We start from the raw sequence: 70,407 nt of genomic DNA, 5'->3' as shown, positions 1-70,407 counted from the left end.
CGCTGCATCCGGTGAGGGAAGCAAGGAGCCTCGCCTCGCCTCGCCGCGGCCGTATTGGGTGTGTCGAGATAGGCCGCTGCTTCCGGCGAGTGAGGGAGGAAACCGCAGCGCGCCGCCTCCCTGCCGCCCTGTGGCGAGTGACGCGCGCCAGCGCTGCTCCCGGGCAGGGAGGAGCGGAGCGCCGTCTCCCCGCGGCCGTGTTGGGACAGGCGAGGGGCCGCCCCGTGCGCAGCGGCTGGCGCAGAGGGGGGACTTGCGGGCCAGCCCTGCTGGCGGTGGCCAGGCTGCGTGGGGAGGAAAGGGCCGAAGCGGGCAGCCGCGTCGGGCGCGCCGGAGGAGCGGTGCCGGAGCGCCCTTGCTTGGGGCGCCGCGGGCAGGGCTGTTCCCGGAGCCTTGGCCGAGGCCTCCGGTGGCCTGCGCGATTCCAGGATGCGCCCCGGACGCCGCAGGCCCAGACGGTCCCGGGGAGGGGGCCCTGCTCCACGGCGGGGCTTCGGGCCGGGGATGCGCTGCCCTGTCGCGCCGATCGCCGGTCCCGCCTGCCGCGCTCTCCCCGCGGCCCGGAAGAGCGCAGCTTCCATGTGGGCGGGGAGCCTCGGCTGCGCGCTGCCCAGACGCCGGAGACGACCCCACACACGCCTGGTCTTCGCGGCCCCTCGCCCTGGGCCTGGAGTGCAAAGGCCCCCCTTCCCCCGCAGAATAAATGAGGATGAACGTGCACGGGGCAGGGAGCCTATGGCCAGGCTGGAGGGGCTGGTGAGCGGGTCTGGGCTATGCAGTGGGGGTCCTTAGGGGCCACCCCCAGGTAGTCTGAGGGAGGGATGAGGGGGGAGGGGGGACGGGAACTGAACTCGAACATTCTGCATGAAAGAGCAGGACCCCCCTCTCCCCCTCGGATAGTTATTGCCTCTTACCATAGATGTACCCCTTCATGGATCACTGCCTTGTTGTGGCAAAGGGGCTTGCATAACCCAGTAAAGCCATAAGCTATGCCGTGCAGGGCCACCCAAGACGGACAGGTCATGGCAGAGAGTTCTGACAAAATGTGGTCCACTGGAGAAGGAAATGGCAACCCACTCCAGTATTCTTGCCAAGAAAACCCCATGGAGCGTATCACAAGGCTAAAAGAGATGACGCCGGAAGATGAGCCCCTCAGGTCGGAAGGTGTCCAATATACTACTGGGGAAGAGCAGAGGGTATTTCCAAGTAGCGCCAGAAAGAGTGAAGCGGCTGGGCCAAAGCCGAAAGGACACTCAGCTGTGGATGTGTCTGGTGGTGAAAAAAAAGTCCGATGCTGTAAAGAACAATATTGTTTAGGAACCTGGAATGTCAGATCAATGAATCAAGGTAAGCTGGAGGTGGTCAAACATGAGATGGCAAGATTGAACATCGACATCTTGGGAATCAGCGAACTCAAATGGACAGGCATGGGCGAATTTAATTCAGGTGACCATCATATCTACTATTGTGGGCAAGAATCCCTTAGAAGAAATGGAGTAGCACTCATAGTCAACAAAAGTGTGGGAAAAGCAGTACTGGGGTACAATCTTAAAAACAATAGAATGATCTCAGTACGAATCCAAGGCAAACCATTCAACATCACAGTAATTCAAGTCTATGCTCCAACCACTGATGCTGCAGAAGCTGAGGTTGATCTGTTCTATGAAGACCTACAACACCTTCTAGAACTAACACCAAAAAAAGATGTCCTCTTCATCATAGGGGATTGGAATGCTAAAGTAGGAAGTCAAGAAATCACTGGGATAACAGGCAGGCATGGCCTTGGCGTACAAAATGAAGCAAGACAAAAGCTAATAGAGTTTTGCCAAGAGAACACGCTGATCATAGCAAACACTCTTTTCCAACAGCACAAGAGGCGACTCTAGACATGGACATCACCAGATGGTCAGTATCGAAATCAGATTGATTATGTCCTTTGCAGCCAAAGATGGAGAAGCTCTATACAGTCAGTAAAAACAAGACCTGGAGCTGACTGTGGCTCAGATCATGAGCTTCTTGTTGCAAAATTTCGGCTTAACGTAGGGAAAACCACTAAACCATTCAGGTATGACCTCAATATCCCTTATGAATATACAGTGGAGGTGAGGAATAGATTTCAGGGATTAGACCTGATAGACAGAGTGCCTGAGGAACTATGGACAGAGGTCTGTAACATTGTTAAGGAGGTAGCAACTAAATCCATCCCAAAGAAAAAGAAATGCAAGAAAGCCAAGTGGCTGTCTGATGAGGCTTTACAAGTAGCTGAGGAAAGAAGGGAAGCGAAAAGCAAGGGAGAAAGGGGAAGATATATCCAACTGAATGCAGAGTTCCAGAGAATAGCAAGGAGAGACAAGAAGGCCTTCTTCAATGAACAATGCAAAGAAATCGAGGAAAACAACAGAATGGGAAAGACTAGAGATCTCTTCAAGAAAATCGGAGATCTCAAGGGAACATTTTGTGCAAAGACGGGCATGATAAAGGACAAAGAAGGCAGGGACCTAACAGATGCAGATGAGATTAAGAAGAGGTGGAAAGAATACACAGAAGAACTATACAGGAAAGATCTTAATGTCCTTGATAGCCATGATAGTAATGTCCTTGATAGCCATGATAGTGCGGTCACTGAACTTGAGCCGGACATCCTCGAGAGTGAAGTCAAGTGGGCCTCAGCAAGCGTTACTAACAACAAAGCTAGCGGAGATGACAGTATTCCAGCTGAGCTATTTAAAATCCTAAAAGATTTTAAAAGTGCTGCATTCAATATGCCAACAAATTTGGAACACTCAACAATGGCCGCAAGACTGGAAAAGGTCAGTTTACATTCCAATTCCAAAGAAGGGCAACGCCAAAGAGTGTTCAAACTACCGCACAATTGCACTCATTTCACATGCCAGCAATGTGATGCTTAAAATCCTACAAGCTAGGCTTCAGCAGTATGCGAACCGAGAACTACCGGAAGTATAAGCTGGGTTTCGAAGAGGCAGAGGAACTAGAGATCAAATCGCCAACATTCGCTGCATCATGGAGAAAGCAAGAGAATTCCAGAAAAACATCTATTTCTGCTTCATTGACTATGCTAAAGCCTTTGATTGTTTGGATCACAACAAACTGTGGCAAATTCTTAAAGTGATGGGAGTACCAGACCACCTTACCTGTCTCCTGAGAAACCAGTACGAGGGTCAAGAAGCAACAGTAAGAACCAGACATGGAACAACCGAGTGGTTCAAAATTGGGAAAGGAGTATGACAAGGCTGCATATTGTCACCCTGCTTATTTAATATGCAGAGTACATCATGAGAAACTCCGGGTTGGATGAATCACAGGTCGGAATTAAGATTGCTGGGAGAATTATCAACAACCTCCGATATGCAGACGATACCACCCTAATGGCAGAAAGCGAAGAGGATCTAAAGAGCCTCTTGTTGAGGGTGAAAGTGGAGAGTGCAAAAGCTGGTTTGAAACTCAACATTAAAAAAACTAAGATCATGGCATCTGGCCCTACCACTTCCTGGCATATAGAAGGGGAAGAAATGGAAGCTGTGACAGATTTTACTTTTTTGGGCTCCAAGATCACCGCAGACGGTGACTGTAGCCATGAAATTAAAAGACGCTTGCTCCTTGGGAGGAAAGCTATGGCCAACCTAGACAGCATAGTAAGAAGCAGAGACATCACCTTGCCAACAAAGGTCCGTCTAATCAAAGCTATGGTTTTCCCAGTAGTAATGTATGGCTGTGAGAGCTGGACTATAAGGAAGGCTGAGCGCCGAAGAATGGATGCTTTCGAACTGTGGTGCTGGAGAAGACTCTTACGAATCCCCTGGACTGCAAGGAGGTCAAATCAGTCAATCCTAAAGGAAATCAACCCTGAGTGCTCCTTGGAAGGACAGATACTGAAGCTGAAGCTGAAATATTTTGGCTACCTAATGCGAAGAGAAAACTCTGGAAAAGACCCTGATGCTGGGAAAGACTGAAGGCAAAAGGAGAAGGGGACGGCAGAGGATGAGATGGCTAGATAGCATCACCGATGCAATGAATATGAACTTGAGCACGCTCCGGGAGAGAGCGCAGGACAGGAAGGCCTGGCGTGCTATGGTCAATGGGGTCACGAAGAGTCGGACACGACTGAACAACAACAACAACCATAGATGTGAATGCGAAGTCACATCCTGCTCTTCCTCAGCATCATATCACTAGCCCTCATGAAAACCTTGGGGGTAGCTCACTGTTTCCTTATTTGCTCATTCTAATGATGGGGGCTGGCCTGGGGGAAAGTATGTTTGGCACTTTCACCGATGGCAGATATTGGAGAAATGGTGCCTTGGAGGAAGGGGGCTTTCTATGGCTCTGTTGTGCCAACTCTGTTGTGACTCTGCAGCCTCTGAATAAAGCAACAGGAGTCAATTCCTTTTCTGAACAGTTGATGCATGATTTGGCAGAGGGCCACATCCTGCAAAATTATCTCTCTCCCCTCAGCACTCATTCTTTGCTTTGAGCCATATCCTGTTTTTTCCCCCTTTAATAGGGAAGAGGTAAAACTTTTTTTTACCCTTCAGCAACATAGTTGTAGAAATTCATCCTTAAAGGTACAAAAGCATCTGGTCACCTTACAAAGTATGGACATGTGTACTGTGTAGTTAAAAATAAAATAGCTGACCCCCTTTTAGATGTCTGTATTCTAAAAAAAATTTTAATTGCATCCCTTTTCAGAACATGCTAGAGGTTTGGTGGAAATAGTGAGGATACAGGTATGAGGAGACAGAGGCCATGAGGAAAGTAAGCACAGAAGGTGTAAAAACAGCAAACTATTTTCAGACATGCCTGCATGATTAAGCCAGCTTGAATCCTTACATGCAGCCTTTAGAACCAACTTATACAAGATTGAAGTTTGCATCTTAATGCGGAAGTTTGAAAGAAACAAGTCAGGAATGCAAATCATGTTGCAGTTTACACGTATATGGGGATTAGACTTACCAACTGGCTAGACACACACTCCTTTCAGAAGTTGAAGCTTTTCAGAGTATGCAGCCAAATATCACATCCCACACATCTGATTACTATAAATCAAACTCTTGCAAATTTTGTGGGAATTGACCCTAGATTATAAGATTGAAGCCTTTCAGTGTGTTATTTTTAAATAAGATAACCACATTCACTTCAGCAAAGATCGTTACCTTGTCGCGGTGCTGGAGCTTGAGCACCTCAATGATGTCGTGAGCTAAACCGTGAAGGGACACCCAAGACAGGAAGGTCATGGCAGAGAGGTCAGACTAAATACGATCCCTGAGGAAGGAAACGGCAACCCACCCCAGTATTCTTGCCATGAAAACTAAATGGATTAGTACAACCAGAGATATGTTGGTATACCATCGGAAGATGGGACTCCCAGGTCGGAAGTTGGTCAAAATGCTACTGGGGAGGAACAGAGGATAAGTTCAACTAGCCCCAGATGTGATGATGCAACTAGCTCAAAGCCGAAAGGACGGCTAGCAGCCGACGGTGCTGGTGGTGAACGACGAATCTGATGTTCTAAAGATCAACACACCATAGGAACCTGGAATGTAAGATCTATGAGCCAGGGCAAATTGGATGTGGTTATTGGGGAGATGTCAAGATTAAATATAGACATTTTGGGTGTCAGTGAACTGAAATGGACTGGAATGGGCCTCTTCACATCAAATGACCACCAAATCTACTACTGTGGACAAGACGACCACAGAAGAAATAGAGTAGCCTTCATAATAAAGTGGATAAAGCAGTGCTTGGATACAATCCAAAAAATGACAATGATCTCAATTCGAATTCAGGGTAAGCCATTTAACATCACAGTGATCCAAATATACGCCCCAACCACAGATGCTGAAGAAGCAGAAATAGATCAGTTCTATGAGGATCTGCAGCACCTACTGGATAGTACGCCAAACAAAGATGTTATTTTCATTACAGGAGACTGGAATGTTAAGGTGGGTAATCAAATGACACCTGGAATTACAGGCAAGCATGGTCGAGGGGAACAAAATGAAGCAGGACACAGGCTGATAGAATTTTGTCAAGACAACTCACTGTGCATAACAAACACTCTCTTCCAACAACCTAAGAGACGAATTTATACATGGACTTCACCAGACGGTCGACACCGAAATCAGATTGACTACATCCTTTGTAGCCAAAGGTGGCGGACATCTATGCAGTCAGTGAAAACAAGACCTGGAGCTGATTGTGGTTCAGATCACGAACTTCTTATTGCACAATTTAGAATCAGACTAAAGAGAATAGGGAAGACCCACAGATCAGTTAGATATGCGCTCGCTAATATTCCTAATGAATATGCAATGAAGGTGAAGAATAGATTTAAGGGACTAGATTTAGTAGATAGGGTCCCGGAAGAACTATGGACAGAAGTTCGCAACATTGTTCAGGAGGCGGCAACAAAAAACGTCCCAAAGAAAAAGAAAACCAAGAAAGCAAGATGGCTGTCTGCTGAGACACTGGAAGCAGCCCAAGAAAGAAGGAAAGCAAAAGGCAACAGTGATAGGGGGAGATAAGCCCAATTAAATGCAAAATTCCAGAGGTTAGCCAGAAGAGATAAGGAATTATTTTTAAGCAATGTGCGGAAGCGGAAGAAGATAATAGAATAGGAAGGATAAGAGACCTCTTCCAGAAAATTAGAAACATCGGAGGTAAATTAAAGTCAAAAATGGGTATGATCAAAAACAAAGACGGCAAGGACCTAACAGAAGCAGAAGAGATCAAGAAAAGGTGGCAAGAATATACGGAAGATCTGTATAGGAAAGATAATATCGGGGATAGATTAATAGATTCGTAGAATATAATAGGGTTGGAAGGGGCCTACAAGGCCATCGAGTCCAACCCCCTGCTCAATGCAGGAATCCAAGTCAGAGCATCCCTGACAAATGGCTGTCCAGCCTCGTCTTGAAGGCCTCCAGTGTGGGAGAGCCCACCACCTCCCCAGGTAATTGGTTCCATTGTCGTATTGCTCTTGCAGTCAGGAGGTTTTTCCTGATGCTCAGCCGGAATCTGGCTTCCTGTAACTTGAGCCCATGATTCCGTGTCCTGCACTCTGGGATGATCAAGAAGAGATCCTGGCCTCCTTCTCTGTGACAACCTTTCAAGTACTTGACGAGTGCTATCATATCTCCCCTCAGTCTTCTCTTCTCAAGGCTAAACATGCCCAGTTCTTTCAGTCTCTCTTCATAGGGCTTTGTTTCCAGTCCCCTGATCATCTTTGTTGCCCTCCTCTGAACCCTCTCCAGTTTGTCTGCATCCTTCTTCAAGTGTGGTGCCCAGAACTGGACACAGTACTCCAGATGAGGCCTAACCAGTGCTGAGTAGAGGGGAACTAGTACTTCCCGGGATTTGGAAGCGATGCTTCTATGAATGCAGCCCAAAATAGCATTTGCCTTTTTTGCAGCCACATCACATTGTTGGCTCATATTCAGCTTGTGATCGACAACAATTCCAAGATCCTTCTCGCTTGTAGTGTGGTTGAGCCACGTATCCCCCATCTTGTCACTGTGCATTTGGTTTCTTTTTCCTAGGTGCAGAACTTGGTATTTATCCCTATTAAATGTCATTCTGTTGTTTTCTGCCCAGCGCTCCAGTCTATCCAGATCACTTTGAATTGTGTTTCTGTCTTCCAAAGTATTAGCTTTCCCACCCAATTTGGTGTCATCTGCAAATCTGATCAGCATTCCCTGCACCTCCTCCTCCAAGTCATTCATAAAAATGTTGAGCACTGGGCCCAGGACTGAGCCCTGCGGTACCCCACTCGTTACCTCTCCCCAGTTTGAGAAGGTCCCATTGAGAAGCACTCTTTGAGTCCGATTCTGTAGCCATCTGTGGATCCACCGGATCGTTGTTTCATCTAGTCCACTTTGAGCTAGTTTGCTCATCAGGATATCATGGGGCACTTTGTCGAAAGCTTTGCTGAAGTCGAGGTATATGATGTCTACAGCATTCCCATGGTCTACAAGGGAGGTTACTTGATCCAAAAATGAGATCAGATTTGTCTGGCAGGACTTGTTTTTGACAAATCCATGTTGGCTTCGGGTAATCACGGCATTGTTGTCAAGGTGCTTCCAGATGGATTGCTTTATCATGTGCTCCAGAATTTTCCCAGGGATTGATGTCAGACTGACTGGTCTATAGTTCCCAGGTTCCTCCTTTTTACCCTTTTTGAAGATAGGGACAACGTTAGCCCTCCTCCAGTCATCTGGCACTTCCCCCATCCTCCACGATTTCTCAAAGAGAATAGACAGTGGTTCTGAGAGTTCTTCTGCCAGTTCCTTTATTACTCTAGGATGCAGTTCATCTGGCCCTGGAGATTTGAACTCATTCAAAGTAATGAGGTGTTCCTTGACCATATGCCTGTCGATCTCAAGCTGCAATCCTGCCCCTTCAGCCTGCGCTTCGCCTTTGCCAGGGGGGTCATAGACCCTCTTTTGGGAGAAGACTGAGCCAAAGTAGGAATTGAGCACCTCTGCCTTTTCTTTGTCATCTGTTATCCTTTTGCCATCCTTATTTAATAGCTGAACCACCATTTCTTTCCTCTGCCTTTTACTATGCACGTAGCTGAAGAAAGCCTTTTTGTTGTTTTTAGCATCCCTTGCTAACCTCGGCTCATTCTCAGCTTTAGCCTTCCTGACGCCATCCCTGCAATTCTGTGCTATCTGCCTGTACTCTTCCTTTGTTACGTGGCCTTCTTTCCACTTCCTATATGTGTCCTTTTTTGTTTTCAGGTCATCCCTAAGCTTTTTGTGAAGCCACATTGGCTTCTTCTGTTGTCTTCCACCTTTTCTTCTTGTTGGAATTGCTTGTGATTGTGCCTTGAGAATTTCCTTTTTTAAAAGTTCCCACCCATCTTGGTCTCCTTTTCTCGCTAGCATCGCTTGCCATGGGACCTTACTGATCATTGTTCTAAGTTTATGAAAATCAGCTTTCCTAAAATCCAGGGTACGTGTTTGACTACACTCGGCTTTTGCTTCCCTTAGAACCAAGAACTCAAGTACAACATGGTCGCTTTCCCCCAGAGTTCCTGTAACTGCTATTTTACCCACTAAGTCATCTCTGTTGCTTAGGATCAAGTCAAGGATAGCTGATCCTCTAGTTCCTTCCTCTACTTTCTGTAGGAGGAAGTTATCCGCCACACAAGTCAGGAATTTCCTGGAGGGGCCATGTTTTGCAGAATGTGTCTCCCAACAAATATCGGGGAAATTGAAGTCCCCCATGACTACTACATCATGCTTCCTTAAAACATTGGCTATTTGCTTTTCAAAAGTTTCATCCTTGTCTTCTCCTTGATTGGGTGGCCGGTAGTAGACTCCGACCACCAGGTTCCTTTTATTCTTTGCTCCATTTATTTTGATCCAGATGCTCTGGATGGGGCTACCAAGCTCATCCTCCTGTATTTCTGTGCAGAGATATGTCTTTTTCACATACAGTGCAACCCCACCTCCCTTTCTGTTCCTCTTGTTCTTTTTGAACAAGTGATATCCTTCAAGTGCTGTATTCCAGTCATGAGAGTCATCCCACCAAGTCTCAGTTATACCTATCAGGTCATAATTTCCCTCCTGTATTAAGAGTTCAAGTTCATTCTGCTTGTTTCCCATACTCTGGGCATTAGTATATAGACATCGAAGACCATGTGCTTCATAGTCTGGCTTTCTTCCTACATGTGTCTGAAGACTATTATTGGGCACTATCAGAGCTGTTCTCTCCATTGCAGTGCATGCGCCTATGTCCACTGTTACCCCCAACATTACATCTCCCTTCCCCGTAGGATTCAGCTTAAAGCCCTTCTGATGAAGTTCTTCATGCTGTGGCCAAACACATTCTTCCCATCCTTTGTGAGGTGCAACCCGTCCCTTGCCAACAGCCCATCTTCCAGGAAGTATAGCCCGTGGTCCCAGAATCCAAATCTCTCTCGTCGGCACCACCTTCGTAGCCAGTCATTCACCCGGATTTGACGTCGTGGTCAGTGAGCTAGAGTGAAGCCTGAAGAGTGAGGTTGAATGGGCCTTAAGAAGCGTTGCTAACAACAAGGCAGCAGGAGATGACGGTATCCCAGCTGAACTGTTTAAAATCTTGCAAGATGATGCTGTCAAGGTGATGCATGCCATATGCCAGCAAATTTGGAAAACGCAAGAATGGCCAACAGATTGGAAAAAATCAACCTATATCCCCGTACCAAGAAAGGGAAGCACCAAAGAATGTTCAAACTATCGAACAGTAGCACTTATTTCACATGCCAGTAAGGTAATGCTCAAGATCTTGCAAGGTAGACTCCAGCAATTCATGGAACGAGAATTGCTGGATGTACAAGCTGGGTTTAGAAAAGGCAGAGGAACTAGAGACCACGTTGCCAATATCCGCTGGATAATGGAGAAAGCCAGGGAGTTTCAGAAAAACATCTATTTCTGTTTTATTGACTATTCTAAAGCCTTTGACTGTGTGGATCATAACCAATTGTGGCAAATTCTTGGTGGTATGGGGATACCAAGTCATCTTGTCTGCCTCCTGAGGAATCTGTATAATGACCAAGTAGCAACGGTAAGAACAGACCATGGAACAACGGACTGGTTTAGGATTGGGAAAGGAGTATGGCAGGGTTGTATACTCTCATCCTACCTATTCAACCTGTACGCAGATCACATCATGCGACGTGCTGGTCTTGATGAAGCCAAGGCTGGAGTTAAAATCGCTGGAAGAAACATTAATAATCTCCGATATGCAGATGATACCACTTTGATGGCTGAAAGCAAGGAGGAGCTGAGGAACCTCATGCCGAAGGTGAAAGAAGAAAGTGCAAAAGCTGGGTTGCAGTTAAACCTCAAAAAAACCAAGATTATGGCAACCATCTTGATTGATAACTGGCAAATAAAGGGAGAAAACTAGGGATGGCGGAGAATTTCTCCCCGAAACTTCGGGGGGCCGAGCGCCAACGTGTTCGGCCCCCCGAACAAGTTTTGGGGAGAAATCCTCCGCCCCCCCCGCCCCCCGCCCCCCCCCCCCGGGACGGGACTTACCTTCCCTGAATGTCCCTCCCGGCGGCGGGTCCGGCTGGCGGTTCATCCGGTGTTCGAGCGGGGCGGGAGCGGCAGCCGGTCTTTTGACCGGCTGCCGCCCCCGCCATTGCAATCAAAGAAAAAAAAAAACACGTCCCCTGATAGGCTACGTGACGATTCACGTAGCCTATCACGGCTAGATTTGCAAAGTCAGCCGTGATAGGCTACGTGAATCGTCACGTAGCCTATCATGGGTGACGTAAAAAAAAAAAGTGTGTACGGATAATGGCGGCCCCCATAGGGAGCCGCCATTCCCGTTCCTTATTTGGTCGCTGCAGTCTACGTAAATGTTTACGTAGACTACGGCGAAAATAAGGGCAACGCTATTTGCGTTGCCCTTATTTTCGCCGTAGTCTACGTAAACATTGACGTAGACTACAGCAACTAAATAAGGAACGCGAATGGCGGCTCCCTATGGGGGCCGCCATTCGCGTACGCGTTTTTTTTTTTTAAAGTCACCCGTGATAGGCTACGTGACGATTCACGTAGCCTATCACGGCTGACTTTCCAGATCTAGCCATGATAGGCTACGTGAATCGTCACGTAGCCTATCAGGGGACTTTTTTTTTTTTTTTTACTTTCGTGTTCGCGGCCGGCCGAGGTGGGAAGCCTCCTCCCCGGCCTGAATTTCGGCCGGGCGAGGCGGGAAGCCTCCCCCCCGGCCTGAATTTCGGCCGGGCGAGGCGGGAAGCCTCCCCCCCGGCCTGAACTTCGCGGGGGGAGCAGCAAAGCGCTCCCCCCCACCGCGAACAAGCTGCGAGAAAAGGTAAGTGACTTTCGTCCACCCCTAGAGAAAACGTGGAGGCAGTGACAGACTTTGTCTTTCTAGGCGCAAAGATTACTGCAGACGCTGACTGCAGCCAGGAAATCAGAAGACGTTTACTTCTTGGGAGGACAGCAATGACAAATCTTGATAAAATAGTTAAGAGCAGAGACATCACACTGACAACAAAGGTGCGCATAGTTAAGGCAATGGTATTCCCTGTAGTAACTTATGGCTGCGAGAGCTGGACCGTAAGGAAGGCTGAGCGAAGGAAGATACATGCTTTTGAACTGTGGTGCTGGAGGAAAATTTTGAGAGTGCCTTGGACTGCAAGAAGATCAAACCAGTCCATACTCCAGGAAATCAAGCCAGACTGTTCACTTGAGGGAATGATATTAAAGGCAAAACTGAAGTACTTTGGCCACATCATGAGAAGACAGGAGACCCTGGAGAAGACGCTGATGCTAGGGAAAGTGGAAGGCAAAAGGAAGAGGGACCAACCAAGGGCAAGATGGATGAATGATATTCTGGAGGTGACGGACTCGGCCTTGTGGGAGCTGGGGGTGGCGATGGCCGACAGGAAGCTTTGGCGTGGGCTGGTCCATGAAGTAATGAAGAGTTGGAAGCGACTGACCAAATAAACAACAAAAACCACATTCAGGGTTGCTTACTCTCAAGTAATCTTACATAGGATTGCAGCATGAGCAGCCCTGTAACAAGATAGCTATCAAAGGAAGGAGCAGGCGAGCAGCCCATGTAAGTCACTATACTTAGTTTGGGTGTGTGAACAGCATTGCTCAGAAGATAACACCACCCACATGATCATCCTACTAAAAGGGCTTCCAGGTTACTCACTAGTGCATGTATGCATGCAGAAACAGAAGCAGCCCTGCTTAACTCTCTCATTCTCTCGCAACAAAAATCATTGCAGCAAAAGAATCTGCTCCTTCTAGGTGCTCTAGTTTGGCCATGTCCCCCCATCTTCACCTGCTACTTCCCCTCCCTAATGATTCAATAAAACTTTAGCCACACCTTCAAGTCCCAGCTGAAAATGGAGAGCAACTAATGCAAAGCTCTCCATTTTCAGCTGGGAATTGGAGCTGAGGCTAAAGTTTCATTGAATCGTTAGGGAGGGGAAGTAGCAGGTGAAGATGGGAGGGCGTGGCCAACCCAAGCTCAAGGCACCACAGAGACATGAGGAAAGAATGGAGTTTGCTTTAAGCACCCATTTTGCACATGGGAAATGCAAAGAGTGCTGTGCGTAGGAACTCTTGCCTTTTCCCATCTGTGTGTGTCATAGCCTGTGGCAGGTGTGCACAGGGTCCTTGGGATTGGCTGGCTCAGTGCTTTAAAAATGGAGGTGCAGGCTGGCAGAAGCTCATTAGCAGATGAAGTAGTTTGAAGGGATGCTGACGAGGTGAGTTAAGAGTGCTGTGGTACAGCTAGTGCTTGTTGCTGAGGTTAAATAACTATAGCCCCCTATACTTTAAGAGCTTGTCATGGGGCTTAGTTCTAACCCCCCCCCCCACATCTGGAGGAGGTGTTTCGCTATTTTTCTTTCTGTTCTCTTCAAAGTGATCTCTTGGTAGCCTCTTTCCTATCATGGGGGTGGGGTGGAGTTTAAGAGCAACTGAGTTGCAGGTGGAATGGGAAGGCTGGGGATTTTCTGTTGCAGGGTGGGCTACTGCATTCTTCCTGTGGCTCCAGCGGAATACAGTTAGCTTGTTCGTTGGCCAGCCTGCTGTTCTTACCCTGTTCCTTCCCTCCTCTTAAGTTTAGGAGTGCTGACCCCGTTATTCCCTTTCCACTCTGTGTTTCTGGGAACGGAAGCAGAATTGTAGGAGGAGAATGTTAGAATAAGAAAAGGGACGTTTGACCTCCTCCAAGGAGCAGGGAAGCCTTGCTGGGGCAGCTTTGCTGTGTTGTGCCTTGTCCAGAGACTTTTTGAGTTGTATGGCTTCCTCTGCAGCAGAAGCTCCTGCTCCCTCTCTAAGTCAAAATTCTCAGGTATGTAACTGGAGCATATTTAATTTTTGAGGAAATTTAGTCAGTTATACTCCAGCATGGTGTGTAACTGGAGGCTGAAACTGTTTAGCGCAGGGATATACACCCTCGTGCCTTCCAGTTCTTTAGGGCTCCAAGGCTCACCTGTAGCATGTTTTTCAGCACAGGGCTTCTGTCTCCAGATTGCAGCCAGTGAAATCAGTGCTGTGTGTTTGGCACTGATCTGATTGAATATAGGTTAGTCCATTCTGTGGCGGTGAGGGTGGTGTGGTAGTGAGGGGTGGTAAAGAATTTATTTTTCATTGCTCCTTCATGGTGCCATCCAGGAGAGCTTTTTCTGACTGCTGGAGGGCCTGTTGCAATCTCTCCTGGAGAGAGAGTTGTACCTTCAGTGGCACTCTGTGACAAGTTTGCAAGACCTTTTGAATCCACATTTGTTTCCATCTGTCACAGCTCCACAAGTGGTTCCATTCCATAGTGGATATGTTGAAAAAACCATCTGGTCCAGTTGTGCTGGGTGACGTTCTGCGGCTGAGGCCTTAGGATGCAGACCAAGTGCTTAGTTGTATTCAACCAGCCACTTGAAATAAGCCAGGAATAGGGATGTTTTGGGGTGGAGCTTGACAAACATTCATCGGCGCCCCAGACTCTTCTGTCTTCTGCTAGCTGGCCCTACGTTGCCTGCAGTGAGTATGGATTTTTTAATGTACGCAAATGATAGCTGCGATTTGTGCATATTGGAGAGATTATGCCAATTTCAGCTATAATTTGCATGAATTGTGGCTGTAATTTGAACAAATTTTGCAAATTTGTGCAAACTGCAGGTGTAGAATCATAGAATAGAATAGAATGGAAGGGTTGGAAGGGGCCTACAAGGCCATCGAGTCCAACCCCCTGCTCAATGCAGGAATCCAAGTGAGAGCATCCTTGACAGATGGCTGTCCAGCCTCGTCTTGAAGGCCTCCAGTGTGGGAGAGCCCACCACCTCCCTAGGGAATTGGTTCCATTGTCGTATTGCTCTAACAGTCAGAAAGTTTTTCCTGATGTTCAGCCGGAATCTGGCTTCCTGTCACTTGAGCCCATGATTCCGTGTCCTGCACTCTGGGATGATCAAGAAGAGATCCTGGCCTTCCTCTCTGTGACAACCTTTCAAGTACTTGAAGATCGCTATGATATCTCCCCTCAGTCTTTTCTTCTCAAGGCTAAACATGCCCAGTTTTTTCAGTCTCTTCAGATGGCTTTGTTTCCGGTCCCCTGATCATCTTTGTTGCCCTCCTCTGAACCCTCTCCAGTTTGTCTGCATCCTTCTTAAAGTGTGGTGCCCAGAACTGGACACAGTACTCCAGGTGAGGCCTAACCAGTGCAGAGTAGAGGGGAACTAGTACTAGATTTGGAAGCGATGCTTCTATTAATGCAGCCCAAAATAGCATTTGCCTTTTTTGCAGCCACATCACATTGTTGGCTCATATTCAGCTTGTGATCGACGACAATTCCAAGATCCTTCTCGCTCGTAGTGTGGTTGAGCCACGTATCCCCCATCTTGTCACTGTGCATTTGGTTTCTTTTTCCTAGGTGCAGAACTTGGCATTTGTCCCTATTAAATGCCATTCTGTTGTTTTCTGCCCAGCACTCCAGTCTATCCAGATCACTTTGAATTTTGTTTCTGTCTTCCAAAGTATTAGCTATCCCTCCCAATTTTGTGTCATCTGCAAATTTGATCAGCATTCCCTGCACCTCCTCCTCCAAGTCATTAATAAAAATGTTGAAGAGCACTGGGCCCAGGACTGAGCCCTGCGGTACCCCACTCGTTACCTCTCCCCAGCTTGAGAAGGTCCCATTGATAAGCACTCTTTGAGTCCGATTCTGTAGCCAACTGTGGATCCACATGATCGTTGTTTCATCTAGCCCACTTCGAGCAAGTTTGCTCATCAGGATATCATGGGGCACTTTGTCGAAAGCTTTGCTGAAGTCGAGGTATATGATGTCTACAGCATTCCCACGGTCTACAAGGGAGGTGACTTGATCAAAAAATGAGATCAGATTTGTCTGGCAGGACTTGTTTTTGACAAATCCATGTTGGCTTCGAGTAATCACGGCATTGATGTCAAGGTGCTTCCAGATGGATTGCTTTATGATCTGCTCCAGAATTTTCCCAGGGATTGATGTCAGACTGACTGGTCTGTAGTTCCCAGGTTCCTCCTTTTTACCCTTTTTGAAGATAGGGACAACGTTAGCCCTCCTCCAGTCATCTGGCACTTCCCCGGTCCTCCATGATTTCTCAAAGAGAATAGACAGCGGTTCTGAGAGTTCTTCTGCCAGTTCCTTTATTACTCTAGGATGCAGTTCATCTGGCCCTGGAGATTTGAACTCATTCAAAGTAATGAGGTGTTCCTTGACCATATGCCTGTCGATCTCAAGCTGCAATCCTGCCCCTTCAGCCTGTACTTCGCCTTTGCCAGGGGGGTCATAGACCCTCTTTTGGGAGAAGACTGAGCCAAAGTAGGAATTGAGCACCTCTGCCTTTTCTTTGTCATCTGTTATCATTTTGCCATCCTTATTTAATAGCTGAACAACCATTTCTTTCCTCTGCCTTTTACTATGCACGTAGCTGAAGAAAGCCTTTTTGTTGTTTTTAGCATCCCTCGCTAACCTCACCTCGTTCTCCGCTTTAGCCTTCCTGACGCCATCCCTGCAATTCTGTGCTACCTGCCTGTACTCTTCCTTTGTTACTTGGCCTTCTTTCCACTTCCTATATGTGTCCTTTTTTGTTTTCAGGTCATCCCTAAGCTTTTTGTGAAGCCACATTGGCTTCTTCTGTTGTCTTCCACCTTTTCTTCTTGTTGGAATTGTTTGTGATTGTGCCTTGAGAATTTCCTTTTTTAAAAGTTCCCACCCATCTTGGACTCCTTTTCTCGCTAGCATTGTTTGCCATGGGACCTTACTGATCATTGTCCTGAGTTTATGAAAATCAGCTTTCCTAAAATCCAGGGTACGCGTTTGAGTACACTCGGCTTTTGCTTCCTTTAGAACCAAGAACTCAAGTACAACATGGTCGCTTTCCCCCAGAGTTCCTGTAACTGCTACTTTATCCACTAAGTCATCTCTGTTGGTTAGGATCAAGTCAAGGATAGCCGATCCTCTAGTTCCTTCCTCTACTTTCTGTAGGAGGAAGTGATCCGCCACACAAGTCAGGAATTTCCTGGAGGGGCCATGTTTTGCAGAATGTGTCTCCCAACAAATATCGGGGAAATTGAAGTCCCCCATTACTACTACATCATGCTTCCTTAAAACATTGGCTATTTGCTTTTCAAAAGTTTCATCCTTGGCTTCTCCTTGATTGGGTGGCCGGTAGTAGACTCCGACCACCAGGTTCCTTTTATTCTTTGCTCCATTTATTTCAACCCAGATGCTCTCGATGGGGCTACCAAGCTCCTCCTCCTGTATTTCTGTGCAGAGATATGTATTTTTCACATACAGTGCAACCCCGCCTCCCTTTCTGTTCCTCCTGTTCTTTTTGAACAAGTTATATCCTTCAACTGCTGTATTCCAGTCATGAGAGTCATCCCACCAAGTCTCAGTTATACCTATCAAGTCATAATTTCCCTCCTGTATTAAGAGTTCAAGTTCGTTCTGTTTGTTTCCCATACTCTGGGCATTAGTATATAGACATCGAAGACCATGTGCTTCATAGTCTGGCTTTCTTCCTACATGTGTCTGAAGACTATTATTGGGCGCTATCAGCGCTGTTCTCTCCATTGCAGTGCATGCGCCTACGTCCATTGTTACCCCCAACATTACATCTCCCTTCCCCGTAGGATTCAGTTTAAAGCCCTCCTGATGACGTTCTTCATGCTGTGGCCAAACACATTCTTCCCATCCTTTGTGAGGTGCAACCCATCCCTAGCCAACAGCCCATCTTCCAGGAAGTATAGCCCGTGGTCCCAGAATCCAAATCTCTCTCGTCGGCACCACCTTTGTAGCCAGTCATTCACCCGGAGTATTTTTCGTTCCCTTTCTATCCCTCTTCTAACTACTGGAAGGATGGATGAGAAAACTATCTGGGCCCCAAAGTTCTTGAGTTTCCTTCCCAAAGCTTCAAAGTCTGACGTGATCTCTTCGTAGCTCCGCTTGGCGCTATCATTTGTTCCCACATGGATGAGAAGAAAGGGATACCTGTCAGTGGGCTTTATGAGTGCAGGTAACCTTTCAGTCACGTCTCTAATCTGTCCTCCCGGGAGACAACATACCTGGCGAGTCCACGGGTCTTCGCGACATACTTGGGTCTCGATCCCACGCAGCAAGGAGTCTCCCACTACTACCACTCTTCTCTTCTTCTTCTTGTAGGCCTGGGTTTCATCGCCTCTGTTTGACTGACCTTCAGCCTCTTGCTCACTCTCATGCAGGTTCCCCTGTGATTCTTCCTCTGCAGGCTGTCCTCCAGTCTCATCTGCAAGTACCTGGAATCGGTTCCACAGCTCCACCGTTTCCACTGGTGCAGAGTGGCGTCTAGTTCTTCTTCTCCTAACTGTCACCGTTTTCCAAGGAGTATCCTCTACTCCATTTTTCTTCTCCTCAGCATTTCCCACTTCTGCCTCATCTTGCTGTTGCTCTTCAAGCTTCTGGGGTGCCCTTTGCTGCTGTAGTTCCCCCATTCTGTCCAAGAACTCTTTGTGTTCTCTTATTCCCCGGAGGGTTGACAGTCGCCGCTCCAGTCCACTTACTTTTTCCTCCAGCAGCGTGATCAACTTGCACTTGTTGCAGGTGTAGGCCATGTTGTTCTCAGGCAAGAAAACAAACATGGCACACACCTTGCAGGTCACCACCACTGGAGAGTCTTGTCCTTCCATAGCCCCGTTTCCCTTTTTGTGTCTAGCTTTGTGATTGTTCTAGACTAGCCTGTGCCTGCTCCTCTACTCAGTAGAGGTTAAAAGCAGAGTCCCACTGGTGTGGAAGTGTGTGTTACAAGACAAATAAATGGGAAAAAGTTAGTTAAAAAAAAAATGTTAGGGGCCTCCCCCTTGACCTCCCCTGCCGAACTCCCCTGGCCAACTCCTGTTTGCTCCCCCTGTCCGCTCGCTCTGTTCGCTCGCTCTCTGGGAGCTTGCCTGCTTCTGTAGTCCCTGGACCAGCTGGAGCAGCTTGCTCTGCTCTGCTCTGCTCAGCTGGGAGGCGGGAAACAGACTGAAGCTTCCCGCCCAGTCAGCTGCTGGGAGTACTCAGGCCACACCCCTCCAATTCAGTTGGAGCTCTCAGAAGCTCCTGGTGAGCTCACAGCCAGTCAGAAGGATAAAGGGCAGCGCCCTGGGCTTCCTGCAACCCACTTACCTCTTAGCCTCTGTCTCCTTTGTCTCTTCAACCACTGCAACTCCCCTGGCCAACTCCTGTTTGCTCCCCCTGTTCGCTCGCTCTCTGGGAGCTTGCCTGCTTCTGTAGTCCCTGGACCAGCTGGAGCAGCTTGCTCTGCTCTGCTCTGCTCAGCTGGGAGGCGGGAAACAGAGTGAAGCTTCCCGCCCAGTCAGCTGCTGGGAGTACTCAGGCCACACCCCTCCAATTCAGTTGGAGCTCTCAGAAGCTCCTGGTGAGCTCACAGCCAGTCAGAAGGATAAAGGGCAGCGCCCTGGGCTTCCTGCAACCCACTTACCTCTTAGCCTCTGTCTCCTTTGTCTCCTTTGTCTCTTCAACCACTGCAACTCCCCTGGCCAACTCCTGTTTGCTCCCCCTGTTCGCTCGCTCTGTTCGCTCGCTCTCTGGGAGCTTGCCTGCTTCTGTAGCCCCTGGACCAGCTGGAGCAGCTTGCTCTGCTCTGCTCTGCTCAGCTGGGAGGCGGGAAACAGACTGAAGCTTCCCGCCCAGTCAGCCGCTGGGAGTACTCAGGCCACACCCCTCCAATTCAGTTGGAGCTCTCAGAAGCTCCTGGTGAGCTCACAGCCAGTCAGAAGGATAAAGGGCAGCGCCCTGGGCTTCCTGCAACCCACTTACCTCTTAGCCTCTGTCTCCTTTGTCTCTTCAACCACTGCAACTCCCCTGGCCAACTCCTGTTTGCTCCCCCTGTTCGCTCGCTCTGTTCGCTCGCTCTCTGGGAGCTTGCCTGCTTCTGTAGTCCCTGGACCAGCTGGAGCAGCTTGCTCTGCTCTGCTCTGCTCAGCTGGGAGGCGGGAAACAGACTGAAGCTTCCCGCCCAGTCAGCTGCTGGGAGTACTCAGGCCACACCCCTCCAATTCAGTTGGAGCTCTCAGAAGCTCCTGGTGAGCTCACAGCCAGTCAGAAGGATAAAGGGCAGCGCCCTGGGCTTCCTGCAACCCACTTACCTCTTAGCCTCTGTCTCCTTTGTCTCCTTTGTCTCCTTTGTCTCTTCAACCACTGCAACTCCCCTGGCCAACTCCTGTTTGCTCCCCCTGTTCGCTCGCTCTGTTCGCTCGCTCTCTGGGAGCTTGCCTGCTTCTGTAGCCCCTGGACCAGCTGGAGCAGCTTGCTCTGCTCTGCTCTGCTCAGCTGGGAGGCGGGAAACAGACTGAAGCTTCCCGCCCAGTCAGCTGCTGGGAGTACTCAGGCCACACCCCTCCAATTCAGTTGGAGCTCTCAGAAGCTCCTGGTGAGCTCACAGCCAGTCAGAAGGATAAAGGGCAGCGCCCTGGGCTTCCTGCAACCCACTTACCTCTTAGCCTCTGTCTCCTTTGTCTCCTTTGTCTCTTCAACCACTGCAACTCCCCTGGCCAACTCCTGTTTGCTCCCCCTGTTCGCTCGCTCTGTTCGCTCGCTCTCTGGGAGCTTGCCTGCTTCTGTAGTCCCTGGACCAGCTGGAGCAGCTTGCTCTGCTCTGCTCAGCTGGGAGGCGGGAAACAGACTGAAGCTTCCCGCCCAGTCAGCTGCTGGGAGTACTCAGGCCACACCCCTCCAATTCAGTTGGAGCTCTCAGAAGCTCCTGGTGAGCTCACAGCCAGTCAGAAGGATAAAGGGCAGCGCCCTGGGCTTCCTGCAACCCACTTACCTCTTAGCCTCTGTCTCCTTTGTCTCCTTTGTCTCTTCAACCACTGCAACTCCCCTGGCCAACTCCTGTTTGCTCCCCCTGTTCGCTCGCTCTGTTCGCTCGCTCTCTGGGAGCTTGCCTGCTTCTGTAGTCCCTGGACCAGCTGGAGCAGCTTGCTCTGCTCTGCTCTGCTCAGCTGGGAGGCGGGAAACAGACTGAAGCTTCCCGCCCAGTCAGCTGCTGGGAGTACTCAGGCCACACCCCTCCAATTCAGTTGGAGCTCTCAGAAGCTCCTGGTGAGCTCACAGCCAGTCAGAAGGATAAAGGGCAGCGCCCTGGGCTTCCTGCAACCCACTTACCTCTTAGCCTCTGTCTCCTTTGTCTCCTTTGTCTCTTCAACCACTGCAACTCCCCTGGCCAACTCCTGTTTGCTCCCCCTGTTCGCTCGCTCTGTTCGCTCGCTCTCTGGGAGCTTGCCTGCTTCTGTAGTCCCTGGACCAGCTGGAGCAGCTTGCTCTGCTCTGCTCTGCTCAGCTGGGAGGCGGGAAACAGACTGAAGCTTCCCGCCCAGTCAGCTGCTGGGAGTACTCAGGCCACACCCCTCCAATTCAGTTGGAGCTCTCAGAAGCTCCTGGTGAGCTCACAGCCAGTCAGAAGGATAAAGGGCAGCGCCCTGGGCTTCCTGCAACCCACTTACCTCTTAGCCTCTTGTCTCCTTTGTCTCCTTTGTCTCTTCAACCACTGCAACTCCCCTGGCCAACTCCTGTTTGCTCCCCCTGTTCGCTCGCTCTGTTCGCTCGCTCTCTGGGAGCTTGCCTGCTTCTGTAGTCCCTGGACCAGCTGGAGCAGCTTGCTCTGCTCTGCTCTGCTCAGCTGGGAGGCGGGAAACAGACTGAAGCTTCCCGCCCAGTCAGCTGCTGGGAGTACTCAGGCCACACCCCTCCAATTCAGTTGGAGCTCTCAGAAGCTCCTGGTGAGCTCACAGCCAGTCAGAAGGATAAAGGGCAGCGCCCTGCCCTTTATCCTTCTGAAATGTCATTCTATTATTCTATGACATTTCTATTGTAGAAATGTCATTCTATTGTTTTATGCCCAGCGCTCCAGTCTATCCAGATCACTTTGAATTGTGTTTCTGTCTTCCAAAGTATTAGCTATCCCACCCAATTTGGTGTCATCTGCAAATTTGATCAGCATTCCCTGAACCTCCTTCTCCAAGTCATTCATAAAAATGTTGAAGAGCACTGGGCCCAGGACTGAGCCCTGCAGTACCCCATTCGTTACCTCTCCCCAGTTTGAAAAGGTCCCATTGAGAAGCACTCTTTGAGTCCGATTCTGTAGCCAGCTGTCGATCCATCGGACCATTGTTTCATCTAGCCCATTTTGAGCTAGTTTGCTCATCGGGATATCATGGGGCACTTTGTCGAAAGCTTTGCTGAAGTCGAGGTATATGATGTCTACAGCATTCCCACGGTCCAGAAGGAGGTGACTTGATCAAAAAATGAGATCAGGTTCGTCTGGCAGGTCTTGTTCTTGACAAATCCATGTTGGCTTCGAGTAATCACGGCATTGTTGTCGAGGTGCATCCAGATGGATTGCTTTATGATCTGCTCCAGAATTTTCCCAGGGATTATGCTTGTTAAGGTAGGCACAAAATCCATCACCTTCAATGTTGAACCTGGAACAAAATCAACACAAAATCAAAATTCTTTCTCATCAAAACCAGGTGAGGCAGTGGCTGTTCTGAATCAGTGCCTGGGCACGGTAATGGACTGGATGAGGGCCAATAAAGTGAAACTCAATCCAGACAAGATGGAGGTACTGTTAGTGGGTGGTTCGTCTGCCTGGCTAGGTGATATTCAACCTGTTCTGGAGGGGGTTGCACTCCCCCTAAAGGATCAGGTTCATAGTTTGGGGGTGCTCTTGGATCCAGAACTGTCACTTGAGGCACAGGTGAACTCAGTGGCACGGAGCACTTTTTATCAGCTTAGGCTGGTATACCAACTACGCCCTTATCTGGACAGAGATAGCCTAGCTACAGTTATCCATGCTCTGATAACTCCTCGTCTGGATTACTGCAATGCGTTATATGTGGAGCTGCCTTTGAAAACGGTCCGGAAACTTCAGCTGGTCCAAAATAGGGCAGCAAGATTGTTAACAGGGACTGGACTGCGAGCTCATATTACGCCAGTACTTTTCCAGCTGCGCTGGCTGCCAGTCCATTTCTGGGCCCGATTCAAAGTGCTGGTGTTAACATTCAAAGCCCTTAACGGCTTGGGGCCAGGTTACCTGAAGGATCGCCTCCTACCATATGTGCCTGCCCGGACCTTAAGATCATCATCAGCGGCCCTTCTCCGTGAGCCCCTGCCAAAGGAAGTGAGGCGGGTGGCGACTAGGAGGAGGGCTTTTTCTGCTGTGGCACCCCGGCTGTGGAATGAGCTCCCTAGTGAGGTTCGCCTGGTGCCTACATTGTACTCCTTTCGGCGCCAGGTGAAGACCTTTTTATTTTCCCAGGCATTTTAGCTTTCTAAATTTTTATCTTTGCTGTTGTAAATCTGTATTTTAAACTCTTGCACTGCTGCTAGGTTTTATTGTGGTTGTATTGTTATATTGTGGTTTTAATGTTCTATATATTTTAAATTGTTTTATTGTGTGTTGTTTGGTTTTAATTTTTGTGAACTGCCCAGAGAGCTTTGGCTATTGGGCGGTATAGAAATGAAATAAATAAATAAAAATAAACCCAAAGATAATTATTTATTAAAAGGTTTTATAAGCTGCCTTTCAGGACATAGCCCTCCCAAGGTGGCTCACATTCTTTAATGGTTTGATTTAGAAAATCACATAAAATTACAAAAACAACTTCTGGTACCTGAAAGACTAACAAATTGGTTCTGGCATAAGCTTTTGTGGACTATAGCCATGCACTCCATGCATCTGAAGAAATGGGCTATAGTCTGCCAGAATAGATGTGTTAGTCTTTAAAGTGCCACAAGGATTCTTTGTTTTTGCTGCAACAGACTACCATGGCTACCCTTCTGTATAACATTACAAGGTAGTGTTTAATTATTCTGTACACATGCTGAATTTGGAAATGTTTGTTCCGCCCCAATTCCTTCCCTCTTCATTCCGTTATGTTCTTTTTTCCACCCCACCCCCAATCTACCATGGCTTGTCTCTCCTGCCTTGGACATAATTCTGTCCTCTTTGGCTCTCTTTGGGCACCTATGATACTGACCTTTACCAGCAACAGAGAACAGAGTCTGAAGAGGACGGCAGGAGAGAAGAGTGTTCTCAGCTGCCAGTGCAAGTTGGAGAGAGAAGCAGCAAGAGATCTGGGAAGAGTGAAGAGATTTGCCTGCGAAGGACCTTGAAGTTAAGGCAGAAAGTGGCAGGGAGGGAGTGCAAAGGCAAGCTTAGCAGTAGGTGGGATTATTTTGGATGACGCATTCTGACATTCCCTAAGCCACCCCAAAATATAGGTAGTTAAGTCAGGGATTTAAACTGCCTCACCTAGCCACCACCAACCGTTCCAGGAGGCTGTACAGAGGGAGATCAGAGGGGAAAGAGGGCCATTCCACCAGCCCAGCTGAAAGATGACTTCATGATTTCCTCTTTCCTCCCCACCCTTTCCCCTTCAATATCATGCCTCTTCAGATTGTAAGCCTGTGGGGCAGGGACTGTCTTGTTTTACTGACTGAATGTAAGCCACTCCCGGAACCTTTTTGCCTGAGAAGCGGGATATAAGATGCTGTACATAATAAGAAATTAACTTGACAAGACACCCTCCCCACCATAACCCTCTCTCTTGGGCTGGGACTACTAACCCCTCTGGAAAGTAGCCCCTGCCCAAGACAGGCATTTGCCTAAGGGACTGGTGTCTGGGACAAGGGCTGGAGGTCTTGCTGTCTTCCTCACAACCACTCGCTCCGGAATGGTCCTTCCACTGTGCCTGGAAATGCAACTAAAGTGATAATGCACAGAAAGCTCCTGGACCTATTAGGGCCCCCCAGAGCACCAGCCAGAGGGGAAGAGAAAAGAATCTGAAACAGGAAGCAGCAGCAAGATGTAAAGATGATCAGCAGTGCAGGGCCCCCATTTGAAGATGCATTTAAGGCTATGAGACCTAGAAGGACTACAACTCCCATCAGCCCTGGGTAGTATGGCCAATGGTCAGGAATGCTGGGAGTTGTGGGTCCAAAACAGCTGAAGGGGGTCAGGTCGGGGAAGACTGAAGTTCATGTTCATGACCTGTTTTGCTGGGCACGTTGGACCTGCACTATTTCCTTGCTAAAGTGCTCTGAGTAACGGCACTTCATCAGACAGACCACTGCAGCAGCAGAGCAGCTGTAGTGGGTGAATTGCCTTTCAGAGACACTGCTCTTCTCCTTCAGGAATGTCTCAGTACCTTCTAAGGACGTCCCAGATGCTTGAGAACAGTTTGAAGCAAGAATAACCCACTCATCCAAGGACATTATTCTAACTCGGGGGTAGTTAGTCTGGTGTAAAACACATTTTAACCCCTTAAAACTCCCATTCTCCAAATCTAGTGATCCATAGTTCAGAAGGTGAAGGCAACACTTACCAGCCACTGTGGAGTGACCCATCGAATGTTTTCCAAGGTTGTCCTATGTCAACCCTCTAGTTATAAAGATGTTCTTGAAGTCCATCACAAAAGACTGAAAAAGAAAGGGAATGCCCACGTCATATGGCATATTGTCTGTCTACAAGGCCACGATGGCCTTGTAGGCCCCTTCCAATCTTACTATCCTATTCTATGATATCTTTGAAAATAAACCCTAAATTGTGTTTCCTGTGCAATTTAGAACCATGATTGTGCTGGGTTGTTGTGATGATGATGTAAACTCTTTAGATGCCCCCCTCTTACAGCAGGGGTTAAAACAAAGATTTAAAACAATGTAAAACAAATAGAAACAATTAAAAATGCCAAGAGCTGAGAAAACAACTAAAACTAAGAAGTCGCTTAATATGCCATCAAATGCCTGGGAGTAAAGGGCAGTCTTAATTTGGTGCGGAAACGATGACACTGTTGTCCCCAGGCAAACCTCAGTGGGAAGAACATTCCAGATTTTGGGGGGAGGGGCATCACCAAAAAGGTTCTCTTCCTTGTTGCCATCCTCTGATGAGGGCCTCAGATGATGATCGGATGAGGGCCTCAGATGATGTGCATAGTGTAGGGGTGGGTTCATGCCGAGAGAGGCATTCCATCATGTACTGTGGTCCCGAGTTGTAAGGCTGTATAGGTCAAAACCAGCACCTTGAATTGGGCTCAGAAACGTACAGGCTGCCAGTGCAAGCTGGCCAGATCAGTGTTCTGTGCTCAGACCTTCTGGTCCCTGCTTTCAATCTGAATACCGCATTCCACGTAAACTGCAGCTTACAAACCATCTTCAAGGGCAGCCCCGTGTACAGCGCACTGTAGTAATCTAACTCGGAGGTTACCAGAACATAGAAGACTGAAGCCAGGTTATCCCTGTCCAGATAGGAGCATAGCTGAGCCACCAGCAGAAGCTGGTAGAAGGCACTTTGGGCTACTGAGGACACTTAAGCCTCAAGGGATAGAGATGGCTCCAAGAGAACCGCCAAGCTGTGAACCTACTATTTCAAGGGGAGTGCAACCCCCTCCAGAACAGGTTGAGCACCCGCCATCTGGTCAAGAGAACCACCCACTAACTGCATCTCAGTCATGCATAGAGGGCTGCAACAGAGAAGCCCAATTCAACACGTTTTGCTCATTTAAAAGTAAGTTTAAGCGGCTCTCACCATTTCCTGTGGAGTGCCCAGCGTCACCAGAGAGCCACCATAAGAGGAGCAATTCCTCTGACTGGCTTCCCAGGTGTCTAGCACCTTGTTCCTTTCCTAACCCAGCTTTTGGGACAAGAGAGGTCTTCTGATAGGGCTGGATTTAGCTTTACTGCTGCAAGGAAAAGAGAAATGACATGGTGTTTCATAGTTACCACCTCCTGCAGCTGGGGAGGTGGAGGCAGCAGGGTGGGCTGCAGTATTGTCCAAGGCTCATCAAGGTCAACCTGCATCAGAGGTCTTGAACCTCAGGCCTGTGGGCCAAACCTGACCCACACCCCCTTCCTCTCGTCCCACCCCGTTCCCCCAACCACCGATCCCATGTTGGTTTCTCTGCTTTCATGCAGTTTCCCCCCATTCTAAAAGATGGAACTGCCTCTCCTTAGTGACTGGCAATAAAAGCTTTTAAACTAAAATGGGCTGCTCATTTTGCCCCCATCCCATTTGCCTTTGGCTCCTCTCACCGCTGGAAGACAGCCCCCAAGAGCTCCTCCGAAATTGAATTTGGTTCTCCAGCTGAAAGTTTAGCACCCCTGACCTACCTAATGGGGTTCAAGGGGGGATGGAAGCAAGTGCATTTAGGGCCAGGTATGGGGCAAACAGAATAATGGCAGCATCACAGCAAGGTGGGAATTTAGAACTCATCTGCCACACTGATAACGATGATGATGAAGATGGCACAGCCTAGAATGCAATGATTCTCTTAACCTCTATCAACTAAAAGGGAGAGACAAGCAAATTGATACAATGGGCAGTTTAGCTATTTTTTGTTCGGACAAACCAGCCTAAGGTTCCAGAGATGTCGCCTTCTGAGCTTGTCAAAGCAAGAGGGACTGGTCTTCTGTTGCACCAAAAGGGACTATATTAGCGCCATCCGGGGCTGAAGTGCCTGGATACATCTCTCCATCGCACCTTGATGAACTTTCAGCTGAGAGCCCCCCTTGCTCCTGCTACCCACTGTGGCTACTGTGGCCATCAGAGGGACAGGAAGCAGTAGCCCTTCTGCTGTGCACATCACCTGGTGAATGTTGCCGCTAAGAACCTACTGCCTGAGTTTGCTTTTTCTCCTCCCTCCTCATGCCCTTTTCTTTTGTGTCATGTCCGCTAGATTGTAAGCCTATGGGCAGGACTGTCTGATTTCTTATCTTTGTAAGTTGCCGTGGGAGCCTTTTTTGGCTCAAGGGCGGGATGAAAATGCTATAAATAAATATTAATATAATTCATTAATGAATATATAATAATATTTATTATTCTTATTAATTTCATTTATATCCTGTCTTTTTTCCTCTTGCGAGGAGCCCAAGGTGGCTTACATAGTCCTCCCCCTCTCCATTTTACTATCCTGTGAGGTAGGTTAGGCTGAGAGTCAGTGACTGGCCCAGAGTCACCCAGCGAACTTTATGGTCGAATTGGGACCAGATCTTCTGAGTCCTAACCACTCTAACTACTACACCACACTGGTTCTTCATGATGATGATGATGATGATGATACTGTCCCTTCACTGCCATCTGGTGGTAATGGGTGGGAATACATCCCACTTACCCACAGGTGGAAATCCAATTCCCTCTTTTCTGCAGGAGTGCTCTCGAAAGCCATTTGGAGGCTGCCAAAAGGAGGTAACTTATTTCATGGGGGTGGGTGTCCCACAGCCCTCAGATAGCTGCCTTTGCTTCCTGGCTGTCATCTATGAAATGGGCTGGGTGTTCTCTGCACACAATCCCCAAATTCTGCATGTGGAATTGCATTTACAGAAGTAGGTTTTCAAACATGCCTACAGCGCTCCTGGATGGAAGATCTAGGCAGGTGTTAAGGAACCTACAGCTCTGTGTCTGTGATCTGGGAGAGGTGGTGGATCTTTAAGCCCTTTATATTAAAACCTTACAGAGAGATTCTTGGGGCAGATTTCACATCTTTCCAAGGCCAAAGTATCTAAGTGATGGTGTACTGGTTACTGCAAGATTGTGATCCCTGTGTTACATACAGAATGGCTTTGTTTGCCAAGGCAGCGCAGCATACCTATGCCGTCACTCTGAGCGCTGTCGCGGTTGGCCATGCAGGCGATAGGTTACCTTGACTCAGGTTTTGCCACTCGGTTATTACATACTGTTTTAAGTTATGCTGTTTGTAATGGCTATCAGTCATATACAATGAAACACTTGACCTGACCCTTCCGACTGAGCTATTTCAGATGTGTTGGCTTAGACTAAGAGGGCAGCACCAAGATGGACCAGGAAGGGAGCGCGAACTTTTGGCTGCAGAATGGGCACAATGCGTTGTGACCCTCCGCACAGGCTGCTGTGGTGGCGGCTGCCTCTTCACAGTAAATTTATATGCAACGTTCAGAATCCACGATGGGGGACTTGGCCCAAACATCCCAGAAAAGAACTGGGATTGGATCCAGGATCTGCCTTCTCCGCAGAAGGGCTCCGCTCACAGAGGGTGCCTCTGCCTGATTTTTGGGGAGCCCCTGTGCACCACAGCTCACCCAACTCAGCAGGGTTCCCCGGTCCTCTGTGGAACATTTTCAGGGGATGGGAGGGGCTGCTGTGAGGAGGGGGCAGGGAAGCCTGCTTCTGCCAGCCCGGTTACACCCATCTAAGTTGGAGCCAACCCAGGTACACACACACAGGCTGGGATGTGTCTCCTTGGTCGAACCTTGGAAGCACAAGCAGACTCTGTTTTGTTCTTGAGATTATGTGCTTCCTGCTAGGTCAGCACGAAGGCCAGTAAACACAGTAAAAGAAGGTAAATTTGGAGAGGTGATAGAAATAAGGTAGAAAAGAAGGCACAAACTTACCAAAGTGCTTTTTTGATCGATGCCAGCAACAAATGCATCTGTCTAACAGAGAAAACAGCCAACATGTTTACAGAGTTACAGGAACTCTGGGGGAAAGCGATTATGTTGCACTTGAGTTCTTGGTTCTAAAGGAAGCAAAAGCTGAGTGCAGCCAAACCTGTACCCTGGATTTTAGGAAAGCTGATTTTAATAAACTCAGCACAATGATCAGTAAGGTCCCATGGCAAGCGACACTAACGAGAAAAGGAGTCCAAGATGGGTGGGAGCTTTTAAAAAAGGAAATTCTCAAGGCACAATCACAAACAATTCCAACAAGAAGAAAAGGTGGAAGACAACAGAAGAAGCCAATGTGGCTTCACAAAAAGCTTAGGGATGACCTGAAAACAAAAAAGGACACATATAGGAAGTGGAAAGAAGGCCAAGTAACAAAGGAAGAGTACAGGCAGGTAGCACAGAATTGCAGGGATGGCGTCAGGAAGGCTGAAGCTGAGAACGAGCTGAGGTTAGCGAGGGATGCTAAAAGCAACAAAAAGGCTTTCTTCAGCTACGTGCATAGTAGAAGGCAGAGGAGAGAAATGGTTGTTCAGCTATTAAATCAGGATGGCAAAATGATAACGGATGACAAAGAAAAGGCAGAGGTGCTCAATTCCTACTTTGGCTCAGTCTTCTCCCAAAAGAGGGTCTATGACCCCCCCCCCGACAAAGGCAAAGTGCAGGCTGAAGGGGCAGGATTGCAGCTTGAGATCGATAGGCATATGGTCAAGGAACACCTCATTACTTTGAATGAGTTCAAATCTCCAGGGCCAGATGAACTGCATCCTAGAGTCATAAAGGAACTGGCAGAAGAACTCCCAGAACCGCTGTCTATTCTCTTTGAGAAATCATGGAGGACGGGGGAAGTGCCAGATGACTGGAGGAGGGCTAATGTTGTCCCTATCTTCAAAAAGGGAAAAAGGAGGAACCTGGGAACTACAGACCAGTCAGTCTGACATCAATCCCTGGGAAAATTCTGGAGCAAATGATAAAGCAATCCATCTGGAAGCACCTTGACAACAATGCCGTGATTACTCGAAGCCAACATGGATTTGTCAAAAACAAGTCCTGCCAGACAAATCTGATCTCATTTTTGGATCAAGTCACCTCCCTTGTGGACCGTGGGAATGCTGTAGACATCATATACCTCAACTTCAGCAAAGCTTTCAAAAAAAATGCCCCATGATATTCTGATGAGCAAACTAGCTCAAAGTGGGCGAGATGAAACAACGATCCGGTGGATCCACAGTTGGCTACAGAATCGGACTCAAAGAGTGCTTCTCAATGGGACCTTCTCAAACTGGGGAGAGGTAACGAGTGGGGTACCGCAGGGCTCAGTCCTGGGCCCAGTGCTCTTCAACATTTTTATGAATGACTTGGAGGAGGAGGTGCAGGGAATGCTGATCAGATTTGCAGATGACACCAAATTGGGCAGGATAGCTAAGACTTTGGAAGACAGAAACACAATTCAAAGTGATCTGGATAGACTGGAGCGCTGGGCAGAAAACAACAGAATGACATTTAATAGGGATAAATGCCAAGTTCTGCACCTAGGAAAAAGAAACCAAATGCACAGTTACAAGATGCGGGATACATGGCTCAACAACACTACAAGCGAGAAGGATCTTGGAATTGTTGTCCATCGCATGCTGAATATGAGCCAACAATGTGATGTGGCTGCAAAAAAGGCAAATGCTCTTTTGGGCTGCATTAATAGAGGCATAGCTTCCAAATCCCGGGAAGTACTAGTTCCCCTCTACTCAGCACTGGTTAGGCCTCATCTGGAGTACTGTGTCCAGTTCTGGGCACCACACTTTAAGAAGGATGCAGACAAACTGGAGAGGGTGCAGAGGAGGGCAACAAAGATGATCAAAGGACTGGAAACAAAGCCCTATGAAGAGAGACTGAAAGAACTGGGCATGTTTAGCCTTGAGAAGAGAAGACTGAGGGGAGATGTGATAGCACTCTTCAAGTACTTGAAAGGTTGTCACAGAGAAGGCCAGGATCTCTTCTTGATCATCCCAGAGTGCAGGACATGGAATAATGGGCTCAAGTTACAGGAAGCCAGATTCCGGCTGAACATCAGGAAAAACTTCCTGACTGTTAGAGCAATACGACAATGGAACCAATTACCTAGGGAGGTGGTGGGCTCTCCCACACTGGAGGCATTCTAGATGAGGCTGGACAGCTATCTGTCAGGGATGCTCTCACTTGGATTCCTGCACTGAGCAGGGGGTTGGACTCGATGGCCTTGTAGGCCCCTTCCAACCCCACTATTCTATGATTCTATTCTATGTCAACCAGTGGGAATGGTCAGTAGAAAGAAAGGCCACATATAATGGTTGGACTGTATGAATTAGTGAAGCATTGTAAATGTGTGTACTAATAGAGATGCCCAGCAGGAGAAAATGGGTTATGCAACCCTTGGGGGTCTCCTCTCCCAATGCATGTGCTGTTCATACTCTTAGAGAGAAGTCACCTTCTTGGCCTTGTGGTTGTGTTACAGGAGGGAGAGAGGGAGGGAGGAAGGAGAGGGCTGCAGTAGCCAGCTTGCATTCCACCTCACCCCTTAAGTGTCAGGAGATGGCTGCTTAACCAGTAAGGTTCATAGCAGCATTTCACTGTGGGAATTGCTGTGGGCTGGAAATGAGGCTGCCGGCTGTGCATGGGACTTTGGCTCCATTGGAAAGCCAACATCTCCATCACTTTGTTGTTCTTCAGCAAAAGGAAAATGTACTTACTGGGAAGTGTCTCTTGCTGTGGAGGGGTCCCTTGCATATCTTGTAGTGCGACGCCATCAGGATGCCTTCCATTCATTTCTGTACTGCCTTTGTCCAATAGCAAGTGTGTTGTTGTCAGGCCAGCTAGTCAGAACCTGAGCTGGGCAAACCAACTGAAGGTTGACTCCATACAAAAGGGAAATAGGGCAAATTGTTTTTAAAGCATTAACAACTAAAATACAGATTTTAATCACCACAGCTGATGCTTAAATAATTTTATTTTGTAATTAGCTTAACTGTTGTTCTTGGGGATTTGCGAGCATTGGCTGGACTTGGTAGCCAACCAAACAGCTGGGATTGCCAAGTCCCTGCCTCTCCCCCAGTGTACTGGGCATTGCTCCTGACTTCACATTGCATCTTCAAAGGTCAGTGTGAGATCGCAAGTCCTTGATTCCCTGGAATGCCTCTGAGCACCTCCAAAGTACTGTCCAACTGCTGAGACTATTGCTTACCCCCATCTCCATCTCCAAGCTCAAGAAGAGGGCCAGGGCTTCTGACAGTCTCCACAGAGAACATGAGGAAAAATCATGAACCCTGGATGTTGTTACCTCTATATAAAAATTACCTCTGTGTGTGTGTGTGCGCGCGTGCGCACACGTGCAGATTTTTATAGCTGTTCTAGGAGACCACTTGCATTCCTTTGTTTGCATAAAATGCAGGGAGCCTTTGATATTTTGGCCTTGACCCTGATCAGCTTAGGATCTCTGTACTTCAGAGACCACCACCTCATTTCTTTTATCAAGTTTTGACCAGACTTCTTGGGTTTGGTTTCAACCATTCTCCCCATTAAATAAGGTGGGAGAAGCATCCCAGGATGTGATTTATGCTTTGAAAGGGTTGTAATAACATCAGGCTTAACAAGTCCCATGACAGTGAGTTCCGCAGGCTAATTGTAGTGTGTCCTAGCAGGGAGTGGTGGAGTAAATCCCTTTGTCTATTGAGCAGCACAGAGGGAGAATTAAACACCAGTGATGGAGTGCCAAAATTCCAGGGGGAATAAGTTTTTTAAAATTAGACTTATCCTGCTCTGTGGCTCTGGGTTGGTAACAAACTATGAAAGGCAGAAAATTGCAATATTAAAAATGGCTTATAAAATATACCTACATTATTTTGTTTGTTGTTTGCTTAAGAATTTTGTAAGGTGCTCTAAAGGTGCTGCTGACTATTGGATTGGCCTCCAAAGGGAGAAAGTAGGATGGCCCTGGAAACACCCAGATGGTACTGTCTTTAGTGACTGGTTTGTTTATTGCATTTATACCCTGCCTTTTTTCCTCTTGCAAGGAACCCAAGGCGGCTTACATTATCCTCCTCCTCTCCATTTTATCCTCACAACAACAACCCTGTGAGGTGGGTTGGGCTGAGAGTGTGTGACTGGCCCAAAGTCACCCAGTGAGCTTCCATGGCCGAGTGGGAACTAGAACCCGGATCTCCCAGCTCCTAGTCCAACACTCTTGCCACTACACCACACTGGCTCTCTGGTGAGTGTCGTCCCTTTCTTCTAAATGTTGGGTCAGTTCAGGTTTTTAATAGGACATCTGTTGATGAAATTTAGTCATTGATCTTTCTTGGTGGGCATTTTTGGTAAATTTGTCTTGCCTGTGTACCAGTTTCTGTGCATTATGATTCCTTTTCGAATATTTTGAGATTTTTGTTGCCAGCACATTATAGCTTTCATGTATGTATTAAAATATAATAAAAATGAGATAGGGTTCTTTTGTCAACTTTTCAGGGTGTTTTTAAGTGCATGGAAACAACATGATCCGTGTTCCTGTACCTTCACTATTCAAGGAGAGATTTATTGGTTTCTGGCTAATGCATAGTTGAACTATGGAATTTGCTGCCACAAGATGTCATAATGTCCACCAACTTGGATGACTTCAAAAGGGGATTGAGTGAATTCCTGGTGGATAAGGCTGTCAATGGCTATGGTTATTGATGATTATTGATGACCTCCAGTATCAGAGGAAGTATGCCTTTGTGTACCAGTTGCTGGAGAACACGAATGGGAGGTGCTATTGCGCTCATGTCCTACTTGTGGGCTTTCTCTTGGGGCATCCAAATTGCCACTGTAGGAACAGAATCCTGGAGTAGATATGAGATAGGTGACTTATTCCCACCCTGTCCGACTAGCTTGTTTCCCTTACCTGAACAGGTGTGTCTGCAACTCACCTGACCAAGAGAGAGAACTGCAGCTCTATGGACAGACCCCGCTTAGCACCAGATTTTCGAATCCCAGCCAAGTGTTCTGGGCTTCAAGAATTAATGTATGGCTGGTCCTTGAAGCACCTGCCAAGCCAGATAACACAAAGTGGTACCACCAAATACATATTTATTGCTCAAACAGTATTGGAGAACAACAAAAGTTTGCAATGATGAAACAAGCAAGACACATCACTATGTACAATACAATTAAGATGATTAATGGTGCAATCCTATGCATACGTAGGTGGAAAAAAGTCCTACAACTACCTGGACTCCTATAACTTCCGCTTGCGTGACTTCTCTATTCTAATCAACTCTGTGTTTGCATAGCGAAGAGCTGAGGGTAATCATATTTGGTTTGGTACAGTTCTTGTTCTCCCAGGATCTCTCTACTTAACCAGGTCAAAATCTCACTATTTATCACATTGTACCCAACATTATCCCCAGTTCCTTATCTTAACATACATCTACGCAGCTGACTCAAGCAGCAGCTTCAGACCTAGTCATAACCCCTGCACATAACTCTGGATGAGAAGAACCATGCTGCACACTGCTCCCGTATCTAACCCTAAGAGGACTTTTTCCCAATGCAATAGGCATCGGTTGCAGGGGTGGGCAGAAGGTAGATCTCCAGTTTTTGGGACTTCAACTCCCAGAAGCCCTTGCAAGCATGGCCAATGTTCAGGGATGCTGGGAGCTGAAGTCCAAAAATCTGGAGATCTACTTGCAGTGGTTGAAGAGACAAAGGAGACAGAGGCTAAGAGGTAAGTGGGCTGCAGGAAGCCCAGGGGGCTGCCCTTTATCCTTCTGAGTGGCTGTGAGCTCACCAGGTGCTTCTGAGAGCTCCAACTGAATTGGGTGTGTGTGGCCTGAGTACTCCCAGCAGCTGTGTGGGCAGGAAGCTTCAGTCTGTTTCCCGCCTCCCAGCTGAGCAGAGCAGAGCACAGCAAGCTGCTCCAGGGACTACAGAAGCAAGCAAGCTCCCAGAGAGCGAGCGACCAGAGCGAGCGGACAGGGGGGGAGCAAACAGGAGTTGGCCAGGGGAGGTCAAGGGGGAGGCCCCTAACTTTTTTTTTCTTTTTTAACTAACTTTTTTTCCATTTATTTGTCTTGTAACACACACTTCCACACCAGTGGGACTCTGCTTTTAACCTCTACTGAGTAGAGGAGCAGGCACAAGCTAGTCTAGAACAATCACAAAGCTAGACACAAAAAGGGAAAAGAGGCTATGGAAGGACAAGACTCTCCAGTGGTGGTGACCTGCAAGGTGTGTGCAATGTTTGTTTTTTTGCCTGAGAACAACATGGCCTACACCTGCAACAAGTGCAAGTTGATCACGCTGCTGGTAGGGATGTATGAAAGTCACTTACCTTTTCAAAGGGTGACATTCGTGGTGGGGGGGAGGCGCTCTGTCCCTCCCCCCCAAATCCGGGCCGGCTGGCTCCGCTCCGCAGGGATTCTGCAGAGCCGCAGGCCGGCTCCACCAGCAGCCGGACATCTGGCCTCTCGCAAGCAGGGACGCAAATGGCAGCGGCTGTAGCCGCCGCCATTTGCATCCCTGCAGTCAGCCGTGATAGGCTACGTAAATGTTTATGTAGCCTATTACGGCTGATTTAAAAGAAAAAAAAAAATGCGCGTACGCAAATTTGCGTACGGGCGTTTGTTTTTTCTTTTAAATCAGCCGTGATAGGCTACGTAAACATTTACGTAGCCTATCACAGTGTTTTTTTAAAATCTAGCCATGATAGGCTACGTAAATCTTTATGTAGCCTATCACGTTTTTTTGTTTTTTTAACTGGAAATGGCGGCGGCAGCCAGTCGGAAGACCGGCTGCCGCCGCACCGCCGCCAGGAAGATCCGCCCAAGGTAAGTCCCGTCCCGGGGGGGGCAGACCATTCTGCCACCGATTTCGGGGGGCTGAATGTGCTGGCATTTGGCCTCCCCGAGATCCGTGGTGGAATTCTCTGACATCCCTAGCTGCTGGAAGAAAAAGTAAGTGGACTGGAGCGGCGACTGTCGACCCTCTGGGGAATAAGAGAACACGAAGCATTCTTTGACAGAATGGGGGAACTACAGCAGCAAAGGGAAGACCAGAAGCTTGAAGAGCAACAGCAAGATGAGGCAGTGGGAAATGCTGAGGTGAAGAAAAATGGAGTAGAGGATACTCCTTGGAAAAGGGTGACAGTTAGGAGAAGAAGAACTAGCCGCCACTCTGCACCAGTGGAAGCAGTGGAGCTGTGGAACCGATTCCAGGTACTTGCGGATGAGACTGGAGGACAGCCTGCAGAGGAAGAATCACTGGGGAACCTGCATGAGAGTGAGCAAGAGGCTGAAGGTCAGTCAAACAGAGGCGATGAAACCCAGGCCTACAACAACAACAAGAGAAGAGTGGTAGTAGTGGGAGACTCCTTGCTGCAAGGGATCAAGACCCAAGTATGTCGCGAAGACCCGTGGACCTGCCAGGTATGTTGTCTCCCAGGAGGACGGATTAGAAACGTGACTGAAAGGTTGCCTGCACTCATAAAGCCCACTGACAGGTATTCCTTTCTTCTCATCCATGTGGGAACAAAGGATACTGCCAAGTGGAGCTACGAAGAAATCGCGTCAGACTTTGAAGCTTTGGGAAGGAAACTCAAGAACTTTGGGGCCCAGATAGTTTTCTCATCCATCCTTCCAGTAGTTAGAAAAGGGATAGAAAGGGAACGAAAAATACTCCGGGTGAATGACTGGCTACGAAGGTGGTGCCGAGAGAGATTTGGATTCTGGGACCATGGGCTATACTTCCTGGAAGATGGGCTGTTGGCAAGGGACAGGTTGCACCTCACAAAGGATGGGAAGAATGTGTTTGGCCACAGCATGAAGTACTTCATCAGGAGGGCTTTAAACTGAATCCTACGGGGAAGGGAGATGTAATGTTGGGGGTAACAATTGATGTAGGCGCATGCACTGCAATGGAGAGAACAGCTCTGATAGCGCTCAATAATAGTCTTCAGACACATGTAGGAAGAAAGCCAGACTATGAAGCACATGGTCTTCGATGTCTATATACTAATGCCCAGAGTATGGGAAACAAGCAGAATGAACTTGAACTCTTAATACAGGAGGGAATTTATGACTTGATAGGTATAACTGAGACTTGGTGGGATGACTCTCATGACTGGAATACAGCAATTGAAGGATATAACTTGTTCCAAAAGAACAGGAGGAACAGAAAGGGAGGTGGGGTTGCACTGTATGTGAAAAATACATATCTCTGCACAGAAATACAGGAGGATGAGCTTGGTAGCCCCATCGAGAGCATCTGGATCAAAATAAATGGAGCAAAGAATAAAAGGAACCTAGTGGTCGGAGTCTACTACCAGCCACCCATCCAAGGAGAAGACGAGGATGAAACTTTTGAAAAGCAAATTGCCAATGTTTTAAGGAAGCATGATGTAATAGTAATGGCGGACTTCAATTTCCCCAATATTTGTTGGGAGACAAATTCTGCAAAACATGGCCCCTCCAGGCAATTCCTGACTTGTGTGGCGGATCACTTCCTCCTACAGAAAGTAGAGGAAGGAACTAGAGGATCGGCTATCCTTGACTTGATCCTAACCAACAGAGATGACTTAGTGGATAAAGTAGCAGTTACAGGAACTCTGGGGGAAAGCGACCATGTTGTACTTGAGTTCTTGGTTCTAAGGGAAGCAAAAGCCGAGTGTAGTCAAACGCGTACCCTGTATTTTAGGAAAGCTGATTTTAATAAACTCAGCACAATGATCAGTAAGGTCCCATGGCAAGCGACACTAACGAGAAAAGGAGTCCAAGATGCGTGGGAGCATTTAAAAAAGGAAATTCTCAAGGCACAATCACAAACAATTCCAACAAGAAGAAAAGGTGGAAGACAACAGAAGAAGCCAATGTGGCTTCACAAAAAGCTTAGGGATGACCTGAAAACAAAAAAGGACACATATAGGAAGTGGAAAGAAGGCCAAGTAACAAAGGAAGCGTACAGGCAGGTAGCACAGAATTGCAGGGATGGCGTCAGGAAGGCTGAAGCTGAGAACGAGCTGAGGCTAGCAAGGGATGCTAAAAACAACAAAAAGGCTTTCTTCAGCTACGTGCATAGTAGAAGGCAGAGGAGAGAAATGGTTGTTCAGCTATTAAATCAGGATGGCAAAATGATAACGGATGACAAAGAAAAGGCAGAGGTGCTCAATTCCTACTTTGGCTCAGTCTTCTCCCAAAAGAGGGTCTATGACCCCCCTGGCAAAGGCAAAGTGCAGGCTGAAGGGGCAGGATTGCAGCTTGAGATCGATAGGCATATGGTCAAGGAACACCTAATGACTTTGAATGAGTTCAAATCTCCAGGGCCAGATGAACTGCATCCTGGAGTAATAAAGGAACTGGCAGAAGAACTCTCAGAACCGCTGTCTATTCTCTTTGAGAAATCATGGAGGACGGGGGAAGTGCCAGATGACTAGAGGAGGGCTAATGTTGTCCCTATCTTCAAAAAGGGTAAAAAGGAGGAACCTGGGAACTACAGACCAGTCAGTCTGACATCAATCCCTGGGAAAATTCTGGAGCAGATGATAAAGCACTCAATCTGTAAACACCTTGACAACAATGCCGTGATTACTCGAAGCCAACATGGATTTGTCAAAAACAAGTCCTGCCAGACAAATCTGATCTCATTTTTGGATCAAGTCACCTCCCTTGTGGACCGTGGGAATGCTGTAGACATCATATACCTTGACTTCAGCAAAGCTTTCGAAAAAATGCCCCATGATATCCTGATGAGCAAACTAGCTCAAAGTGGGCGAGATGAAACAACGATCCGGTGGATCCACAGTTGGCTACAGAATCGGACTCAAAACGTGCTTCTCAATGGGACCTTCTCAAAATGGGGAGAGGTAACGAGTGGGGTACCGCAGGGCTCAGTCCAGGGCCCAGTCCTCTTCAACATTTTTATGAATGACTTGGAGGAGGAGGTGCAGGGAATGCTGATCAGATTTGCAGATGACACCAAATTGGGCGGGATAGCTAATACTTTGGAAGACAGAAACACAATTCAAAGTGATCTGGATAGACTGGAGCGCTGGGCAGAAAACAACAGAATGACATTTAATAGGGATAAATGCCAAGTTCTGCACCTAGGAAAAAGAAACCAAATGCACAGTTACAAGATGGGGGATACGTGGCTCAACAACACTACAAGCGAGAAAGATCTTGGAATTGTTGTCGATCACAAGCTGAATATGAGCCAACAATGTGATGTGGCTGCAAAAAAGGCAAATGCTCTTTTGGGCTGCATTCATAGAAGCATAGCTTCCAAATCCCAGGAAGTACTAGTTCCCCTCTACTCAGCACTGGTTAGGCCTCATCTGGAGTATTGTGTCCAGTTCTGGGCACTACACTTTAAGAAGGATGCAGACAAACTGGAGAGGGTTTAGAGGAGGGCAACAAAGATGATCAGGGGACTGGAAACAAAGCCCTATGAAGGGAGACTGAAAGAACTGGGCATGTTTAGCCTTGAGAAGAGAAGACTGAGTGGAGATATGATAGCACTCTTCAAGTACTTGAAAGGTTGTCACAGAGAGGAAGGCCAGGATCTCTTCTTGATCATCCCAGAATGCAGGACATGGAATAATGGGCTCAAGTTACAGGAAGCCAGATTCCGGCTGAGCATCAGGAAAAACATCCTGACCGTTAGAGCAATACGACAATGGAACCAATTCCCTAGGGAGGTAGTGAGCTCTCCCACACTGGAGGCATTCAAGACAAGCCTGGACAGCCACCTGTCAGGGATGCTCTGACTTGGATTCCTGCATTGAGCAGGGGGCTGGACTCGATAGCCTTGCAGGCCCCTTCCAACCCTACTATTCTATGATTCTATGCCCATTCCTGAGTTAAAACACAAAAAGGCAGAGACAGCCACTAAATGCCACTTCTGTAAGGGTACTGAAGAATGGGGGAGATTTGCATAAGAAGAAATGGAGACAATGGAACATCATTTTCCAAACTCTTGGTCTTCAGAGGTCATTTGTCTACTTTGGTACAGAGCATAATAAAAACACTGACTCTCTTTCACGTTTGATGTTGTTGCAGGTTCCAGATCACAGGTGAAGGCCTTTGTGCCTACATGAACAAACTTGCATTCAGCTCTACCTGGTGCAACAACACTTGATACTGGATCTGTAGCAAACCTATCCGTGCTGCCTGAGAGAAACTTGAAATGTGAAGTCTAAGCCACTGCCTCAAATCCTGTGACGGAACTGTCACTTTTTGTATATTTCCTCTTGTTCTGCACCCAAGCATTAGAACTGCCTCAACCTCTTCTCCTACTATTTCTAAATTGGAGACCACATAAACTTTATATAAACAAATAAGCATTAATAAGAGCCTATTTTTGAGAAATGTAACTTAATCTAAAATGCTTTAATTTATTTAAAATATGTATAGGCCTCCTTTCAGGTCAGGAGCCCTCCCAAGGTAGAACACAACAATAAAATTCATATTTATTTATTTATTTCATTTCTATACCGCCCAATAGCCAAAGCTCTCTGGGCAGTTCACACAAATAGCAGTATTCATATAATCAAAAACTGATATGGTAATAAAAACAGCAAATGTTCCCCAAAACAACCAACACCAGCTTAAGAAAACACTCACAACACAGTTCCACAATGTGATAAAACACAATCAGGGGAAAGCCAGAGTATACTAGTAGGTTTTCAGGGCCTTCTGTAAAGCCTGCAGTGATGAGGCCTGACAGACCACCAATGGTAATTTATTCCAGAGGTGTGGGACCACTGCAGAAAAAAACCCTCTCTCATGTACTCACCCACCTAACTGCCCTCCTAGGTGGGCAAGTGACAAGGGCCTCTCTTGGTGATCTTAAAGTGTGAGCAGGCAGGTAGGGGTGAAGGCGGTCTTTCAAGTAATTTGGTCCCAAACTGTTTAAGATGACCTGGATGATATCCAAAGAGAAAATGCTGAGTTCATAGAATCATGGAATCATAGACTAGTAGGGATGGAAGGGGCCTACAAGGCCATCGAGTCCAACCCCCTGCTCAATGCAGGAATCCAAGTCAGAGCATCCCTGACAGATGGCTGTCCAGCCTCGTCTTGAATGCCTCCAGTGTGGGAGAGCCCACCACCTCCCTAGGGAATTGGTTCCATTGTCATATTGCTCTAACAGTCAGGACATCAAGTTTTTCCTGATGTTCAGCCGGAATCTGGCTTCCTGTAACTTGAGCCCATTATTCCGTGTCCTGTACACTGGGATGATCAAGAAGAGATCCTGGCCTTCCTCTCTGTGACAACCTTTCAAGTACTTGAAGAGCACTATCATATCTCCCCTCAGTCTTCTCTTCTCAAGGCTAAACATGCCCAGTTCTTTCAGTCTCTCTTCATAGGGCTCTGTTTCCAGTCCCCTGATCATCTTTGTTGCCCTCCTCTGAACCCTCTCCAGTTTGTCTGCATCCTTCTTAAAGTGTGGTGCCCAGAACTGGACACAGTACTCCAGATGAGGCCTAACCAGTGCTGAGTAGAGGGGAACTAGTACTTCCCGGGATTTGGAAGCTATGCTTCTATTAATGCAGCCCAAAATGGCACTGGACTTTTTTTGCAGCCACATCACATTGTTGGCTCATATTCAGCTTGTGATCGACAACAATTCCAAGATCCTTCTCGCTTGTAGTGTGGTTGAGCCATGGATCCCCCATCTTGTAACTGTGCATTTGGTTTCTTTTTCCTAGGTGCAGAACTTGGCATTTATCCCTATTAAATGTCATTCTGTTGTTTTCTACGCAGCGTTCCAGTCTTTTCTGCCCAGCGCTCCAGTCCAGTCAGCAGTGCATAGGTTTTTAAAGGAACTGGACAATAGCCATGCAAAACTGGGCCTCACTCAGTATCACGGCACAGGGATCAACATTATTTGCATACTTGCGCAAGAAACGGAAAGCAAGTACAAGACACCCCCGTTATTAGGCAAAATTGAATGTGGACATTTTAATATGTTTCAGGCAAAACACAGGACATAAACTGATGTCTTTCAAATATTTCTGTGTAATCAAAACTCTTCCAAGGCAGCTTTCATACAGGTGGCTTAAAACCCATTTAAAATAACAAAAAGAAATAAGAACTAAAAATGACTCATTATAATAAAACTTATTTTTACTCAGTTTTGACTACAGAAACTCACAAACTAGCCTTACAATAAAAGAAGGTGCCAGTATGACAATACTGCTGTGAAGTGAAATAAATGGGAACTATCCCAATTAATGCTGTCAAGCGGTTTTTCCCTTATCTAAAGGGGATGGATGTTGGCTGTCAGAATGCATTTATGAGTTATCTAATTGGATCAGAATTGTAGTGCTTGAAGATAAACCTGGATTGGCCTGGACGGCTCAATGGAATCATGATATTCCTGTGTTTGGTTGCCAAAATTGTTGATGAGTTGACATTTATGAGAGAAACAGAACTATGGCTATAGTGTTCTGTTCTCCCTCCCTCCACTTTAACTAAGAAAACTGCTAGCTTCATACACTGTTTGAGGTAACTTTTGAGATGGCAGCCACAAAGGGGAGGGGATCTTTCGGTGCAAGGAGCTCCTTTGCAGAAACAGCAGCTAGTTCTGAGGAGGGAGGCAATCCTGTCAATAGAGCCTCCCCTCCACTTTCCCATCTTCCCTGAGTTTTGTACATCAAATATTGAACACTTTGGTACCTAAATAATGTAATACCTTAGAGGTGTGTTATGCATTCATTTGGTCCATGTTTGACACAACCGTGTAATGCAACGTCGTCTGGTCATCACCATCTTCTTCTTGGACAATTCCCATTCACGATTTCTGCATTCTGATGCCCATCCTCTGGCATTGCGGGGACTACACCTGCGAGGGGTGACATGGGCCACATTATTCAACTGTATTGACCAAATATGCCTTGTCCTAGAAAAACAAAGGAAAGATGCATATTGGGACGCTCCAAGTACACAGCCAGTCCAAGATATTTTGCTGCCTGAGGTGAAGGATAACATGGCACCTGTCACAAAAAGTGACCAGACTGGCAGTTCAATCTTACTTTGATGTTGGCAATGGGCCAGGGTCTTCCACTGCACCTGGAGGCAGCAGACTAGCTTGGGTGTTAAGTGCTCGCCATGTGGCACACAGAGCACTGTCCTCCAATATGTCAAAGCCCTCCCCACCTCTGCGCATCTGCTGCAACACTTTGCCTAATGGTAGGACTGGTCCTGGCCACCCCAACTCCTGTTGACTGAGGCTAAAGATGAACAGAGCTGTTTTGTACCTCTGTCAGCTACCATTTCCCTTTCTTTTTTTTCCATTGCCAGATACCCAAACCTTCAACCAGGATTATGACAACGGGGACCCATTTCAGCCTCCTCCTGAACGCACATTCACCTCCAATGAGCCACAATTGCCTCTTGAGAGGTACTGTAAAACCAAGTAGGAGAAGCACAAGGGAGAAAAGATAAATATTAATTTGACTTCTGTCTCATCTCTCAACCCAGAAGTATCCCTAACCCGGCCTTGTAGAATATGGGCTAGCAGTCAGGATGTGCTGTGTATCCTGTGGCAAAAAGACAGCTGGATGAGAGTACAAACTCATTTCCACTGGTTTAGGGGATGCCCCTGGAAGTGCTACATCCTGGCTGTAGCCAGCAGTAGGGGCTGGATAGGCCCCCATGGGATCCTACCCTTGGAGTCTGTGGTAGTCAGTGAGGGAGAAGGTCTGCTGTTTGGTGGGTGGTGTTATAGAAAGACTAGGGGAAAGCAGTAGTGGATGTGTTATGCCTGGAGGCTGCCCTATCATTTTCTCAGAAGGTGATACAAGCAGGCAGTAAAACATTGTACAATTTACCCAAAGAAACTGTCCAAGCAGTCATAAATACAAAATAAATAGAAGCTCTGGGAGTCAGAGGAAGACAGCACCCAAGAGCTGGACCTGGTTGTGGGTGTATTTAGCTAGGGTGAAGGTTTAGGGAATTTCGCCTGAGGTAAAAGAAGTCATTAAGAGACTTGTAGGAGCTACAGTGTCTCTTGAGTCCTCCAGAATTGTCACTAAGCAGTCTTTTGAAAACCCCAGAGTAAATATTAGCATTCCCTCATTTACAAAATATCCCTTCAATACATTAACTTGTTAACCCATAGGTGGTGGCAGTGCTGGGGAGAGGAAATCTCATCGGGAGCGGGTAAAGTCGATTCTGAGGGGCTGGGGAGTGTAGCCAGGTGGAAAAGAGCGGGAAAAGTCAGCTGGAGCTAGTCAGCCTGTGGTAGTCAGTGAGGGAGACGATCTGCTGTTTGGTGGGTGGTGTTTTAGAAGGACTAGGGGAAAGCTGAGGAGACAGTGCATAGCTAAGGCCTGAATATTAAACTACCTCTTCTCTGTGGGGTAACCATATATGACTAGTGACAATCAGGTGTAGGGCAGCTGTGTTATACCTGGAGGCTGCCCTAAAATCTTACCAGAAGAAGGTGACACAAGCAGGCAGTACAAAACCCAGATAGATTGTCCAAGCGGTCATAAATACAACATAAATACAAGCTCTGGGAGTCAGAGGAAGACTGTGCGTAGTGCACAGCTAAGGCCTGAATATTAAACTATTAAACTATACCTTCTGTGTGGGAAAACCATGCATGGCTGGTGACAATATAAATACAAGTGTTGGGAGTCAGAAAAAGATTCCGCCCAAGAGCTGGACCTGGCTGTGGGTGTATTTGGCTAGGGTGAAGGTTTAGGGAATTTGGACTGAGGCAAAAGAAATCATTAAGAAGCTTGTAGAATCACAGAATCATAGGAGGGTTGGAAGGGGCCTACAAGGCCATCGAGTCCAACCCCCTGCTCAATGCAGGAATCCAAGTCAGAGCATCCCTGACAGGTGGCTGTCCAGCTTCACCTAGCAGCTACAGTGTCGCCCGAGTCCTTCAGAATTGTCGCTAAGCAGTCTTGAACCCCGCAAAGTAAGTATTAGCATTCCCTCATGTACAGAATATCCCTTTAATACATTAACTTGTTTAATAGTTCATCTTGTCTCTGGTGTTGGTGCCAATAAACCTCTTACAGTGTTTGTATCCATCTCTGGCCGTTCCAAAGGACACTTGGATATTATGGCCCTGTGCAAGGAGGGGGGATTGCTAGGGGCACCACTGTAGGTACTCCTTCATTACTCACATGAGGAATATTGGGGCCCCTGTTTTCTGTGGAGCTGCTGCCATGATTCCACTGTATTCCTATGGCCATTCCGAAGTACTCTCTGGGAGATCTGGAAGGATAAAAATAATCCCAGAGAGTTTTAGTAACCCTCACACGTGTAAGCCAGTTGCTCCCTAAACCACTCAGCAAGGAAGTATTTCCATTTGGAATCGCTTTCTCTGAAAAACAACTGTTTATCTGCTGCAGGTATTTTGATTTGAAGATGGCCCCTGAGACCCTGGCTGCTCCGCAATGGTCTGGAAGCGGGAGGGGAGGGGAGGGGAGGGGAGGGGAGGGGGGGAATCGCTTTCAGCGCGAATTGGCGGGGCGGGGGCACGTAAAGTCGATTCTGATTGGCTGGGGAGTGCAGCTCGATGGAAAGAGCGGGAAAGGGCGGCTGCGTTTGGCGGGCGGCGTTTGAGAAGGAGCGGGAGAAAGCTGAGGAGAACGCGCGTGTCGGAGGCCTGCGGGGACCCGCTGCTAACTTATGAATAAGCAACCTGGGTTCATGTGAAGGTTTTGCACGTGTCAGAGCTGCTCCCTCGGTGCAGTCTGTTGAAAGTCAGCCCTCAGCACAAGACTTTGCCTGTGTTGCAGAGGGGCCTCTTGCGGTGCGTGGATGAGTGTCCTTCCATTCACTATGCACGGAGTAGACCAGGCCTCTGGGAGACGGCTGAATAAATCTGCTTCCGCTGTGGCTATCGAGCTAGCTGAGGGGCCGGTGAGCTTGGTGACTAGATGTGGCTTCTGGGATTCTAACTGCCTGGGCCTGAAACGCTGCTCCCCCTCCACCATTCAGTCCTTAATTCTCTCTCAGCAATCTCAGGAACCCCCACACCTCCGTTCAAGACAGGCCTCTGCCATAAATCACCCAATGCTCGCAACATGCACTCAGAGCCTACTTTAACAGAAGAGAAGATTAATTCACGGCTTCCTCCCATCTGGAGCCCACAACTGAAGAAAGCTGGGAGTCCATTCCCACAATTCCCATATACCCCATGGGATTTTTTTAAATTGGTAGTTTGAGTTCTACAGACCTAAGGGGGGGTTAAGGGATGGGGCCGGTAAAGGGCCTGCTTTTCATGGAGAAAATCAGGTTCAGAAGAACCAGCTCAAGATTTTATTTTTTAATGGCTCCATTTAGCAATGCAGAGCGCTAAAAGGGTCAAGGCTGTGCTCAGAAGCAAGAGTCTACTCATGAGGAGGGAGAACCAGCTGTGCAGGAATTGTTAAAGAGTTTCTTTTTTAAAAGTTTCAGCGCTACAGAGCATCAAAAGGGGTAAGATGCAATGGAGCAAAGCATCAAAGAGATCAAGGCTGGAAGAACCTACTCATGAGGAGAAAGACCCAGCTGTGAGTACTAATGAGCCAGACTCAGTTCAGCTGTGGCTGCATAGCCAAAGACATAGTTTCTATGAGCTCACAGTGTTGCCCATACTTTGACTAGGTGGAGAGTTTCTACAGAGCTCTTCTTCCCTGGCACAGGACACTACATTTTGGACTGGCAGGTGAAAGGGTAGATTGGGCACTTACTCTGTTCTCCGTCTCCCTCCCCTGCCCACCCAGCCCTGGCTGTTCTGAAAATCAACTGAGCAAAGAAACCCTATTGAAATCCAGCTTTAGTCTGAGGGACATCTGAAAAGTCAACTCCCTCTCTAGATGTGGAAATGAGTAAGTTTTACACTGGGTTAGTTTTGGTGTTTTATTCCTTCTCCTGTGTAACTGCATTTTCATTCCTGAGCCCCAGCTTGTCTGTTTGCTCCAGATATGCAAGGCAGCCACTTTGAGGACTGTTACCGAATGACATGAAATGTTGAAAGGCTCCTGGACAGGTTTGCTGGTAGCGGTGTTACTTGCAAGGCCAAGTTCCTGCTTTGGCTGGGCTTGCTGAAGACTACAAGGACATTTCCTCAGCTTCCCTGTTGTGGACGGATTGAAGGAAATGCAGCTGCTGTTTTCGGGATGTCTGGAAACTGTGCTGATACCACAGGCCAGTCTCACCTCCTCTTAATGGGGATGGTTGAGCTTAGTCCTGGGCATTACACATGCCTTGACAAACTGCCATTAATAGGAATAGCAGAGCTGGCCTTCACTCATGCCAGAAAAGCCTCTCCTTTGTTGGGATGACTTATTTTAGACCTCTGCTTAACACATCCCTGGGAAACCGTATTGAAATCCAGCTGCAGTTTGAGGGAGTTCTGAAAAGTCAGGTCCCTCTATGGCTATGGAAGTTGGTGACTTCTACCCTGTGTTAGTTTTGGTGTTTTGTTCTTTCTGTGTAATTGCGGGTTAGGGGTAGGGTTAGGGTTAGGGGGGTTGGGGTGAGGGTAGGGTTAGGGGGGTTGGGGTTAGGCTTAGGTTTTTATAGGTTTTTTATTTGAAAAAAACATCCACCCGGCCACCAGACTACACCCGAGTGCGAAAACCCGTAACAAAAAGCAGCGTTGGACTACTACAACGAACAACTACCTCACCTGGAGACTAGTACATACTGGTGGCTGTGCTACCCTGTCACCCCGCTCCCCCATACGTTCCGCTCATGTGATGGGCGGCGTCAGTGGACCACACCGTGGCACGGTGCTGGGGTCAGCTGGCAGGTCAGCTGGCAGGTTGGGGTCAGTGGGCAAGTCAGGTGATCCCTGTGACGGCCGGCCCTCTCCATTGCTCCCTGCCGGGGCCGTCCCCGTGCTTGGGGCCCCCAGCTCCGGTGTGGCAGTCCCTCCCCATCGCCGCCTCTTCGTCTTCCGGTCCCGCTGCGCATCCACGGGCCGCTGCTCCTGTGGCGGGAGTAGCTGCACCGCCGGCTGAGAAGCGCCCTCCCTGCCTGCCTTCCCCTCTTTGGCCGCTGTCTGCCCCTTGGCTACGCTCCCCACCGCCTGTCCTCTTCTAGACTGGGGTTGCTGTCGGTGCTCAGGCGTTGCCCCGGCCCTTGCCACTCGTCTTCCCCAAGGAGCCCGAAGGCGTTATGCGTCTGCACTGCGGTGTTTGGCGTCCCTGTGCCCGTGGCGCGGCGCCTGCGGCCCTGGCGTCCGGGGCCCTCCCTTTCGGTTACCATTCGCCAGTTGGCGCCCTCCTCCCCCTGGCTGCTGACGCCTCCCTGGGCCTCTGGCTCCTCCAGGCCTCTGGCTCCTGGGCACAGGCCCCTTCCGGAGCCCCCGGCCCTGCACCCTCCGCCTCCCCTTCCTGCCGCCTTTGCTGCACCTGGTGCCAGGCCTGCGCCTCCATGCGCTTCCGCCCCGCCCGGGTGGCCCTGCTCGCCACACGCCACCGCTCCTCGTCCTCCCGGTTGTACTGGGCACGCGGACACCAGAGGTAGGTGTGCCTGGGCTCCTCGCACAGGTTGCAGCGGATGCTGGCGGGGCAGGCGGCTGTTGCATGCCCACGGATACCGCACCATGAGCAGAGCGGTGTGGTGCAGTTCCGCCACCAGTGGCCGTAGGACCCGCACTGGAAACACGCTGGCCGCTGGACCGCGTGATGCCCCTCTCCGCCCCCAGGTAGAAGTACATGGGGATGCAGCCTCCTCCCCTCTCCTCCCCCTTGAAGGCGACCATGCAGCAGTACTCCCCGATCCAAAAGCCATGCCGGTCGTGCTTTTTGTCAGGTCTCATGAGTACCTTTGCATAGCGCGACAACCAGAGTGCCACGTTCTTCTCTGGGATGGCGGAGGTCCTGAAGATGATGGTCAGGACCTTTGTATCACCCTGGAAGAGCGGCAGCACCTCGTCCGCCAGCAGGACTGGGGAGGGGGAGGGTTAGGGTTAGGGTTGGGTTAGGGTTAGGGTTAGGGTTGGGTTAGGGTTAGGGTTAGGGTTGGGTTAGGAGTAGGGTTAGGGGTGGGGTTGGATTAGGGTTAGGGGTGGGGTTGGATTAGGGCTAGGGTTGGGTTAGGCTTAGGGGGTTGGGGTTAGGCTTTTTATTGGAAAAATCGTCCACCCGTCCACCAGGCTATACCCGAGCGCGAAAGCCTGTAACAGAAAGCGGCTGTCCCTCCAGCGTCTGACTAATACAAAGGAAACCTACCTCACTTCGTGACTAATACAAATCGGTGGCTGCACTACCCCATCACCTCGCTCTCCCACACGTTCTGCTCACGTGATCGGTGGCGTTGGCGCGGCCCCCACGGCACCACCCCGGCCAGAGCTGCCGCCAGCGCTTGGCCGGCAGGCACCCCCTCTCGGCCTGGCTCAGGGCCGCCAGCTGGGCCAGCACCACCCTCGCCGCGCCTGCAGCGTCGCACTCCCTCCGCGACTTCAGCTCACGGAGGCGTTGGTAGACCAGCGTGAGCAGGACGAAGAGGTTCACAAGCTGGGCCATGGACCGGGGCACGTCCCAACACTCCCCCGCCCGGCCAGCGCGCTTCCTTGGTCCGGGTAGCCCACCGGGCGGCAGCTGTCGCCCTGCCACCACATCCTCTCACCGCTGCGCAAGCAGCACCGGCCAGTCCAGCACCTGCGCCACCTCCCACAGCCGCCGCGCCGCCGGGCACATCCACATGGCGTGCTTGGCTGTCTCGCGCTGCGTCACGCGCTGGTCCTGGAAGTTCTCCAGCGGGTACTCTGGCTCTCTCAGGTACTGCGGGCGGCCCTCCACGCGCGCGTTCCTGTTCTGCGTACGGCACAAACACGCACGTGTCGAGCATGTCCCAGTAGAGGCGCCGCCTGAGCCGTGCTAGCGGGCTGCCGCCAGCACTCCAGAGGCTCCCTGGAGCACCTGCTCCCTCCTCCGGCCCCCGGAAGACCTGTGCCGGGAACCGCCACTGCCGTACACCTCGGTGAGGTAGTCTGGCCCCATGGCCTTGGCGGCCTGCGTGACGCGGTAGTCCCAGGAGCCCTCATCCCACCAACGGCGCGCCCAGGCGCTACAGCGCCAGCTGCGCTCGACGCCCTCCATCCAGAAGTACTCCTTGATGCGCGGGGGGCCCTCTGCTGAATCCACCCCTGCTGCTTCCGCATGCGCGAGTGCCCACTTCCTGAAGTTGTAGGCCAGGAAGGAGGCCAGCAGCGCCGGCCTGACCGCCGGAAGGCCAGCTCTGCCTGCGTGAAGGGCCAGTGCGCCACCGCGCGGGCCAGCGGAAACGTGCGCATGCCCCACAGGAAGGTGAACAGCTCCGCGCTGATGTCCTGTACGAGCTGCTCCGGGGGCGGGTGCATGGCCGCCAGGTTGGCTGCCGCCAGGAGCAGATAAGTGCGCACATAGCGCGCCTTCTGGTAGAGGCTCAGCCGCCAGGGCTTCCACTGCGCCACCCTACCGTGGACCACTTCCGCCCAGGAGCGCCAGTTGCCCTTCCAGCCGTCCCTCCGCATGGAGAAGCGGATGCCGAGCAGCTTGATGTCGTCGTTCTCCTCCACCTCTGCGTCGCCGGCACCCGCTTCGGCAGCCTCCACCACGCCGGTCCCCCTCGTCGGGCCGCCGCTGCCGCTCCCATGCAGCCACCACGCCAGTGGCTCCGCTGCAGCGTGCCCTCCAGAGCGTCGAAGGAGACCTCGCCCACGGCCAGCTCCAGGCGCAGCATCCCGTGCTCAGACCACGGGGTGATGGTCATGGTACAGTGCCGTGCGTAGATGTGCTCTGGCACGCGCACCCGGTACATGCAGCTGGTGAAGCACGGGTGGTAGAACGCGTAGCGCGTGGCGGTGCCGTCCCTGATGGGCAGGTGGCTGCCGGCGTATGATCTCCGGCACCCCACCGGGAAGAAGTCGAGAGCGTTGGGGGCCTCGCGTGCCATGTCCGCCAGGCCGGCCTCTGCCAGGAAGCGCTCCAGCTCACGCTCGTCTGGCAGCAGCACGGTGCTGCTTCCCCACGGCCGGCGCTCGCCCTCGCCCGCCGGGCCTGCCCCGCCAACGTACGCGCTGCAGTCCGATGGCCAGCTGCAGTTGTTGAAATCCCCGCCACAAGCAGGCAGCGGTGCATGTGGCAGGCGTCCCGTAGAGCCCGCAGATGCGGGAGGTGCGCTCTTCCGCCGCCCCGCTCGCCGACACGCCCCGCAGCGTCATGTCCGCCACCAGCAGCCGCCCCGGCACTGCCTCCACAACTCCGTCGATAGCAAGGTCGGTGTGCGAGCGGAACAGCAGCGCCATGCCCGCCGAGCCCTCCTCGCCGTCGTGGGACCGCACCGATGGCCCGGCGGTCCAGAGCCTCTGCGTCCAGCTCCGCTGCTGCTCGCTGACAAAATGCAGCTCCTGCAGGATGAGCATGTCCTGCGCCAGGGCTGGCAGGATCTCTGCCCTGCGCTGCGAGTGCAAGCCCCTAGCATTCCACGTTGCGAGGCGCAGAGCGGTCATGGTGCTCAGGGGTCGCGGCGGCCGCAGACTTCCCTACCCCCTCCGGAGGCCGAGCCGGAGGTGTAGCCTCACCGGGTCGTGTGCCCGAGTGCGTGCGGGGGGGGGGATTCCTGCGGTGAAGGAGACCCACGCTCCAGCTGCGCTGCCGGTAGAGAGGAGCCCTCCCCGCCTGCCTGCTCCTCCTTGGCCGTGTCGGCCACTGTCTGTCCCTCGGCAGCGCTCCCTCCCTGCTAGTCCTCCTCCAGATCGTGGCTGCTGTCAGCGCCCAGGCATTGCCCCGGCCCTTGCCACTTGCCGTCCCCGAGGAGCCCGAAGGCGTTGCACGTCTGCAACGCGATGTGTCGCGCCCGCTGCGGCTCTGTGCCCGTGGCACGGCGCCTGCGCCCTGGCGTCCGGGGCCCTCCTTTTCTTGCCCGCTGGCCGGCAGGTGGCCGTCCGCCAGTCGGCGCCCTCCTCCCCCTGGCTGCCGGCGCCCCCCCGGGCCTCTGACTCCTGGACGCAGGCCCCGTCCGGAGCCCCTGGCCCCGCACCCTGCGCCTCCCCTTCCCGCCGCCTCTGTTGCGCCTGGTGCCAGGCCTGTGCCTCTGCACGCTCCCGCCCCGCCTGGGCGGCCCTGTTCGCTGCACCCCACCGCTCCTCGTCCTCCCAGTTGTTCTGGGTGCGCGGGCACCAGAAGTAGGTGTGCCCGGGCTCCTCGCCCAGGTTGCAGCGGATGCTGGTCAGGCAGGTGGCTGTTGCATGCCTGCTGACGCCGCACCGTGAGCACAGCGGCATGGTGCAGTTCTGCCGTAGGAGCCGCACTGGAAATGTGCTGGCGGCTGGCCGCTGTACTGTGTGATGCTTCTCTCTGCCTGCAGGTAGAAATACTTGGGGATGAGGCCTCCTCCCGCCTCCTCCCCCTTGAAGGCAACCACGCAATGGTACTTCCCGGTCCAAACCCCCTGCCTGTCATGCTTCTTGTCCAGCCCCATCAGGATCTTCACGTAGCGCGACACCCAGAGCGCCACGTCCTCCTCCGGGATGGTGGAGGTCCTGAAGATGATGGTCAGGACCTTTGTGTCGACCCGGAAGAATGGCACCACCTCGGAGTCTGCCAGCAGGGCCCGGTTGATGCGCTTCACCGCCTTGTAGCCCACCCAAAAGCGGCGGTAGGCGCTCTTGGAGGCCAGGCAGACATCCGTCTCGCGCGATCTAGGGAGCTGGATGAGGGCCACCACATCCGCCCTGTCAAAGGCCAAGGTGTCCAGCAGGAGGACCAAGGCCAGGTAGTCCCGCGTGTCCTGCTCCAGGTCAGCCCCCCGGTAGCGGAAGCGCACGACGTAGTGCCGCCACGGGTCTCTGCTTCTCGCGCCCGACCCGTCCGACAGGCCGTCGAGCAGGCGGCCCAGGTAGCCCTCCTCGTCGTCCTCACTGTCCTCATCCCAGGGGAAGGCGCCCCCTGTACCGCTGCTGCCACCGCCTCCACGGTGCCCGCCGTGCTGCTCTGCACGCGCGCTGCTGGCTACCAAGGCATAGGAGCGTGTCCCGCCGTTTGCCGCCGTCCGCTGTTCCCGCTGGGTTGCCGACGCTGCCGTCCCGGCCGTGGCCTCATCCTTCGGGGTCGCAGAGCCCCACCTGGTGCCACCATCTCTGCCGCCGTTCCCTCGAGCTTCTGCGGGAGGCACAGCAACAGGCACGGCAGCACCCGGGGACAGACCGGCCTCTCTGCGGAGCCCCCCCTCCTGCTCCTGCTCCATGTCCAAGGTAGCCTGCCCCGCTTGCCATGCCCCCGTGGCTCCAGCCCCGCTGCTGGCTCCTGACCCGGAGGTCCGCTCGGGACCCTTCCTGGGCCGCTTCTTGGCCGAGTCCTCCGCCGCAGAGCCGGCGCTGCTGAGGCGCGTCTCCCCTTGCTTCCTCGAACCCGTAGCTGAGGGCGGCCTTCCCGGGGCTTTGAACAGGCCCACCGCACTCTCCGCCGCTGCCACCCGGATCTCCCAGGTCATCCTCCCGCTCCCCGGAACCCAGAGACTCTGCGGCCGCCATGGGCGGCTCCTCCGACTGGGCTGGAGGAGGACAGGTCGTTGGTCGGCATCGCGGGGAGGGCGATGCGGGTGACTACATAGCCCCAGAGGCGCAGCAGGTCATGTTGGTCAAAAGTTGCCGGCACCACGTTCGTGGACCCTGGCCAATAGCGTGTGGAGGGCTTCCGTCCACTGTTGGAGGATCCGGAACTGGTGTGAGCCGCCCCCGCTGCCTCTGGAGGAGGAGCGGGGCGCCTGCAGGCCCCTGCTCATGTCCGCGTCCTCCACCGATGAGCCAAAGTCCGTCCTGAACTGCTGGCAGAGGATGTCTGCGTCGATGTGGCCGCCCAGGAGCTCTTTGCCCGGCTCCCCCCTGCCGTGGTCCTGGCTGCTGCTGCAGTTGCTCTGCTTGCTGCTGCCGTCCCCTGAGCTGCTGTCCCAGGGTAAGCGCCCCCGTGCGCCGTGCCTGTCCCCCACACCGTCCTCCCGGGACTGAGGCTGCACCACTGCCACGAGGCTGGTGCTGCCCTCTGGCAGGACCAGGCCCACTCTGTGTCCCACGCGGGGCCCTCCACTGCACCACACGTGGGCATCTCCGGGCTCCAACGCCTCCCTCCCTGCCTCCAGCAGCGGTGAGGGCGATGGGCCCCGTGCCACCACGCCGCCCACCCAATCTAGGGTGGCATGCTTGATCGGGGAGCGGGCTCTCCCATCTCTATCCTCCGCTTCCTGGCCTGCACAGTCGGAGTCAGACCTGGCCGAGCGCGGAGTCAGACCCGGGCTTGGTCTGGACTCTCTACACACTCCCAGGCATCCCTTTCACCCCCTTGGTGGCGGCGCACCCCGAAATGGAGCATGAGAGCATTGCAGCGCCGCTTCGGGTTGTGCAGGGACCGCCAGAGCATGGACTTCTCTCTCCTGAACCCCTCCAGCTCCGCCTCTGTCGTCTCCTCCAACTTCGCTAGGCGCTCCTGCTGGATGGCCATCTGGCCCACCAGCTTCTGCAGCTGCTCCCCCCCTCTCGGTGCTCTCTGCCCACGGGCATGTCCTCTCATACAGCACGAGGTAGGCAGCACGCCTTCCGGAGTGCTGTGGGCCCGCCGGCTCCCCCTCCACACTCCCCTCTCCAAGCCCCTTGGCTGTTGTTCCAAGAAAGGCCTCCTGCTTGACTCTCACTGCAGCCAGGGCCAGCACAGCCCCCGCTGCCTCCTTACTGCCAGCAGCAGCAGCCCAGGCCCCTGCCTCCGAGTGCTGCCCATCAGCAAGGCTCCAGCCAGCTAATGCTGAGAGCCTGGCTGCCTGAGGCCTACTTTCGAGGCCCACCGGCTCCAGCCCCCCCTCACAAAATTCCAGGGGCGTCCCAGGGTCCCCCGAGCCCTCTGGGCATGCCCCCTGCTGTCCTGCACCCCCCAGTGCCTCCTCCATGTAGCGGGGGCCCCCTCCCGCTGGCACAAAAGCCCCTTCTCCTACCTCCTCCTCCAGCAACACTGCAGCAGCCACAGCAGCAGCCATTTTAGCAGGCCTGCAGCTGTCTCCATACTCCAGGAGCTGCACGGTGGGGGTCCCTTCCAGAAAGTTTTTCCGGGGGACACCCCCTTCCGAGGGGGTCTATGACCACATCCCGGAGGACTCCCCCAGGATCCCCAGCAAGCGGGGTGCTGGCAGATGTGCTGGTTTTAAAGTTACAGGTAATTGTTTGCTGGGACTCGCAGGAGCTCCAAACAAACAAATCCTCTCCCTTTGAGTGTTGGGTTAGGGTTCGGTTTCGGTTTCGGTTTGGGTGAGGGTTGGGTTAGGGTTAGGGTTAGTGCTAGGGCTATGACTGGGTTAGGGTTAGGGTTGGGGTGCTAGGGGGTTATAGTGGGGGTGGGGGTGAGGGGTGGGGGTGGGGTTAGGGTTAGGACTAGTGTTAGGGTTAGGGCTAGGGTAGGGTTAGGGGGTGGGGGGAGGGGGAGGGGTGGGGGTTAGGGTTGGGGGTTAGGGTTAGCGGGTGAGGGTGAGGGGTAGGGGTAGGGTTAGCGGTAGGGGTAGGGTTGGGTTAGGGTGAGGGTTGGGCGAGGGCTGGGCGAGGGCTGGGCTGGGGGAGGGTTGGGGTTGGGTTAGGGTTGGGGATGGGTTCACCGCGTCTCCCCCCTGCTTCCTCGACCCCGTGGCCGAGGGCGGCCTTCCCGGGGCTTTAAATGTGCCCGCCGGCCTGCCACACTCTCCGCTGCTGCCGCCCGGACCCCCCGGCTCCTCCTCCTACACCCCAGCGCCCAGAGACTCACCAGCCGCCGTGGGCGATGCCTCTGCTTGCTGGGCCGCCTGCGGCGCTGTCCCCGTAGGTCGCGCCAGCCGTGCTGTCACTGGAGCCTCCGTGTCACGCCGCTGCTCCCGCAGACCTCCTCTCCGCCGTGCGGCCGGCCGCCGCACCCTCATCCGTTTGCCACTGCTTCTCGATGTGCTGCCGCTGGCGCAGGAGGCTGATGACGGTCTCCAGCCACTCACGGAAGTCGGCCGGGGGCACGAAGGAGGACCAGAACTTGGCCCTGGCCAGGAAGAGCACCGGCGCATTGCTCGGGGTGACGACCCACATCCGGTGAATGTCCTGGAATGTGCGCACCAGGCTGCCCGCCTCCAGCCAGGCCGGGAAGTCGATGGGCGCGCCGCAAGGCCTACGCCCCACCAGGAACTGGCGCAGCGCGGCCAGCGCCAGGGAGCGCATGAGGGCGAGCTGGTTCTCAGAGAGCCCGCAGCAGCATCTGGCCAGGGTGTCCCACAGCGGGTGAAAGGTCTGGGTAAAGAAGTCCCAGACCTTGCCCTGGCTGTATTTGGAGAGGTCGTTGGTCGGCACTGTGGGGAGGGCGATGCGGGCGACCACGTAGCCCCACAGGCGCAGCACCACGAGCCTGTGGACCCTGGCCAGCGGCGTGTGAAAGGCCTCTGTCCACCGCTGGAGGATCCGGAACTTGCGTGAGGCACCCACGCTGCCCCCAGAGAAGGACAGGGGCGCTGGCAGGCCCCGGCTCATGTCCGCGTTGTCCACCGACGATCCAAAGTCCGTCCCAAACCGCTGGCGGAGGAAATCCGTGTCGACGTGGCCACCTAGGAGCTTCTCGCCCGGCTCTCAGCTGCTGCGCTCCCAGCTGCTGCTGCGGCCGCTCCACTCACTGCTGCCGTCCCCTGAACTGCTCTTCCAGGGCAAGCGCCCCCGTGCACCAGTCCCATCCCCAGAACCGTCCTCCAGGGACCCAGGCTACGCCGCCGCCGCAAGGCTGGTGCCGCCCTCTGGCAGGACCGGGTCTTCTATGCTTCCCACCCGGGGCCCTCGACTGAGCTGAGCATCCCCGGGCTCCCCTGCTTCTCTCCTGACCTCCAGCAGCATCGAGGGCGACGGGACCCGCGCCACCGCGCCGCCCACCCAGCCTAGGGCGGCATGCTTGATCAGGGAGTGGGCCCTCCCGTCCCCACCCTCCGCCTCCTGGCTTGCACAGTCAGAGTCGGATCCAGGCGAGCGCCTGGCTCAGTCCGGACACTCGACGCACTCCCAGGCTTCCCCCTCTCCACTCCAGCGGCGCCGCACACCAAAGCGGAGCGCGAGGGCATCGCAGCGCCGCTCCAGGTCGTGCAGGGACTGCCAGAGCACAGACTTCTCTCGCCTGAAGCTCTCCAGCCCGTGGGCCCGCCGCTCCGCCTCCGTCATCCCCTCCAGCTCCGCCAGGCACTCCTGCAGGACGGCCATCTGGCCCACCAGCTTCTGTAGCCGCTCCCCCCTCTCAGTGCTCTCTGCCCACGGGCGCACCCTTTCATACAGCGCAAGGTAGGCCTATTCCCGAGGAGGCCCACTGGCTCCAGCCCCCCCTCACATGGCTCCAGGGGCGCTCCAGGGCACCCCGAGCCCCCTGGGTGTCCTCCCCGTTGTCCTGCATCCCCCAGCGCCTCCTCCATGCAGCGGGGGCCCCTCCCGCTGGCACAGAAGCCGCTCCTCTTACCTCCTCCAGCAGGACTGCAGCAGCCACAGCAGCAGCCACTTCAGCAGCCCTGCTGCTCTCTCCAGGCTCCAGGAGCTGCACAGGGGGGTCCCTTCCAGAAAGTTTTTCCAGGGGACCCCCCCTCCGAGGGGGGTCCATGACCGCACCCCCGGGTGCCTGGAGGACTCCCCCAGCCTCTCCAGAAAGCGGGCTGCTGGCAGACACGCTGGTTGTAAAGTTGCAGCTAATTGTTTGCTGGGACTCGCAGGAGCTCCAAACAAACACAACCTCTCCCTTCGACAGTCAGGGTGAGGTTTTTTTAAAACTTACAGTCATTTGAAGGGATAGAACAACCTCCTGCTCAATGCAGGAAGCCTGATTCCCAGGCAGTCTCCCATCCAAGTACTGACCGGGGTTGGGGGGTTAGGGGGTTAGGGTTAGGGGGTTGGGGTTAGGGTTAGGGGGTTGGGGTTAGGATTCAGTTAGGGTCAGGGTCAGGGTGAGGGGTAGGGGTAGGGGTAGGGGGTTAGGGTTAGGGGGTTAGGGTGAGGGTTGTTAGGGTGGTTAGAGGGGTTAGGGTTGGGTTAGGGTTAGGGTTGGGCTAGGGTTGGGCTGGGGTTCGGGTTAGGGCTCGGGCTCGGGTAGGATAAGGGGTTTAGGGTTGGGGTTAGTGTTTCTTTTTTTTTAGGTTTTTTTTTTTTTTAAATCATCCACCCGGCCACCAGACTACACCCAACCGCGAAAGCCCGTAACAGAAAGCGCTTGTTACCCCAGTGTCTAACTAATACAAAGGAAACCTATCTCACCTATTATCTAATACAGGTGACTGTGCTGCCCCTTCAGTCCTACCCCATCACTTTTCGCTCACGTGATGGGTGGTGTTGGCGCGGCCCCCGCAGCGCCGGCCCGCCATGGCCAGAGCCGTCGCCAGCGCTCGGCGGGAAGACGCCCCCACTCAGCCTGACTGAGGGCCGCCAGCTGTCCCAGCACTACCCTCGTTGAGCCCGTAGCGTTGCACTCTCTCCACATCTTCAGTTCGCGGTGGCGCTGGTAGACCAGCGCGAGTAGGACGAAGAGGTTCATGAGCCGGGCCGTGGACCAGGGCACGTCCCAGTATTCCTCCGTCCTGCCGGCACGTTTCCTCGGCCCATGCAGTCCGCTGGGCCGCGGCTCTCGCCCCACTGCCACGTCCTCCCACCTCTGCGCAAGCAGTGCTGGCCAGTCCAGTGCCTGCGCCACCTCCTCCCACAGACTCCGTGCCGCCGGGCACGTCCACATCGTGTGTTCGGCCGTCTCTCGCGTCACGCCCAACTGCACGGCGTGGCGCTGGCAAGCAAGGCGCACGCACGACTGTGCGGCTTCGTCGCCCCGCAGCCAGGTCTTGCAGCCCTGCAGCGTGAGCACGCCGTGGTACGCCCGACACCGCACCTCCCACAGCGCATACGGCACATGCCGGTCCCGGAAGTACTCCAGTGGGTACTCCAGCTCACGCAGGTACTGTGGCCAGCCTTCCTGTGCGTGCTCCCGTTCCACGTGCAGTGTGAACATGCATGCGTCGAGCATATTGAGTCCCAATAGAGGCGGCGCTTGCAAGATGAGCACGTTCTGCGCCAACGCTGCCAGGATTGGCAGGATCTCCTCTGCCCTGCGCCATGAGCGCAAGCCCCTAGTGTTCCACGTTGCGAGGCGTAGTGCAGTCATGGCGTTCAGGGGGTTGCGGCAGCCGCAGACTTCCCTACATCCTCCGGAGGCCAACCCGGAGGTGTAGCCTCACCAGGTCATGCGTCTGGGCACGTGTGGGGGAGCCTGGGTGACTCCCGGGGCAGAGGCGCCCTGCGCTCTGGGGAGAGGGCGTACGGGACCAGGGCGAGCTTGTCCCCGGTGTCCTCCGCACTCTCCGCCGACCTACTGTCCGGTGCCCCGATATCCTCTTCTGGTCGCCCCCGGCCTCCCGGGCAGCCTTGTACTGTTGCAGAACCCAGAGTCAGAGAGACCACGGAGTGAAGGAAAAAGAGATTCTTTATTTAACGCGCGGGCTTAAGGCTGGAATCGTTTCCAAAGAGCCAGAAGCCCCGATTTACATTAGCACATTGGTTTTATAGACATTGTGACACATATGAAACGGCTCCTCCTCCCCCTCTCGCATGGGGTTGCAATCCTCAACATTTCTTCTCTTAGCACTATTGTTTATAATACAAGAACTGGGTTATAGGGTAGCCATGATAAGGAGAGAACAGAAGAGAACAGCAGAGAACAAGATATACAATTGTATGACCTTTGACAAGATAAGGAATTCCTGTGTCTCGTCAGCTTACAACAATATATTCAAGGGAGAAAGAGCTCAGCAAGAACATGAAGCATGAGACTGCATGAGGCTACTTAGTCTGACCCCTGATATGGCTGCTACATTCCCCCCTTAAATGCATAATTTCATTACAATTATAGCATTTCTGATAACTATACAAAGCTTTTTGTGACATACATATTACTTAGCCTCTTGTTGGGCTATTAGAGCGTAGAGGGCAGCAGTTTTACTAGCTGAGACATAAAACAGATTGGTTAAACAGCGCATAAGACAAGGAACGCAGAGACATAACAGAACTTTTATGAACAATACTGGTAGAATTAGGATGAACAATGCTTTTAAGCTAGCTAAGATCTGGAAGCCAAGGGGTTAACTAATTGAGCTAATTGTTTTGTCTTATTGTTTTGTTAGCTACTATATTGTGCAGCTTGTTGATCTGTTCATCTACAGCATTGCCATTATCAGTTAAGTTAAAACAACAGAGCTTTTGGTGTGTCTCACAACTTAAATGATGAAGAAGGAAGAGGTAATCTATACCAGCTCTATTTTCTAGAACTGCACCTCTTAGATCACGCAACTCTTTATTTAACAATGACAATGCTTGTGAGGTGGCATTTATGCTTTTGGCTAAGCTGCAAGCTAACCAGTTGTTCTTTAGACCATTAGCCAAGGCTAAACCTGGAACCCCAACTAGTGACATTGCTAAGGCCAATTTTTCTGAGTTAGAATATAACTGCACATGACTATTACAATTTTTAGTTAGTTGGAGTGCTCGAGGCTGCCGTTGACGGATTTTCTTGGGCTACAGGGGAAGAATTGGCACCAGTTCAATTGGCGGCTGAGGCAACATGGGTGGTTATCAGACAAGTTGGCAGGAATGAATGACCAAGTGCGGGAATTACATGTCTAAAACTATGAGGCAAAAGTATGTGGGCATCATTAAAAGATATGTTTTGAATTTTATTACAGTGGAAGGGGGCCAGGGATAGCTTTGTATTTTCTGGAAAATTTTTTGACAATTAAGCATTTGTGCACACGTAGCATTTGTTTCAGCAATGATGGGGGTGCGTAGAGTGAACTCTGTAGGGGGTAGGATCTTTGCAACCACGCCCCAATTAGCATTTTGGGAATAAGTTAAACTTACACCATAAATTCTTAACATGGTATCTTTTTGAATGTTCCCAGGATGTCTACAGACAGGTATTAGGCAAGAGCTAATAAGCCTGTTTGCAGGTATACCTTTTGGCAAACAAAAATGTTTTACTCTCGTGATGTTAGCCAGGTGAAGCCAGTAATTATCAGCAAATCACTGGGACAAACTTTCTCTTTCAGGGGCTGGCCCCCCTTTTTGCACCTTATTAAGGAAACACAATGCAACACTACTAACACTACAACACGCATGTTTGATCTTCTTTGGGATCTGACCGTACGCTGGGCAGCTATTTACCTGGCAAGCTGCAGTAGGGTCTAGTCCCCTTCTTCAATTCTCCAGTTGCAGGTCTGACCGTACGCAGGGGGACAGTTTCCCGGTGTGTCCACAGTAAGGTCTAGCCTGAGTCTTCTTACTGCTTTTTCAGAATGATTTTTAAAGGATTTTCAGGATTTCTGTTTACAGTCTACTCTCCCCCTCTCGCTCTCTTGACTCGTGTCTAATGTATCTAGGGTTTAACTCTAGCTGCTTTCATAGCTGCGGGGGTGGAAAGTATGACAGTTTTCAGTCCTCTCCATCTGGGAGTCAAAGGGTTATTTTTCCCTCTTTAACTCATACTTTAACTCTTGGTTGGAAAGGATGAACTTCTGTGATGGGAATGGCTTATTTTTTTAAGACAAAGCGGCGCTGGGCTTGAAGAACTTTGCTCAGTGTTTGGACTTCTTGTTTAAGGCTAACGTTTGCTTGCTCTTGATGCCACTCCAGTGTCAATCATGAAGTCAATGTCACTGCCCCTCACAGTCAATGTCACGGCCCCTCTCAAGCTGTCTCCCTCTTCGCCCATTCTGGCCCCTTTGGTTTTCTCCTTTGTGTATTTGATTTATTTTATTTGGGCATTCATGCCACTAATGTCCATCTTGTCCACACTGGGCACGCTGGTTCTTTTTTTTAAGAATCTTCTGCCTCTGCCGGGTCTTCTTCTTTTCTTTTTTTCGTTTACGTCTTCTTGGGCCTCTGGGTCGAGGGGGGTGTACTGGCGATAGGCATTTGAAAGATGCTCCAAGTACGCTCTGGGGCCTCGGTGGCACCTTGCAGCACTTTAGACACTTTGGTCATATTAACTGACTTCTTCATACCTGCTTTCATGGCTTTTAACAGCAGGGTTTGATACTGGGTGAGGCGCTCTAGCCCTACTTGTGTTTTGGGATTCCAGCAGGGGGGGGTTACTTACAAGGAGACTTTATTGGGTAACTTACAGCACACAGGCGTACTTAATTTTTGGATCAGACAGCTTCTCTGAACCACGAGCTATTGCACTAAATGGGTTTTACACCATACATGTTACCCATGAGGCAGCACAACACTAGCAAGCATTTTCAGCATAGGCTAGAAGTCTTTGGTTTTCAGGCACAGCTTCCTGTAAACAATTTCGCTTCCCAAAGTGCTTGATAACACTTTTATTTATTAGTATGGGAAGACAAATTTTTTCTCTTTTTTTTTGCTTTCTTTTTCTTTGCTGATCTGCCTGTATTGCAGATCATGTTTCAAACTTTTTATATAAAACTTTCTGATCTATGCACCAGCCTTGTTTCTTTATTTGTCTTTTTCAAGTTAAACTCACTTACTTAAACCTTTCTGCCTTACACTAGTCCCAATGACACACATTTGGGATAGGCTCTTCTTCTCCTTCTAGTTAGATTTTCTTTATCTTAAAGAACTATTACATTATTGTGGCTACTTTACCCCAGGTAATAAGCTCCAGGCACAATCAGCTGCTTTTAATTTACCATGGGGGCAACTATGGCCACGCTTCTTTTTTATAAATGTTTTTTCTTTGCCTCTTGCCTTTTCTTTCTTTCTTTTTTTCTTCTCTTCTCTATCTGTCTGCTACTTTCTCTATTCCTTCTTTTCTACTTGCTTTTGTCTTTCTTTTCTTGTCATCTATTGGGAACCACACTTAGTATCATTTGGAGTTGCAACTAACACTAATCTGCAAATATCACATATACTTTATGATATTTAAGAAATCATAAAATATATACAACAAACTTTTTCTGCAATTTAACACAATGAATGGAAAACACTTTTTGCATGGTAAGGCATGATGGAGCAGATCCAGCAATTATACTGGTCTTCTGGCTGAAAGCTCAGGGCTCATTAAAATCAAGGGACGGGCATACCCACACACGCAGAGTTCTAGGTCACCATTTTTGCATCGGCAACTCTGTGCTGCATGAGTTCTGGCAGAAGGAAATCTAAAAGTCACAGATCAAACTCAGCCTGCTGTACACTGAGCTGACTACAAACACAGACACATGGTCCACAGCGATGAGAGTTCAAGTTTATCAAAAGCTTCACAGCACTGTCCATGGCAAGTCTTTGACAATTTAAAATTTTAGTTCATGTGCAGAGTGTCTCTAAAAAGCCCAGATGATGGAAGCAAACAGAGACGGCTCTGGGCAATGAAGATGTGATGTTTCCAGCAAAGGCTCTCTACTTTTGCATCAGTTTAAAAAGGGGAAGTGTGGCCCTACACCCCTTCTGACAGACAAGGGCCTTTAACTTTTTAGCAAGGCCTCTGTCTAAACAGAGCCGCACAGCTCAGCTCTCTAGCCGTGACGCTTTAACTTGGGCAACTCCTCTGTAAATTTTATTTTACTTCTGTCAGGTTCTCTCACAGACATTTTAAAAACTTACTCTTTTTTTTTTTCTTCTAACCTGGTACACGAAAGCACTGAAACACTGAGTGCCGAAACTCAGGACGCTGGGGGGTGATGGGCATCGCTTTATACTTGCATTTTTCAGGCAGCCATTAATCTTCGGGGAGGCGGTGGGGTGATTTGCAGGACTTCAAAGGCAAGCTTCTCAGTTTGTTTGTATTTGTAAATCCCAAGCTCAAAACAGGACACGATGAGGTACAGGGCCACCAAATTCTTGCTTTGGCACGGGCAACAAATAACTCGGGTTAGCTTTCTTCGCTGGGGTCTCAAACAGGAAAACAGTCTTAAAGTTGTAACATCACTGACAGCGTCAGCCAGCCAGCTACACAGATCTCATTGTTTTTCAAGACAGTTGCTCCAATATCTTCTTTTCTTCTCAATCAGGTTGGGTCTCCCAGCTTACACAGTTTATTGCAGCTTCCAGGAGCATGGCAGTAGCGTGATTTTGGCTTGGCCAGGAACATGCTGTCTGGTTTCTCGGTCTCTTTAGCACACACACTTAGGCAGTGTAACACTGGACACTCAAATCAGTGAGATTTCTTCATTGCAGGGAATCCCACGGCAAAAGCTTAATGGTTACACTCTTCAGAAATCATATAGCTGATGGTCAGTAGCTACAGGCTCTATGCAATTTTAACACAGTTCAAAGCTAAACACGGTTACCTTGACAGAGATCTTCAACGTGGTCTTTCCACTTTATTCTGCTTTGGGACAGTCTTATGGCACACTTTTCACTCGAAGAGGGGTCTAGCCTGTGCTCTGGGGGCTGATTCTTCACCTTTATTTTCTATTTTGCCTTCATCTTCTGGGTCTTCATTTTCAGTTTCCATTTCTTAGGGATTTCATCTCAATTAGGCGAGGTGATGATGTTGCACAACTCAGAACGTTGTGGGCAATTTTCCTGCCCCCCCTCTCTCGGCGCGCTAGGCTAACAGCTACTTTTTCGGCCTTACACTCTCACGCTCCCACGCTTTGTTAAAAGCCAGACTGTCCTGCAACATTTTTTTTTAACAAACAGCCTCAGATCTTGTTTTTTTTTTTTCTCTCAGCTCGACCTTGAGCTTTTTGCTGTTTTCTCTCTCTATTCTGAATCTTTTTTTTTAAAAAAAAACCTTTTTCCTTCTTTGTTTGACATACATCTCAAGGGGGTGCAAGGTTTGCTTCCCCCACCACCCATAGCCTCCCTCCTAAATTGAAGACAGACACAATTAGGGAATGGGAATTGGTCAGTGAGTAAGGGGTCTCACTGGCCGACACAAGAGGATTTTTCACACCACGCACTTTGCTACTGGCCTGGGCACCCGGACGGTCAACGGTATGCGTCAGAAACCGCAGTAGCCACTCACACAATCATCAATCTCTCCACTACATCCATATGTCCCTGCCACCCACTTTTCCCACTTTTTACCAGAGCGGAAAACGGCTTCCCCAGCTTCCTCAGCTTCCTACTGAGTACTGGCGTGCTAGGTACTGGCGCCCACTCGGGGGTGTGATCAGGCCCCCCTTCTACCCGCAAGGAGTAGGTTCTTTTTGTATACGTATACCACCAACACTGACCTTCTTCATAAGGCGGGGCCCTCTTTTTTTCTGCCCAGTGGCCTTTCTCCCTAAAGGCGGGGCCCTCTTTTTCCCATATACTTGCCTTTCTCCTGAAGGCTTCCAATGTGGGTTTCAACTCAATTGCAGCTGCGATACAGGCAGGGCTCAAGTTCCTTCCTCCGCTTCCCAAGGTTCTCTTGCTGCTCGCTGCCGTTTGGGCGATCCCGGTGCAGGCTTTCTCCCATTCACTCGACAAAAAGGTCGGTGGCGCCAAGAAAGGGAGGCATGCGCCGAGCTCGTCTTCCCGGTGCGGCGATCAAGAGCAGGCAACTGCCACCTGTCTGGCTCAGAGCCTGCCACATCCGAGTCACGGCACCATTTATGTTGCAGAACCCAGAGTCAGAGAGACCACGGAGTGAAGGAAAAAGAGATTCTTTATTTAACGCGCGGGCTTAAGGCTGGAATCGTTTCCAAAGAGCCAGAAGCCCCGATTTACATTAGCACATTGGTTTTATAGACATTGTGACACATATGAAACGGCTCCTCCTCCCCCTCCCGCATGGGGTTGCAATCCTCAACATTTCTTCTCTTAGCACTATTGTTTATAATACAAGAACTGGGTTATAGGGTAGCCATGATAAGGAGAGAACAGAAGAGAACAGCAGAGAACAAGATATACAATTGTATGACCTTTGACAAGATAAGGAATTCCTGTGTCTCGTCAGCTTACAACAATATATTCAAGGGAGAAAGAGCTCAGCAAGAACATGAAGCATGAGACTGCATGAGGCTACTTAGTCTGACCCCTGATATGGCTGCTACAGTACGATGTTTCCTGTTCCATCCATGGCGGGAGCTGTCACTGCTCCTGAGCCGATCGCCGCCATGCATGCGAAGTCCCGCCTTTCATCCAGTTCGCTGTTGGGGTGAGTCCCGTCCTGTTGCTCACTCTGCGGTTGTAGTACAGTGTTGGGGCCAGTTGGCGGGACAGCTGGTAGGTCTGCTGGTAGTTGGGGTCGGTGGGCAAGTTGGGTGTTCTCTGCGACAGCCAGCCCTCTCTATCGCTCCCCCCCGGGGCTGTACCCACGCTTGGGGTCCCCAACTCCGTCGCGGCACCCCCTCCCTGCCGCCGCCTCTTCGTCTTCCGGGCCCGCTGCGCATCCCCGGGCTGCTGTTCTCGCGGACATGATTTCAAGCCTCTAGCATTCCACGTCGCAAGGCGTAGCGCAGTCGTGGCGTTCGGGGGGTTGTGGTGGCCGCAGACTTCCCTACCCCCTCCGGAGGCCAAGCCGGAGGTGTAGCCTCACCAGGTCGCGCGTCTGGGGCCCCGGGTGACTCCCAGGGCGGAGGTGCACTGCACTCTGGGGAGAGGGCGTACGGGACCAGGGCGAGGTCGTCCCCGGTGTCCTCCACCGCACTCTCCGCCAACCTACTGTCCGGTGCCCCGATACCTTCTTCTGGTTGCCCCCGGCCTCTCGGGCAGTCTCGCACGATGTTTCCTGTTCCATCCATGGCGGGAGCTGTCACTGCTCCTTAGCCGACCTCCGTCATGTACGCAAAGTCCTGCCTTTCATCCAGCTTGCTGTTGGGGTGTGTCCCGTCCTGTTGCTCACTCCGCGCTTGTAGTACGGTGTTGGGGCCAGTTGGCGGGACAGCTGGCAGGTCTGCTGGTAGTTCGGGGTCGGTGGGCAAGTCGGGTGTCCTCTGCGACGGCCGGCCCTCTCCATCGCTCCCCGCCAGGGCTGTAGCGGCACCCCCTCCCCGCCGCCGCCTCTTCGTCTTCCGGGCCCGCTGCGCATCCCTGGGCTGCTGCTCTTGCGGCAAGAGTGGCTGTGCTGCCAGCGGAGAGGCGTCTTCCCCGCCTGCCTGCCCCTCCTTGGTTGCCGTCTGCTCTTCGGCCACGCTCCCCCCTTGCCGGTCCTCTTCTAGACCAGGGTCGTTGTCGGCATCTAGGCGTTTGCCGGGCCCTTGCCACTCGCCTTCCCCGAGGAGCCTGAAGGCGTTGCGTGTCTGTAACGCGGTGTTTTGTGCCCGCTGCGCCTCCACGCCTGTAGCCCGTGGTGCGGCGCCTATGACCCTGGCATCCGGGGTCCTCCCTTTCTTTCCCGCCGGCCGGCGGGTGACCGTCCGCCAGTCGGCGCCCTCCTCGGTCCTGGCCAGGAAGAGTATCGGCGCGTCGCTCTGGCGATGACCCATGTCCGGTGGATATCCTGGAATGTGTGCATCAGGCAGCCCAACTCCAGCCAGGCCGGGAAGTCGACGGGCGCGCCGCAAGGCCTGCGCCCCACCAGGAACCGGCGCAGCGCGGCCAGCGCCAGGGAGCGCATGAGGGCGAGCTGGTTCTCAGCCCGCAGCAGCGTCTGGCCAGGGTGTCCCACAGCGGGCGGAAGGTCTGGGTAAAGAAGTCCCAGACCTTGCCCTGGCTGTATTTGGAGAGGTCGTTGGTCGGCACCGTGGGGAGGGCGATGCGGGCGACTATGTAGCCCCTGAGGCGCAGCAGGTTATGTTGGTCAAAAGTTGCTTGCACCACGAGCTCGTGGACCCTGGCCAGCGGCATGTGGAGAGCTTCCATCTACTGCTGGAGGAAGAAGTCTGCGTCGACGCGGCCGCCCAGGAGCTCTTCGCCCGGCTCCCCGCTGCCGCGCTCCGGGCTGCTGCTGCGGCTGCTCTGCTTGCTGCTGCCGTCCCCTGAGCTGCTCTCCCAGGGTAAGTGCCCCCGTGCCCCGTGCCTGTCCCTCACACTGTTTCCCCGGGACCAAGGCTGCACCACCGCTGCGAGGCTGGTGCCGCCCTCTGACAGGACCAGGCCCTCTCTGTCTCCCACTCGGGGCCCTCTGCTGCACCACACGCAGGCATTTCTGGGCTCTAATGCCTTCTGCCCTGCCTCCAGCAGCGGCGAGGGCGATGGGCCCTGTGTCAACGGCCACCCAACCTAGGGCGGCATGCTTGATCGGGGAGCGGGCTCTCCCGTCTCTACTCTCCGCCTCCTGGCCTGCATAGTCGGAGTCAGACCCGGGAGAGTGCCCGGCTCGGTCCGGACTCTCCACGCACTCCCAGGTGTCCCCTTCACCCCCTGGGCGGCGCCGCACCCCGAAACGGAGCGCGAGGGCATCGCAGTGCCGCTCCAGGTCACGCAGGGATCGCCAGAGCATGGACTTCTCTCGCCTGAATCCCTCCAGCCCATGGGCCTGCCGCTCCGCCTCCGTCATCTCCAGCTCCGCCAGGCGCTCCTGCTGGGCGGCCATCTGGCCCACCAGCTTCTGCAGCCGCTCTCCCCTCTCGGTGCCTTCCACCCATGGGCGCACCCTCTCATACAGCGCGAGGTAGGCAGCGTGCCTCCCGGAGTGCTGCGGGCCCACCTGCTCCCCCTCCACACTCTCCTCTCCAAGCCCCTCGGCTGTTGGTCCAAGAAAAGCCTCTTGCTCGGCTCCCACTGCAGCCAGGGCCAGCACAGCCCCTGCTGCCTCCTTACTGCCAGCAGCAGCAGCAGCCCAGGCCCCTGCCTCCGAGTGCTGCTCATCAGCAAGGTTCCAGCCAGCTAATGCTGAGAGCCTGGCTGCCTGAGGCCTACTTTCGAGGCCCACCGGCTCCAGCCCCCCCTCACAACATTCCAGGGGCGTCCCAGGGCCCCACGAGCCCTCTGGGCATACCCCCTGCTGTCCTGCACCCCCCAGTGCCTCCTCCATGCAGCGGGGGCCCCCTCCTGCCGGCACAAAAGCCACTTCTCCTACCACCTCCTCAAGCAGCACTGCAGTAGCCACAGCAGCAGCCATTTTAGCAGGCCTGCAGCTCTCCCGATACTGCAGGAGCTGTACAGGGGGGGTCCCTTCCAGAAAGTTTTTCTGGGGGACCCCCCCTCCGAGGGGGTCCATGACCACACCCCCGGGTGCCCAGAGGACTCCCCCAGCCTCCCCACCAAGCGGGGTGCTGGCAGAGTTACAGCTAATTGTTTGTTGGGACTCGCAGGAGCTCCAAACAAACACACCCTCTCCCTTCGAGAGGCAGGTTTAGGGCTAGGGTAGGGTGGGGTTGGGGTTGGGGTTTAGCACAACCAGATATTGCAAGCGGCCACGAGAAAGGCGGGAGTCCAGAATCTCCGCGATCTCAAACTCCTCGTCCCCCTCCACCAGCACTAGTGGTGGGTGGGAGCTGACTGAGCGATGAGGATCGCCAGAAACCAGGGGGGACAGCAAGGACCGATGAAAAACAGGATGGATCTTCATGGAGGGGGGGAGAGCCAGGCGAAAAGCAACAGGGTTAATCTGGGCCGTAACCTGGAAAGGCCCCATGCGGCGAGGCGCGAGCTTCCGTGCGGGTGAGCGAGAGGGGAGGTATTGGGTGGACAACCAAACCCAGTCCCCCGGTTGCAGAGTCGGACCCGGCTGTCTGCCAAGGCCTTGTAGGCTGTCTTGGCTTGCTCGAGGGAGTCCCGTAAGAGGTGGTGTACTGCTCGCAACTCCTCTAAAAAGTCCTGGGCCGCTGGCACCGAAGAGGGAGCTAGGGTGGACGGGAAGGCCTTGGGGTGGTAACCAAAATTGGCAAAAAATGGAGTTTGGCGGGTGGAAGCATGGCAGGCATTGTTATAAGCAAATTCTGTGAGAGGCAACAAGGAAACCCAGTCATCTTGCTGGTAATTGACATAACAGCGCAGATATTGTTCCAGAGTAGCATTGGTGCGCTCGGTCTGACTGTCCGTCTGTGAATGGTGGGCGGAGGAAAGACGGAGCGTCACATGGAGCAACGCCAGTAGCTCCCTCCAGAAATGGGCAGTGAATTGGGCCCCCCTATCGGAAATGAGGCCCTCGGGCCATCCGTG

At 51.4% G+C, this 70,407-nt stretch overlaps 1 protein-coding gene across 3 annotated transcripts; it reads right to left on the bottom strand.

The window, feature by feature from the left end:
- Positions 1 to 34,510: 34,510 nt before the first annotated feature.
- Positions 34,511 to 57,659, bottom strand: LOC146336861 (uncharacterized). 3 transcript variants are annotated; one of them, XM_084816393.1, is made up of 4 exons: positions 56,195 to 57,659; positions 45,623 to 45,713; positions 43,174 to 43,323; positions 34,511 to 34,529 (listed from the first exon to the last, which is right to left on the bottom strand). In XM_084816393.1, exon 1 carries the CDS (start codon positions 56,935 to 56,937, stop codon positions 56,287 to 56,289), a length of 651 nt encoding a protein of 216 aa, XP_084672519.1. In that variant the 5' UTR covers positions 56,938 to 57,659; the 3' UTR covers positions 34,511 to 34,529; positions 43,174 to 43,323; positions 45,623 to 45,713; positions 56,195 to 56,286. The 3 variants fall into 3 exon arrangements, with proteins under 3 accessions (XP_084672519.1, XP_084672520.1, XP_084672517.1); XM_084816394.1 differs by lacking the exon at positions 45,623 to 45,713; XM_084816391.1 differs by lacking the exon at positions 34,511 to 34,529 and having other exon boundaries at positions 42,418 to 43,323.
- Between the last annotated feature and the right edge of the window lie 12,748 nt (positions 57,660 to 70,407).

Source organism: Heloderma suspectum, chromosome 11 (genome assembly GCF_057233095.1).
Source record: "Heloderma suspectum isolate Gila_16-S chromosome 11, 16-S_ref, whole genome shotgun sequence".
Taxonomy (NCBI): domain Eukaryota; kingdom Metazoa; phylum Chordata; class Lepidosauria; order Squamata; family Helodermatidae; genus Heloderma; species Heloderma suspectum.
Note: the sequence above shows the minus strand (reverse complement) of the source record. Positions and strands in the feature narration are given on the sequence as shown.

Coding starts and splice junctions, on each gene's coding strand:
- LOC146336861 (XM_084816393.1), bottom strand. CDS start 56,937: ATGAGCCGGGGCCTGCCAGCGCCCCTGTCCTTCTCTGGGGGCAGCGTG.